Source organism: Vulpes lagopus, chromosome 12 (genome assembly GCF_018345385.1).
Source record: "Vulpes lagopus strain Blue_001 chromosome 12, ASM1834538v1, whole genome shotgun sequence".
In the NCBI taxonomy this organism is placed as follows: domain Eukaryota; kingdom Metazoa; phylum Chordata; class Mammalia; order Carnivora; family Canidae; genus Vulpes; species Vulpes lagopus.
Window position 1 is genome coordinate 25,039,429 of NC_054835.1, and position 69,690 is coordinate 25,109,118.

The window sequence follows — 69,690 nt, forward strand, 5'->3', positions numbered from 1 at the left end:
TCCAAATATCATTGATTATAGTTGGCAAAAATGCCACATAACTACTAAATTAGCCAACATCAGTGTAACAAATTGAAGTAAACTAATTAGTGTAATAATGTGCCTATGTTTAACAAAGTAGGGAATAAAATAAAATAAATAAAATAAATTTTAACTAATTTAGAGGCAAATAGCAAATCCAATTTTTTTTTCTTAGCAAATCCAAAATTTAATGTTAGAGGAGGCTCTACCTACACGACACAAATGATCGAGTCCTTACCAAATATAAAATTAACGGGCATTCTGACCCTTGACTATTTCTGCAAAGATTTTTGCTTGAAAATGAAACACAACTAAAAATTTTAGTTGAGTAGGCACTACGTCCAGCATGAAGCCCAATGCCAGCCCAAACTTACAACCCTGAGATCAAGATCTGAGCCCAAATCAAGAGTTGTATGCTTAACCTACTAAACCACCCAGGCACCCTTTTTTTGCCCACTTTAAACAATTTACAGGAAACATTATAATCGGAAACTAAGGATTTTGTTTTTTAAATCTTAAGACTTTGAATAGCCAATTCGAAGGTCTGCTTATAACTTTTAAAGGACTCAAATTGCCAGTAGGATATTAAACTTTAATATAGCCATCATTGTATTAAATCAGCCTACTACTTCACTTTCTCACTGGTTCTCTTTCCCTTTAACATGGTAGATGAGATGAGGTATGTCTGATATGGCCCCTGCCTGCCTCTCTAGCTTATTACCCACCCTCTCCCTTTTTCTGAGCTCCAGCCTTGATTTCCAGGATGTGCTATTTTCCCAACTCAGGACTTTTGCCTTGCCTCCCAGAGGATTCATTCTACCTAGAATGCTGTTTACCCCTTCCCTTACCACATTTTAACTTCTCATCCCAAAAAAAAAAAATAAAATAACTTCTCATCCCATCCATCAGCTCTAGCTCAGAGAAATACCATTTGGGAGTGTGTGCCTGGGTGGCAAAGTCGGTTGAGTAAGACTCTTGACCTCAGCTCAGGTCTTGATCTCAACAGTCTGAGTTTGAGCCCCACCTTCCTCCCCAACCCCCATGCTGGTTGTGGAGACTACCTGGCTGGCTCAGTCTGCAGAGCATGTGACTTTTTTAAGATTTTATTTATTCATGAGAAACAGGCAGACATAGACCTAGGCAGAGGGAGAAGCAGGCTCCCCCCGCAGGAGTCCTAGGATCACGACCTGAGCTGAAGGCAGACGCTCAACCACTGAACTACCCAGGTGCCTAAGCACGTGACTTGATCTTGGGATTGTGAGATCAAGCCCCATGTTGCAGTCGAGATTGCTTAAAAATAAATTTTTTTAAAAAAATACCATTTGTGAGTAAAACTTTGACTCTACTAGATCAGTTCTTCATGACACTCTTGGTAACCTATACTTCATGACTTAACAGTTTATAATAGTTGTTCAGTGTCTTTCCCCACTGGATTACAAGTTCCAAGATATCAGAAAACCTGCTTATCATCCCTAGAGCACAGTGTTGGCTAAAGAAATTAGTCCCAAAGTAAAACTACTGTCTCATAATTACTAGGCATGTAAACTACGTAGTACAATTCAGTCCATTCTTTGCAGCATTTGTTTCCTGACTTAATAGTATATAAGTATTTAATTGTAAACGTTTGCTTTCTTAGTCTTTTTTAAAAGGTTAAAACTGAGCAATAAAGTGTTGACAATTTCACAATCACACTGAGATATTTTAATGTAAATTTTATTATAAAAGTCATACAATAGAAAAATACAGAATGGTTTCTGATATAAGATGGAAAGTAAAAATCCTCCTTTCTACCATCTAATTTTTCAGTGTCACGACTCCAGTTTCTTTAAAATAGTGAAATTTAATAAATATTCTAACAAGTCACAAGACTCTGTCTATTCTCTATTGGTTTGTTTTACATAGTGTTGAGATACATTGGAACAGTAAGCATCACTACTATTACAGAGGATTGAAACTCAATTCTATAATAATAACACTGGGTTGCCAAAAGCCCATTTTCTTCACATTTAATGTTTCTCCTCATTAAGATAATAGTTCTGTAACACAAGTACTTTGTACCTATACTGATCACCAAAATTTTATAGTCTTATCTTGCAAGTGTAACACAAATATAATTAAACAGTTGGTAAACATATAGAGATTGAGCACAATTAAGGCCCACAAAGTACTGCTGTGTAATGTATCTACCATCAGGTTGATGAGACCAGTAGTTATATTTGATAGCAAGAAAAACACTAACTGGTTTCTGTTCATAGCTGTGATTAAACAAAGACTGGGTTCCTTTCTTTCAGCTTCGGAGACTAGAGATTCTGAATGCTTTTTACTGGGAGCAGATGGCTGGACTGGTTTCCAAGAACAGGGTACGATAGCCCCTTTAGTTAGAAATTTGGCAAAACTCAAAATTATATCACCTAGTAATAAACTACTAAGAAGGATCAGGCTGGAAGCAACTATCCAAATACAAAAGGCTAAATTGGCCATTCTCCGAGATACAACTTCTACATTTACCTGAACTATGTAAAGAGATATGAAGAGGCTAATTGCTGTCAGCAGAATACAGTATGTTACTTTTATCCAGTCTTTGACATGTGATCTTTTTTTAAACATATATGACCCTGTTTGCACACCAGCCATATGAATTGCCACATACCCCAAAGTAGAGATTATTCCTTCTCGGTTGGCATTTAGTAAACCAATCCTTGTGCCACTACCATCAGTGCCATACAAAATTAACCTTTTCAATGGGGTAAAGTCCAGGGCTAGTTGGTATAACACAATAATGCTGATGGCCACAATCCAGGATTTATTTAGAGGAAAAATAATCAATAGCAATGATGTTATAAGTTTCACAACCATTAAGGTAAAGAAAAAGTTCCAGTGAACTCCATACTCCGTTAAATGTTCCTGATAGCCTATGGATTTTATAATGACTAATCGTCCTATTCCTAGGAAGACTAATGGCCAAACAGAGTACAATGACTTTGTAAGATAATAAAATCTGGACCCTTCTTCTGCGTATTTTCTCCTAACCTCTGGACAAACCATTGCAGTCCCAAAAATAAAACCTCCTACTCCAAAATCCATTGCTCCTGTCCCATAGAGCTCAGTTTTGGCAAATCTTCTGGGAAAAAGTGGGAAGTCTACAGCCAAAATAGCAACAGCAGTAAATGCACTGTTAATTACACGGAAACAAGAGATGGCTGGAACATATTCTGATTCTAGACTGATTTTCAAGAATTTTTCAAGTATTTTCTGGACAGGTATTCTGGCATAGTAAGTTCTTCTGCAGTATATTTGATAGAATAGCCCTGCCCCAAGGATAATTACAGCAAGGTGCTCAAGGAGGACAAAAGAAGACAAAATGGTCAAAGTTGCCACCAGGGGAACTATTAAGAAAACAAAGTCAATGAATAGCCTAGTTCTCCAGGTATGTGAAGAACACAAGTACTGTGAGAGAATGATCAGGAGCCCTCTGCACAGGATACAGAATGCAGGTAAGCACAGGCCTTGGGTGACTTCTAGCACACTGGTTCCATTGTGGTTACTGACAAAAGCTTCCTTCATCTGCTTTTGAGACATTTTTTCTTCCTGTGAAAATAAGAGCAAAGGATGCATTGGAAAAGCAATGTTCTTTTGGAATAGACATATATATGTATGTGACCTGATTTTACTTTTTTAAAAAGAGTTTACTTGAGAGAGAGCATGTTTGGGGAGGGATACAGGGAGAAGGGAGAAACTTAACAGACTTAACAGACTCCTCACTGAACTCAGCCCAACACAAAGCTTGATTTCAAGACCCTGAGATCATGACCTGAGCTGAAACCAAGAGTCTGACACTTAGAACTGACTGCACCACCCAGGGCCCCAATTTTACTCTTATTCCTAGATTTCACAGCAGAACTTTAGCCTCTAGTGATCTCAAATCAGGGCAGAAATTAGAATTTGTGATTCCCCTTCCAAGGATCGTGGGAAGAAGCCTAACACATCAGGATAAGAATGTCAGGGCATCTGGGTGGTACACCCAGTTAAGCATCTTATTCTTGGTTTCAAGACCAGGTCTTGATCTCAGGGATCAAGCCTGAGGATCGGCTCCACGCTTAGCACAGTCTACTTGAGATTCTCCCTCACCCTCTTCTGCTGGTGCTCATTCACTCTCGCTCTCTAAAATAAATCTTTAAAATACCGACGGGGGGCGGGGGGAGAGGAGGGGTGCCTGGGTGGCTCAGTCAATTGTCTGTCTTGAGTTCAGGTCAGGATTTTGGTGTCCTAGGATCCAGCCCCACCTCTGGCTCTCTGCGACACGGGGAGTCGGCTTCTGCCTCCCTATCTATGCTCTCTCTCTCTCTCTCTCTCTCTCTCAGGTAAGTAAGTAAAATCTTAACAACAAAAAAAAAAGGATAAGAATGTCTTGCTAATGGTATGAAATCATTGGTTAAAAAGCTGCAGCTATTCTCAGTATAAGGCAGACTGACAAACTTAATTTGGGATATAAACCCTGAAAATGGACTCACAGAAATTCCTATTACAAAGCATAGGATATGTTATTAAAATTTTGTGATGGAAATTGAATACATTTAACTGATGACTTCAAGTCAAATCAGAGACGGACCGGGAGAGAGATGGTAGTTAAATGCACCCTGGAGTTGGGGACCTTGGTTTGTGTGAAAAGTCCCTCTGAAGCCATTGCCTCACTAGTACAAAATACTAGTCCTCTAGGGACATCCTGAGCCCCAGGCTGCTTCCTATCTCATTCACAGCCACGCTTTCAGGTTAAGGTGTAGATGGGATAGAATGGATGCTAGTCATGGGGGAACGCGCGGGACGGGGGAGGCGTGGGCGTATCGCACACGCTAGTGTTCGTGGTTTCAAAAGGATGTAAAACACCTCTATCATATTTCAATGTCTGAAAAGTGGCACACAGAACACTTCTGTTGGCCAGACCACAGCCGCGTGGAACAAACGAATGAATGCACGCCCGCCTGACGGCCTGTCTGGACAAGCAACAATTCCTCACGATAACAAACCGATCGTAATCGACTGGCCTTTAAAAATGACGGAGTCCTTTTCCTGACTGACACGCGCCACGGCCGCGCCGGCCCTTGCACCTCACGTGCCTCCGGTGTCCCGGCGCCCCGGCAGGCGGCCTTCTACCGGAGCCCGGCAGCGCGGCTCCCACCGCAGCCGCAGGGCCACGCGGGAGCAAGCCGCTTCCGCCTCCCGAGCCGCGCTTCCGGCCGACGTGGGGCGGCCGAGGCTTCCGGGCGGGGGCTCCGCGCGCGCGTGCGCCCCGCCCAGGGCCCGAGCTCGCTCTCCGGCCCCGCGGGCTCCCCTCCCGGCTCTTGCCTGTGGTGGGCCTGCCGCGCGCCCAGGTCCGTCAGAGGAGTCCGGAGCGGAGCGGACGCGGCCCACGCCTCACCGCCACTCTCGAGCCCACGACGAGTCTCTCAGAGTGGCGGGATCAGAGGGCCCGGCTCAGTGTTCGACCACGGCGTCCTCTACTGAAGGACGGGGCCCCGTGAGGCCTTGGCTCCCGCGCCTCTCCCCCGGAACACGGGACGCCGGCGCCTCACCCCTCTCAGCCCGGGTTCTCCAAGCGCTTTGTCCCAGCTGCAGCCCCTCGCTCCCACCCGGCGTCCAGAGCGGGCCACGTGCGCCCCGCGCCCAGTGCGCGCCCCGCCCCGCCCCGGGGGAGGAGCCGCGGGGCTCCGGGCCACTCTGCCGGAGCGGGTAGCCGGCCGGTGCGCCCCGGCGGTCCCGGCTTCCCGTCCTGCCCGGCTCGCTCCCGCCCCTCCTCTTCCCGCCGACTCTCCCAGCCCGCCCGCCTGCCTTTTCAGTCGGGCCTAGCGGGGCCGCGCGCGCAGCGGCTCGGGCCGTGGGACCGGTGAGTGACACCCCCAGCCCAGGTCCGAAGCGCTTGGTGACCCCGAAAGGGTAGAGAGGCCGGTTTGCCGCCGGAGAACCGCCGCTGAAGACCCGGGGCATCTTCCTCTCCTTTTTCCAAAGCCCCGTTTGCCCACCCTTTCCCATTTCCTCTTTGACCGTCTCGTGTCCGCAGTGGGTAGCCCGGCGCTCGGCCCTAGCCCAGAACCCTCCACCTCTCCACCTTGCTGCAGGAGGCGCCCCGGGGTCGGGCAGAGGCCCCAGCTGGGAGGCCGAGTCCCGTCTCCTGCCCCTCCTCTCGCACTCCTAGGGACCAGGGAAGGGGCGGCTGGCCCCGGGAAGCGTCAAGGGCGGCCGCGCCCTTGGCTGGGGTCACATCCACCTTCCTGGGAAGGGCATACCCTCGCCGTGCCAGGTGCTTCCGGAGCGGCATCCAAGCCCCAGTCCCAGCGGGCACCTCGTCCCGAGAGGGAGTCCCGGTTCCCGCCGGCAACCTGGGGGCGGGCCCCGCTGTGTTCCCAGGACCCTTACCCAGCTTTTCTCGTCTGCCCTCCCACTGTCCTCCGAACGGAGGACAAACCTGAGGCTGGGTAGGAGGAGGAGCTAGTGATCAGGTTGCCTCTTGCCTTGATCTAGTGTTTCATCTGTTCATTACCGTCTCCCTTCTGCCCACAGTGGTCACACCCTTTCCAGAAATTCCTGGCTGGTAACCCGCGAAGCTGGGGGAAAGCGAGAGCTGGGAGAACTGGAGAAGACTGCTCTAATCTGACTTGACTCTGGCTGGGAACAGACGCATCATCATAATAACCAAGATTTGCAAAGCGTTCTCTAGAGGTACTAGCCCATTTGATCCTTAACTCAGTATTTTGAGGTGTAGGTATTAGTATTCCTTTTTGCAAACGAGTAAACAGAATAAGGCTTAGAGAGCGCTTATGATCTGCCTTGGAGGAGTTGGAGCTTTGGTTTCTAACTCCACAACCTATTATGCTCCCCCTCTGATTCTGTCTCTTAAAATGAGCTTCCAGTTTTGGGAGCTTTGTTCTTCTTGACTCTCTGGGTGTCCTCTCCATGGCTGTCCCTTGGACAGCATATGGTCTGTATCTGTGGTGAATGTGGCCAACACATTCCTGATGCCCTTCTCTGTCCTTTTTCCAGTTTGTATGAATTCCCTGTCCCTGAATTCTTTCACGTGCTAGATATATTCGGAACCCCAAACAAGACTCCACCAGGGTTAATCCATTACAGACACCCTTCATCTTCATCCCTCCTTGCTAGGAAAGTGTGAGGCCTGGGAAATTCTGAGTCTTAGGGTCACTTACAGTTTTTCAGAGATTGGCCCTGGTACAGCCTCACAACACTCCGTCTCTCAGATTTTCCTCCTCTGAAATCTTTGCCTTCTTAAAGATGACACTGGACTGTTCTGATTAGTGTCCCCAAGTGGATTATCCATCCTTAGTAGTCCTTATTAGTAATAACAATATCCCTCCTCTGAGTGAATATTCAGATTTGTACTCCTTGACATCATTGACCTTCACAACCACTCCTCATGAGGTGAATTTACTATACCCATTTTCAAGATGAGGGATCAAGGTGGGCCAGGAAGATGATGTGGCTTTCCTGTGAATAAGCTATGATTTTGCTCCCACACAGCAACCTTCTGAGAGCATCAAGAATTGACTCCAGACTCCCTGTTCCATCAATCACTGGCTATACAAAAATAGAATATTTCTGTCTAGTAGAGAGGATAGGGCAAGAGACTTCTCTGTCTCCCAGTGTCTCCATTCTCCATGGCACATTGACTCAGAACATACGTAGCCCCACCCCAAACCCCTATAGTAAAACTGGCTCTGAAGAGCCTGGGGAGCCTCTGGAGGCCCTCCTAAAATTTTCCCCTCTTCCCTAATGCAGGAGGTAGGACCGACTTTCCCTCTCTGCTCAGGCTCGCCCTGATTCTCATTTTGGTTCCTCTTGCTTGGCGGACGGAGCAGGAGTGAGTCACCCTGAAGAAGCCCTCACCTGTTTGGCTCTTACCTTCTCTCTCATGTCATATGCTCTGAGGTGACTCATTCACATTCCTCCAGAACCGAGCCTTTTGCTGGACCCATGTTCCTGCCCGTGCTCCCATGAAGGGGTGGATAGCACTGCTTGTGCCTGTGACCCAGAACCCTGGCTGACCACACTGAAGCAGGATGCTCCAGCAGGTAAAACATCACCCTTAGGTAACCTAGGCCCTGAAGCATCTAAGGCACTTTCCCATCTGTCACTTGGCTGAAGAAGATTCCACTTACCCTGACCTGGAAGGAAGGGAAGGATCCCTTAAAGGTCTTTTCTCTCTTCATGTAGTCACTCCAGTGCCTTTTACCTGTCATTGAGAAGCTTTTCCTGATGCCTAATTTGAATCTTTCCTATTGGGGTCTTTAGCTCTTTTTCCTGGGATGAGTATGATGAGATTGATAAGATGGGATGGGTAGGGGAATCCTTAGGGCTCTTTGATGACTTCACAAGCCTGAACCAGTGAGTGAGTCCAGAGAGATGTCCCAGCCTGAACTGTTGAAGTACAGTGGAAGCTTAGGGCTTCCAAGAGGAGGTGTTCTTTGAAGATGAACCTTAAAGAATATGTAGGAATTAGCCAGGTGAAGAAGGGAAGTAAGCAGTCCAAGCAAAGAGGTCAGCCTGTGCAAAAAATATGGGTGAAGATGCCTATGTTGAAATATAGAAGTCTGATGAATGGATCATGAAGCGCATAGTGAAGGGTTGGGACATAAAACCTACCCTTACTCCAGGTGTCTGACTATCTAAAAAGGCTACTGTGGCCCCAGGCCTGTGGGATTCCAAATCACCCATCCCCTATTTGTATCATACTTTACATGCAGCTCTCCATCCAAAGAGAATGCTAGTAGATAGGTATTTGCTGAATTTTTATTTACAAAATGTTGCCATGCACTGGGCTGAGGCAGATGTTCAAGATGGGGTGCCTGGGTGGTTCAGTTGTTTAAGCATCTACGTTCTGCTCAGGTCATGATCCCAAGGGCCTGGAATCGAGCCCCACATTGGGCTCCCTGCTTTTCCCTCTTCTTCTGCCTCTGCCTCCCTTCCCCACCTCGTTCATGCAGTCTTTGTCTCGCTCTTGTTCTCAAAATAAATAAATAAAAATCTTAAAAAAAAAAAAAAAAGATACTTGCTCTTCAGGAGCTCACAGTCCAGTGGAGTTCTAGGCAGGTAAGTGCCTGAGACTTATTAGGATCACCAAGTGGAAAGCCAGCCAGCCTCAAGGGAGCCCTGGTGGACAAAACTGCTTGATCATTTTCCAGACTTTTATCTTATGCAATGAGCTTGAGACTAGAGAGAAGCAGGCAGGACAATTGTCTGCTCTGGGCCTTTTTGTTTGTTTGTTTTCAGCTTTTTTTTTTCTTATTAAAAAAGCAGTAACATCCATCATAACCATACCAGCAGCTGCACTGTGTTGAGCCCTATGTAAGTAGTAGGTATTCTAAGCATTTTACATGTATAGTTTTGTTTAGTCCTCGAGCAAGTTATAGTGTTACATGTACAGTGCTACTATATCCCCATTTTGGAGATAAAACTCAGAGAGGTTATGTGACTTATTCAAGGTCACATTCACTGTAAGCAATGTAAAAAATATAAGCAAAAAAATAAAAAAAACATTAAAGTTACCCATAATTACACTATCTAGAGTTAAGATTTTTTAAAAATCCTATATTTTCCTAAAGATATAAATATATATTTTTAAAGATTTTACTTATTTATTCATGAGAGACACAGAGGCAGAGACATAGGCAAAGGGAGAAGGAGGTTCCCCATAGGGAGCCCAATGCAGAACTCGATCCCTGGACTCCAGGATCACGCCCTGAGCTAAAGGCAGACACTCAAGGGCTGAACCACCCAGGTGTCCCTCCTGAAGATATTTTTTTTTTTTAACTATTTGAAGTTATACTTTTTTTTTTATCCTGCTTTATTCTGTTGTGAGGATATACTATAAATTGTCCACCATTTGGACATATCAGTTGTTTTCAATGTTTTTTTGCAATTACAAATAGCTTAATATATGGTGAATAAGAAGGTAATATTCTTATGGCCCTTCTTCTAAAAGAATTGCAGGCTTAAGAGGCATGTATGGTTTTTAGGCTTTGATATATCATTGTCTAATTAAAGAAGAGCTGTTTTGGTTTTTTTGTTTTGTTTTGTTTTTAAAGATTATATTTATTTATTCATGAGAGACAGAGAGGGGGAGGAAAAGCAGCCTTCATGCAAGGAGCCCAATGCAGGACTCGATCCTAGGACTCTGGGATCATGCCCTGAGCCAAAGGCAGATGCTCAACCACTGAACCACCCAGGCGTCCCAAAGAAGAGCTATTTTTAAAAGAATAATGATACCTAACTTAGGGTGCATATACCAGGTGCCTTCTCTAAATACTTGATGTGCTTATTAGTGTCTGAAGTTGCTGCTACCAGCATTCCCATTTTATAAGTGAGGAAAATTGAGGCATAGAGAGATTAAGTAATTTATAAAACATTGTACAACTAGTAAGTGGTAGAATCAGGATTCAAATCCAGACAATCTGCATTCAGATCTAGGCTCTTGAACATTACACTCATCTACTTCCCTGGTTGTTTTAGAGCTGATCATAAAATATGGCTCAGATTGTGATTGTCCTTCCACCCAGTCCCCCAAGAGAAGAAGGATTTGCATGAATCTAACTGTGCTCTGACCTCAGCATCAGGGATGGGCCAGGGTCAAGGAGAAACCTCTTTTTTTCCCTTTGGTGCCTATTCTTTTTTTTTTTTTTTTTTTTTTTGGTGCCTATTCTTAACCTCATCCAACTTCCAAACCAGGCTCCCTCTCAAGTAGACCCAGGGCAGAGGAAAATAACTAAATAGACTAAATCTAAGCCCCAAGAACCAGGTGATGAAGGTGTGGAGCTACCTCACAGCTGGTTTTTCATCACAAACTCAATGGTTTCTTTCAAAAAAGGCCCAAACCATGGTTCATCTGTGTGTGTGTGTGTGTGTGTGTGTGTGAGAGAGAGAGAGAGAGAGAGAGAGAGAGAAAGAAAGAGAAAGAGAAAGAGAGAGAAAGAGAGAGAGAGAGAGAGAGAGAGAGTGTGTGTGAAGTGATCGATCCCCTGTAGCAGACCTCCATGTTAGGCCCCACCCCTCCCAGTCCCAGTAGGCTGGAGCTCATTAAGAGGAGAGGGAATAGCATTTATTCATTTATTGAGTACACACTGTGTGCCAGGCACTGTGTGCTTTGTATATCTCTTATTTTTCTGTCCAGTAGTCCTGCAAACTGGTTTTATTTTCCTTTATTTACAAATAAAGAAGCTGTGGCTCAGAGAAGTTAAGTAACTTATCCAAGCTCACAGTAAGTGGCAGAACTGAAATTCGAACCCACCCAGACTATGATACTAGAGCCCTGTTCTTTTTGCTATTCAGGCCCCCACCCCTACATTGCTGCCACCTGGTCTCACTCCCAGCTTTCATGGCCCTTTCCTCATGGCCTCTTAGGTTAATGGCCACAGTTCAGGCTCTGATACCCAAGGCGGGGGATTCCTCAGAGAAGACCTGCAGGAGTTCCTGAGTGGGGAAGCCCCACTGCACCAGCTGGATGACCTCACCAAGGTGAATCCTGTGACACTGGAGACAGGTATGGGCCTCCCTTTCCTCCAGAATGCTGTCTCCAAAGCACCCGTTGGTGCCTGGCTGGCTCAGTTAGTGGAACATGCAATTCTTGATCTTGGGGCTGTGGGGTCCAACCTCACATTGGGTGTAGAGATTACTTAAAAATAAAATCTTAAAAAAAAAAAAAAGTGCCATCTTCAGAAGGGTGGAGGTGTGATGCGGGTAGTTCACACAGCTTCCCCTGGCCAGACCAAGGCAGGCAGGACTCCTGATCGCCAAATGGGCTGCTCCAGACCTCTGCCTGGCAGCTGCACCCAGGCTCCAGGGCAGACTTTGCTCCAGATTTGGGGCTCATCTTAATTAGATCTTGTGCCTATTCAGCAGGGAGTTGCTGGGATCTAAAGACACTTGGCTAATTGCAAAGGTAGCACAGTTAGGCCAGTGTTTGTGTGGGCAGTTGTGTCTACATGTGAGCCAGAGTTTGCTAAAGGTGCCTCTGCCTCAGTCCTGAGGTGTTTGCAGGCTCGGTACGCAGCAGACACGTTCTACACCAATGCTGGCTGCACCTTGGTGGCTCTGAACCCCTTCAAGCCCATCCCTCAGCTCTACTCAACAGCACTGATGAGAGAGTACCATGCTGCTCCTCAGCCCCAGGTAAGGCTCCGCCACTTCCTGGGCCTCAGGGCTCTGCCATATTCATCTGGGCCTTCTTGCAGCTTCCCCATCATTGTCTATTCACCAGCCATGTAGTCATTCAGAGTCTGCCGGTGCCAGGGCGACCGAAATATTTTGGACACGTGACAGCAGGTACAAAGTAAGAGTCAAATAAATATTTGTTTAACTGAGTTTGGAACCTAAAATAAGGACATAGGACAATGGATTTTTTTTTTTCTTGTTTGTGACTTTATTAAAGGGAAGGATTTACAAAGGTATATTTGTATATTTAAGAAACCACTTTTTTGGGGAAAGAATAAAATAACATATGATAAGGAGTGCTCTAGAAAATTCAGCATGTGTTCCTTTCCACTGAGAGGAATGAGACAAATTCTTATGGGGTTGGAGGTGGTACAGGCAGGGAGTAGGCTAGTTGGTGTTTAAGTGCGTGATGTCTTCAGGGAGAGACAAGAGCAAACTTGCCGGCAGGAGAGGTGCTGTCAAGGAGAGAGGAAGTAGATGAGATGGGAGGATGACATAAGCCAGAGCTGCTGGCAAAGGGTCTGAAGCCCCACAGCAGGCAAAGTGAATCCATAGTGCTGTTTCCCTGGGGATAGAGGGACTGACTGGAGCCCACCGTGGGGATCATTACTCTGCAAGTTGGGGAGTCAGGTTCAGGAAGGTAAAACAGGATGTAGGGAAAACAGTCGGAGGCTCTTAACAGTTCAGGCAAGAGGCAGCTGGGGCATAAACAGGTGCAGGGAGGGATGGCTCTGATACTATCCACAACAGTATGTTCTCTCTTCAGGAAGCGGTGGGTAGGTGATCATTGCTAGGTAGGCAGTGCTGGGCTGACCCTTTAGAAGCTCATGCATGGTTAAGTGTCCAGGTCTTCCCTGAGAGCCCATATCTCACTGACTGACAGCCTCTTCAAAGGCAAAAACCATGTCATGATTCCCTGTTTCCCCAGTGCCCAGTTTAATGCCCAGCACATTGAGGATAATTAATATTTGTTGATGGAAAGGAGAACAGTGGCCTTAGAATTCAAATCATGTGGTTACATTTACCTGATGAGTAGACTGGGGAAGGTAATTTAACCCCTCCAAACCTCAAATACCTCATGTATAAAATAGGATTAGCTATCTAAGTAATGCACAGATTTTTTTAGCCAGTAGCTTGTAGGAATGTTCTTTGTATGCTGCAAAGTACAGTAATGTAAAATAATAAGTAGAATAAGACTATTAAGGTAAGATAAAATGGGAGGACAAAGTGTTAAGGTCATAGACTGGTCAAGGCCAGCGCTGCTTCTATCCTGAGAGAAGATGAGTGGATATAGCCACCATAGGGGTCCCACAGTTGGGTCTAACACTGTTATATCCAGGAGATTTTGCTAGAGGAAGTTTCCTGGCACTGCTGTTGGCAGCCTCCCAATCTCAGCCATCACTGGATTAACTACTCCTTGGAGACAAGCATTCCCTCACGTGACCTTTCACCCCTTGATATTTTAGAAATTGAAGCCCCACATCTTCACGGTGGGTGAACAGACGTACAGGAATGTCAAGAGCCTGATTGAGCCAGTCAACCAGTCTATCATCGTCAGTGGAGAGAGTGGTGCTGGAAAGGTAGGAGGGCCTCTTTCCCACCATGTCAACTTCGTGACTGGTGGGATGGGCAGAGAAGAAGGAGGTCATTCTTGTGGACTTGTTTGCTGCCTAGTCATTTCCAGATAGTCTGGCTCAAACAGGAAGTCAGTGTGTGGTGGTGAGCAGCACTGGTCAGGAAATCAAGAGATAGACAGGGTTCTAGTCCAGGCTCTTCCAAGTAAACCTGGGTTAAGTAATTTTTCTCTCAGCCTTCATTTTCTCCTCAAAGGTCTCAGCTCTGACGCCATTGGAAACAAAAGTCAGCTATTGGGGATTCCAAAATATGGTTAAGAGCACATCATAAAAGTATTTAGGCTCTGCAAACATGAATTCTTTCATTTGTAAGATGACAAGAACAGGAGGCCCAACATGTAAGTCATGGGACACCTATAAGAGTTAAATAAACCAGTGCACATAGGTGCTTGGTGGCATGCTTGGCACATGGCAGCACTACTCTAGAAGTAGCTGGGGTTACTTGTGGGAAAGGATTTATTGGAGTAGCCTACCTACATTCTCTGGGTTGCCCTTGATGGCAAGGACAGGGCATTGGGCCAGAAGCATTTGATGCGGTCATGTGGCCCTCTAGGTTCCAGAACCACAACAGATGAGACAGAATGTTGCACAAGGATGGTCAGAGGAGGCTACCAGGCCAGTCCTCACCACCTTCCTGCCAAGGCTCACTGAGTCACCCCACCCTTTCCACAATACTTTTACTCTCACAAGGGATTCTTCAGACCATGAACTGCCTTTGCCTATACTTACATATGAGAGAAATGCTGAGCACTGAGTACCTGCCAGTTTCTAGGCCATGGGCTAGCTACTGAAGAGTGGCAGGGGGAGGAACAGAGATGAAAAATGCAGCATAAGGCTTGCAGGGGGCTCTTAGTCCACTGGGAAAGACAGACAAGGACACAGGTGAAGAGTGTAAGGCTGTAGGGATGACACCTTGGACTTCGGTATAGAGAGGATCTTCAAGAACTCTTTCAAAGTGACCAGTGCAATAGCTAACATCCAGCTCCTAGAGGAAGCCCATTGTCCTCCAGAATTGCTCTGGGGAGCTGAAACTAGACCTGGCTTGAAATCTATGCATCTGGAGCTCAATAACCCTTTTTTGAGCAGCTACTATGTTCTTTTGCTAGGTCTGTATGTTTTTTTAATTTATTTTTAATAAGTGGTAGCATAATTAACATAGTTCAAAAACAATACTGAATGGCTTACAAAGAAAAACAATGACAGCCCGACCCCTATCTGTCAAGACTATTCCTTCTCTACAGAGGCAACTACTTACATATCTTCTAGCAGTTTATTTGGGTGGTGTTTGTATCCATATTTCTAAACAACATCCTTATATTGTTATTAATTTTTCAGTTTTTGACCTTATTCGTTCATTTCCTACTATGTTAAGGATTTAGCCCTCTTTCTCTACCCCCAAATACATATATAATTGTATGACGATTTTTTTTTTTTTTTTAAGATTTTATTTGTATTCATGAGAGACACACAGAGAGAGAGAGGCAGAGACACAGGCAGAGGGAGACGCAGGCTCCATGCAGGGAGCCCAATGCAGGACTCGGTCCTGGAACTCCAGGATCACGCCCTGGGCCGAAGGCAGACACTAAACCTCTGAGCCATCTAGGAATCCCCACGATTTCTAATTAATATGCAGTATTACAACCATGTATATATTGTTTAGAGCAGTATACTGCATACAGAGAAATATACTGTCCTTTCTTATATAATTTTTACTTTCCCTCTACTTAATAATTACCCTGTTTTTTCACTTGTTTTAGTTTCTGTATACCTATTGTTTATTATAAACTTGTCGCCAAAGCTGGATAACACCTATCCACTGGCAAGTATCTCAGGTCCTTTTTTTTCTTTTGTGATGTTCTTCCCAGAGCTCCCACATCTCTGTCTCCCACCTAAACTGGTGGCTGCCAAGGGCTGTTGCCACACAGTTATTACCTGAGAGCTTCTCTGCCTCACTCGGGATCCCCTCATTGCCCTCTATCCTAAGACAAACTCTCTCTCCCCCCCACTCCCTCATCTCCTGGTGTTGGTCCCCATGGTTTCAACTTCTTAACTGCCTTGTTTTTATGGCGCACATTCTTTAGTAACTTTCTGAAAAAGGTACATAGAGGGCAGATTTTTTAGTTGTTGTGCACCTGAAAATATTTATTTTGCCTCAAATTTTATATGTTGGCTGGATTTTATAATTCCAGGTTGGAAATCATTTTCTTTCGAAATTTATAAGATTTTTTTTTCTTCTATATTTTTTGAATTAACATTATGATAGTCCCAGTCCATAATGGTGATTTGTTTTTCTTTCCAAAAGCTTTTACAGTCTTCGTTTTTATCCATGGGTATTAAAACTCACAATGCTGTGTCTTGGCATGGTTGTTTTGGGTTTTTTTCACTTGCTGTGCTGGATATTTTGTGGGGTTCTTTTTAACCTGAAACTCATGTTCTTTTGTTTGGGGTAAATTTGTTTGTATTATAGCTAATAATTTAATAATCTCCTCCCCTCTCTTTTATCTTTCTAGAAGTTAGTGTTATTAGTAGGAAGTTTGTTTAATTGTCTATATTCTTATTTTTGTCACTTATTCTTCCATCTCTTAACATTTTGTTTGACTTCCTGGCAGATATTCTCTACCTTCCAATTTTTTTGAATTTTGAATTTTTGTTAGGTTAATTCTACGAGTTCTCTCTTGTTCTTTGAATATTATTCCCCACCACCTCCCACCATCCTGGTCTGATTTCATAGTCAGTATCTTATTTTTGAGAATACTTCATAATTTTTATTTATCTTCTTCTCCTTGCATTGACTCTGTTTTCTTCTAATTCCTTTTCCTTCATTTATTGTGATATTTGTCAGTCGTAAAAGAGGTTTATTATAGTTGATGATCACTACGTTTCTATTCATATTTAATGCCTTATTAAGCAACTGATTAGAATCTTTGTTTATGGATAGGATTGTCAACCAAGGATCCTTACTAGAGGTAGGTTTTTAAACTTGTGGGACCCTGAATGCTCATATCTTTTCTCACGAGCTTATCAGTATCTCCAGAGAAGATTCTTTAGCAGAGATACGGAAACTATAAAGAATTAAATGAAAATGATAAAAATTAAAAATATAACAAATAATTCCTCATCCTTATCAACAGACCAGACATGCAGATAAATACATCAGTGAATTTTGACAGTAAATCAATAGAAATAATTTAAATTGAGAAACAAAGGGCAGCCCTGATGGCCCAGCGGTTTAGCACGGCCTTCAGCCCAGGGCCTGATCCTAGAGACCCAGGATCGAGTCCCATGTCAGGCTTCCTGCACGAAGCCTGCTTCTCCCTCTGCCTGTATCTCTGCCTCTCTCTCTCTGTGTGTGTCTGTCATGAATAAATAAATAAAATCTTTAAGAAAAAAAAGAAGAGAAACAAAGAGAAAAGCACATCTGAGAGCTATGGTACAATATCACATGGTCTACCATATTTGTTATTGCTATACTAGGAGAAAGAGAACACGTGGATCAGAGGTGTTACACAATGAACAAAAGATGGCAAGCACAGATCCAAGAAGTTCAGGAAATAATAAGCAAATAAATACAAAGAAACATACCTAGGCACATTATAGTCAAATTGCTGAAAACCGAACAAAGAGAAAACTTTTGTGGGAACCAGAAAAACAAAGAAATATTACAAAAAGAGCAACAAAGATAAGAGTGGCAACAGGCGGGAACCCTGGGTGGCGCAGCGGTTTAGCGCCTGCCTTTGGCCCAGGGCGCGATCCTGGAGACCCGGGATCAAGTCCCACGTCGGGCTCCCCGTGCATGGAGCCTGCTTCTCCCTTTGCCTGTGTCTCTGCCTCTCTCTCTCTCTGTGACTATCATAAATAAATTTTTTTAAAAAAAGAGTGGCAACAGGCATCTGTCAAAAACTACAAGCCCAGGGTTATGCAGTCAATTGATCATCCAACTTTTGGTTTCAGCTCAGGTCATGATCTCAGGGTCATGGGATCAGGCCCTGCATCGGGCTCCATGCTCAGCACAGAATCTGCTTCAGATTCTCTCTCTCCCGTGCCCCTCATGCTCATGCTCATTCTCTCTCTCTCTCTCTCTCTCTCTCAAAAAACAAATAAATCTTTTTTTTTTTTAAGATTTATTTATTTATTTATGATAGAGAGAGAGAGGCAGAGACACAGGAGGAGGGAGATGCAGGCTCCATGCCGGGAGCCTGACATGGGACTCGATCCCGGGACTCCAGTATCATGCCCTGGGCCAAAGGCAGGCGCCAAACCACTGAGCCACCCAGGGATCCCTAAATAAATCTTTAAAACAAAAACAAAACAAAAACTGCAAGCCCAAAGTAATAGCAACATCTTTAAAGTGCTGAAAGAAAATATCTGTTGGGACACCTGGCTGGTTCAATCGGTAGAGCATGTAACTCCATCTCAAGGGTTGTGACTTTGAGCTCCACTTTGGTCATAAAGATTGCTTAATTTAAAAAGTTTTTTTTTTCTTAAGATTTTATTTATTCATGAGAGACAGAGAGAGAGAGAGAGAGAGAGAGAGAGAGAGAGATAGGCAGAGGGAGAAGCAAGCTCCATGCAGGGAGCCTGATGCGGGACTCGATCCCGGGATCATGCCCTGAGCTGAAGACAGACGCTCAACCACTGAGCTACCCAGGAATCCTTGTTTGTTTTTTTAAAGAAAGTCTCTATCAATCTAGAATTCAATTACCAGCAAAAATGTCAAATATCTTTATAAAAATGAAAACAAGGGATGCCTGGTTGGCTTAGTCAGTAGAGCATACAGCTCTTGATCTCAGGGTTGTTAGTTCAAGCCCCACATTGGACATGGAGATTATTTCACTTTAAAGTAAAGACTTTCGGGCAAAAGTTGAAGGAATTCTTTGCTAACAGACCTATACTACAGGAAACATTAAAGGAAGTTCTTTAGACCAAAGGAAGATGAAACTAGGTGAATATTTGGATTGATACAAAGGAGTAAAGAGCATTGGGATGTGATATCTTATTTTTAATCTTTTTTTTTTAATCTCTAAAAGATAATTCACTTCAGGGGGACTGGGTGGCTCAGTTGGTTGGGAATCTGACTTTTGATTTCAGCTCAGGTCATTATCTCATGGTTGTGAGATTGAGCCCCATGTCTGGCTCCACACTGGGAATAGAGCCTTCTTAAGAGTCTCTCTCTCTGCCCCACCCCCAACTTTCTCTCACTATCTTTAAAAAAAAAAAAATCTTTAAGATAATTCACTCTAAAGCAAAAGATAGTAACAGTTTACTGTGGAGATACAATCATAAAAGTACTAAACTCAGCCGTAAAAGAAGAAAAAAGTAGCAAAGATCACGTGAAACAAATCACAAAGAAATAAGATAGTTGGGACGCCTGGGTGGCTCAGGAGTTGAGCACCTGCCTTTGGCTCAGGGTATGGTTGCTGTGTCTCTCATGAATAAATAAATAAAATCTTTAAAAAGAAATAAGATAGTAGACTTAAACCTAGCTATAGTGATTATTACATTAAATGACAATAGACTAAACACTCCAATTAAAAGACAAAGAATGTCAGATTGGATTTCTTTTTTTCTTTTTTCTTTTTTTTTTTTTTTTAAGATTTTATTTATTTATTCACGAGAGAGAGAGGCAGAGACCGAGGCAGAGGGAGAAGCAGGCTTCCTGTGGGGAGCCCAATGCAGGACTCTGTCCCATGACCCCAGGATCATGACCACAGCCAAAGGCAGACACTCAACCACTGAGCCACCTAGGCGTCCCTTGGATTACTTTTTTTTTTTTTTTTTTTGGATTACTTTTTTTTAAAGGCAAGACTCAAGTTGTAAGTCTTCAAGAAACCCACTATGATTATATGGTAGGTTCATAGTAAAAGAATGGGAAGAGATACATTCCAACACTAATCAAAGGAAAGCTGAAGCAGTTATATTGGTATGGAACAAAGAACATTTTAGGGGTAGGTGCTTAGTCAGAAAGAACATGTGACTCTTGATCTTGGGGTTATGAGTTCAAGCCCCATGTTAGCTATAGAAATTACTGAAAAAAAATAACACTTTAAAAAAAGAAGATAATACTAAATGTGTACGATTTCAAAATAACATGAAGCAAAAATTGGGATTGAAAGAATTTGATAAAATCAAAATTATAGTTTGAGATTTCAGCATTTTTTTCAAGTACACGTGATCCACTCACCAACAGACCACATTCTGAGCCATTAAATCTCAATTTGAAAAGATTAAAATCATGCAAACTGTGTTCTCTATCCTGCGTAGAACTGAGCTAAAAATAAGTAATAAAGATACCTGGAAAATATCCAAAGCATTTGGAAATTAACACTCTTCTAAATAGCTTATGGGCAAAGATAAACAAAGAATGTTAGAAAATACTGTGAACTGAATGAAAAGGAAAATAGGACATATCAAAATCTTTAGAAACAATAGCAGTGCTTAGAGGGAAATTTGTAGCATTAAATGCTTAATTAGGGAAGAATAAAGAACTCTAATGATCTGAACTTCCACTTTAAACAAGTAGGAGAAAAAAGAATAAACCCAAAATAAGGAGATAAAAGAAACCAATATTGCACTGTATGTTAACTACCTAAAATTTAAATTAAAAGAAAATAGATGTGATGTGTATATATGCAATGGAATATTACTCAGCCATCAAGAAGGATGAAATCTTAGCCATTTGCAATGACAAGGAAGGAGCTGGAGTATATTGTGCTAAGTAAAATAAGTCAACCAGGGAAAGACAAACACCATGTCATTTCACCCATGTGGAATTTAAGGAACAAAACAACATATGGGAGAGGTGTGGGAAGAGAGGGAAACAAACTATAAGAGACTCTTGAAGGTAGAGAAAAAACAGGGTTGATGGAGGGAGGTGGGGGGACACTTGTTATGATGAGCACTGGGTATTGTAAGTAAATGAATTCTACTGAAACCAGTAGAATTCTACCCCTGAAACCAACATTGAACTGTCACCTGATAAGTATTTAAATTAAAAATAAAAATAAAAAAAGAAGGAAATAAAGTGAAAAATCAATAAAATAGGAAACAAAAATAACATAATAAATGAAGTCAAAGGCCATTTCTTTTTTTTTTTTTTTTTAAGATTTTTATTTATTTATTCATGAGAGACACAGAGAGAGAGAGAGACACACAGGCAGAGGGAAAAACAGGCTCCATGCAGGAGCCAGACGTGGGACTCGATCCTGGGTCTCCAGGATCACACCCTGGCTGCAGGCGGCGCTAAACCGCTGCGCCACCAGGGCTGCCCTCAAAGGCCATTTCTTTAAAAGATTAATAAAATTGATAACATCTTAGTCAAACTTTAAAAAATGAAAAATTCACAAGTTACCAATATTAGGAATCAAAGAATTAGGTATTAGGGGATCCCTGGGTGGCTCAGCAGTTTAGCGCCTGCCTTCGGCCCAGGGTGTGATCCTGGAGTCCCGGGATCAGGTCCTGCATCAGGCTCCATGCATGGAGCCTGCTTCTCCCTCTGCCTGTGTCTCTGCCTCTCTCTCTCTATCTCTCCCTCTCCTCCCTCTCCCCCCACCTCATGAATAAATAAATAAAATCTTAAAAAAAAAAAAAGACAATAGATATCACTATAGATCCTATAGATTGATGAGAGATTATTTATTCCAATAAATGCTACAATTTAGTTGAAATGAGAAATCTTTCGGAAGACACAAACTTCCAGAGCTCACACAAGAAGAAATATATAGGCCTTTATCTATGAAAGGTGCTGAAGTCATAATAATAAACCTGGTCACAAAGACAGCCCCAGGCCCAGGTGGCTTCCTTGTGAATTCTACCAAGTATTTAAGGAGGTAATGTCACCAGTTCTACACAGTCTTTCAGAAAATAGAAGGGAACATCTCCTACCTCATAAAAAGACCTGAAAGTTTGGGATCCCTGGGTGGCGCAGCGGTTTGGCGCCTGCCTTTGGCCCAGGGCGCGATCTTGGAGACCCAGGATCGAATCCCACGTCGGGCTCCTGGTGCATGGAGCCTGCTTCTCCCTCTGCCTATGTCTCTGCCTCTCTCTCTCTCTCACTGTGTGCCTATCATAAAAAAAAAAAAAAAAAAAAAAAAAAAAAAAAAGAAAAAGACCTGAAAGTTTACAAAAGTTACTACAACTTAAAAGCACACAGGGTTAAGCAAAGTAATAGGTTACAAAGTCAGTATGTAAAAATCTATTTTATTTCTGTGTTCTGGCAACAAACAATTGGAAATGAAAATGTGCCTCATTTCAACTGATTAAAAATTAAAAAAAATTGAGAATTTTCTAATTAGATTGGGTATAAATCAGAACTGTGTCATTTACTAAATGTATGGTCTTCAATGAATTAAAATTTTTTCTTTGCCTCAGTTTCATTTTGAAGACAGGTATGTCCTGGCACCTGCATCAATAGGTGTAGTAAGAAAATGCGCAGAAAGCATCCTTATTAGCTCAGTGTCTGCCACAGAGTAGTCATTATTTCCTGTGAGCCCTCAGAGACACTGAGTAGCCTGCCCAGGTCAAGATGGGTTGTCTCTTTTCTATCCCAGCTTCCTTCGTTTTTTAAAGGTGTCCTCTGGAACTAGGAGCAGCAAAAGTGAGCAAACCCCCCATACTCCATTTCACAGATGGGGGAAGTGCCTTGTCCAAGGACACAGTTGAAAACATCCCCCCATGTGGGCAGCAGCGTGCCTGGTGAAGAAGAGGGGTCTAGTGGGTACCATATCCTGAGGTGTGGTGGGAGAAAACGGGGACACTGCTCCCACATGGCTGTTTCTTTCTTTTTTTTTTTGTTTTTAATTTTTATTTATTTATGATAGTCACAGAGAGAGAGAGAGAGAGAGAGAGAGGCAGAGACACAGGCAGAGGGAGAAGCAGGCTCCATGTACCGGGAGCCTGACGTGGGATTCAATCCTGGGTCTCCAGGATCGCGCCCTGGGCTAAACCGCTGCGCCACCCAGGGATCCCTTTCTTTTTTTTTTTTTTTTTTTTCACACGGCTGTTTCTGCTGCAGACATGGACGTCCCGCTGCCTGATGAAGTTCTACGCTGTGGTGGCTGCCTCACCCACATCCTGGGAGAGCCACAAGATCGCAGAGAGGATCGAGCAGCGAATCTTAAACTCCAACCCTGTCATGGAAGCTTTTGGTGAGCTCAGTGTCCTCTGCACAGTACCTCAATTCTATTTCCTCAGACCTCCCAGGGAGAGGGGTAGTCCTTTGAGTCCATCTCTGGGAGCTGGAGGATGAGACCTTCTCACTCACTACCTTGGACCCTCAACCTCCTCCCAGGTCCCCTTGGCCTCCTTCTATTAGAGTCATCCACTTCTCTAGCCTAGGCAGATGTAATGGTGTGCTGGAGAGGACCTCGTGGCTCACCTAGTTCAAATCCTGTTCTTATATATGGTTTTCTAATGGTTCAGAGAAGAAGGGGACTTGACTAAGAATACTCATCAGCTAGCGTCTATGTGGGACTCCAGCCTAGATGTGTCAGGCGGGGCCCACAGCTGCCCAGATGCATGCTGGAGATAGGTCTGTTGTACCTAGATGTTGTTTCACTCAGTGACAGCTGGTTGGTTTTGGTCTTTTCTCTTCAAAGAAGACATTCCCTGACAACCTAGACTTGCTTATTCCATTCATCGCCAAAAAGTTCTAACTCTCCTGAAACACGTTTGCTGAAGCCCAGGTGCCCATTCCCTAGTCCTGCCCTCTGTGACATGGAAACTCACAGAGGGGCCATTCAGTGACTTGATAGAGACATGCCCCCCCCCGCCCACATTGGTCCATGAGGACCCTGTCAACATGGGGGAGTGCTATAAACATAGGTATGTGATCTGTAGGGAACGCGTGCACACTGAGGAATAACAACAGCAGTCGCTTTGGGAAGTTCATCCAGCTCCAGCTGAACAGGTAATGACTACTGCCCCTCTGGCTGATGGGAGGATGGGATGGGGAGTCTGAAAGTGGCCAGGGCAGTTTCTAGCCTGGGCTACACCTGTGGCAGAACCCTTCTCCTCTTGGCATGTGATGTTTGTGGGATAAATGAACCCGAGGGTGATTTTTAAACCTGGAGAATTCTAGCAACTCCCAGCCTTAGGGACACTGAGGCAGTGTGCTTATCATGGCCTGTGAGTTCCTCCTGGCTTCTACCCTTGCTCAGGGACTTTTAGTTAAACTACCACCTCTCTGGGCTATGCCCCTGAGCTTGAACCTGGGGCTTCTGTTCTGCCTTGAGATGGGACAAAATGATAAATAGAGGGGTTGGCCCTGTCCACTGGAGCTGGTCACAGGGGAATGTTCCAGATCATCCAAGGACCTGCTGAATGGTCCCTAGTCCTCAAGACCCACTTTGGCTAAGTGGAAGAGCTTTGGAGGGAGTGGCATGGTTGCATTCTGGCAGACAGTAAGTACTTACTAAATGGCTATCTGCTTGTGCTCAGGGCCCAGCAGATGACTGGAGCTGCAGTCCAGACGTACCTCCTAGAGAAAACTCGAGTGGCCTGCCAGGCCTCCAGTGAGAGGAACTTCCACATCTTCTACCAGGTTTGTGTCAAGCTGGGCCCCCAGCTGCCCAGATTTAGGGTGGAGATGGGTCTGAGCCTCCAAACCCTCCTCTCCAGCTCCACCATGTTCCAGGCCTGCCTTGTCACTTGGCTTTTGGTGATGCCACCACATACTCCTACAGACTGTATGCAACACTTCTGCCTCACGCTGGACCTTGGCTCCCAGGATGGTTTTGACATGAAGATGCATTTGCTTTCACTATCAGACCAAAAAGTCTTTGAGACTGGGACTGTGTCACCCTCATTAGACTGAGGACTCTTAGAATGGCAACTATCTCCAACAGAATGAGGGCTTTGCTAGAGCTGTGTCTGATGTGTTTCCCATCAGACTTTGGGTCATACATAAATAGTATGTCTCCCTTCTCAGATGGGACCTGGGGGCTCCTCAAACAGAAGTCATGCTTTCTTCATCAGACCACAGGCCTCCTCAACAGGTTTTTTTTGCATCAGGTTGGAGACATTCAGAACTGTTGCTGTGGCTTTTGCCCCTGGGCCTGCCCTGGGCTCTGTTCAGGGACCTCTCAGCCTTGTGATGTCAAAGCATTTCTCCTCTCATGGCAACCCCAGGCTTATGCAGGCCTGAGCTTCCTTACACCATCACTTCAGCCACCCGCCCACCCCTCCCCACAGATCTGTAAAGGAGCCAGCACGGACGAGAGGCTCCAGTGGCACCTCCCCGAGGGAGCAGCCTTCTCTTGGCTGCCCAACCCAGAGAGGACCTTGGAAGGTAGGGGGAGCCTTGTCCAGCACCCTGGGCTGGCCCATCAGTACCCACTTACCCTCTACACAGGGCCTGCCTTCATCACCCCTCGATGCCCCTGCTGACCTCTGGTCCTGACACTGGGCTGTGACTTGGATTCCTTTTCAGAGGATTGTTTCGAGGTGACCAGAGAGGCCATGCTTCATTTGGGCATCGACAACCCCACTCAGAACAACATCTTTCAGGTTAGAAGAAAAGACACACCTCTTCTATTTATTTGGCAGAGGTGACAAATGGGCAGCCACTTTCATAGTTCCCTTTTCTGAACTCTGTAGATCCAGGACTTTAATCCCCACTGTCTAATCTCTAGGGAGTCAACTGCCCCCTGTGCCTCTGAGCCTGGACAGGGCATCACGGCAGACAGGGCATAGAGGACAGTGATTGAGTATACAGTGCTGTGGTACAAAACCTCACACAGTGTGGGGGGCAGGGGGCAAGTGCCCAAGTCAGTTATTAATGCAGTGATCAGACTAGAGAAGCAATGCTATCACAGGTTTGTCGAGTGTATTCAGATTTTGAAATCATGTTCATACCTCTTAGTCCATTTGGTTTTTTCAATAGTCCTGCATGTATGGAGATTTTTCCCATTCTTATAATTTAGAAAACTAGGAGGTAAAGTGACCTCAAGGTCAGACATCACTAAGTGACAGTTTGTACCAAATGTAGTAATTCCGACTTCGAACTTTTCCCTCCTCTTGGGTAGAATACTGACCCGGGTGAGCTGGGCCCCTCTTATCCCACTGGTGGCCTCCCTTCCCCCTTCTGTCTTTGCTGACAGGGCTGACTACCTCCCTGCCCCATCACCTCCTTACCCACCAGAGCACCAGGAGGGGATATAGAGGATAGGCTGGCAGCAGACACAGGGAAGCCTCTGCAGGAAGATGGCTGTGCTGTGCAAAGTGACCTCTACCTCTAGATGGGGGCTGCCCAGGCATGGAGGGGATCATGTCCAGTAGAGGCACCATCAGGTCAGAGCTTGGCCAGAGGGATAGCGCATGGGGACAAGCCCAGGGCAAGTGGACAACACTAGGGTTCTGGACAGCAGTGTTGGTTTGGCAGTATCCTGACCCTCCACCTATTAGGCATAGCAGTCTTCTGCCAAGGTAAGTTGTGGCAAAGCTGATAGCATGTAAAGACACCCTGCCTGGGACCAGACAGGAATGGTAGGAGAGGCCCTCCTCTCTTGATAAAGGTCTAAGGGTTTTCAGGCTGCTGGACCTATGAGTCTTGCTTTACAGCCCCAGGGGACTCAACCATGTGGATCAGTGAGTGCAGAGTCCGCTGTACAATGTGGACTGACAGAGAACCACTGTACAGAGACCAAAATCACAGATCCTACCCCAGGCTGAGCTGTCAGAAGCCCAATAGTGCTGAGAAAAAGCCAGAGGGAGCCAGGGCCAAACCCCCACTGGCCACACAGAAGTGATCCTGGCCCATAGGTAGTAACAGGAGTGGTGTTCTCAGTCTGCTCCTAGAGAAGGGGAGGTACAGGGACGGTCATTGGGTGACTTAGGAGCCCCACTGGCTGCCCTGGGAGGCATCTGAAATCAGACTTCCTGGGTTCTTTTTTTTTTTTTTTTTTTTTTTTTTAAGATTTTATTTATTTATTCATGAGACACAGAGAGAGAGAGGCAGAGACACAGGCAGAGGGCGAAGCAGGCTCCACGCAGGGAGCCCGACGTGGGATTCGATCCCGGGTCTCCAGGATTAGGCCCTGGGCCAAAGGCAGCGCCAAATCACTGAGCCACCTGGGCTGCCCCCTGCTTTTGTCTTTAACCAAGTCTGTAGCCTATAGGCTTGTGATTTAAAGATTTTATTTATTTACTTATTTTTTAAGTAATCTCTACCCACTGTGGGGCTCGAACTCATAACCCCAAGATTGAGGGTCACATGCTTCACTGAGCCAGCCAGGACCCCTGTAGGCTTATGATTTAACTACCTTTGTCACCTCTGTCATAGGCATCATTACAGCACATTCCTCACTGACTATTGAAAAGATTAAACAAAGTGATGCATGTAACTTGTCTAGAATTGTGCCTGGCAGAGTGATGTAGTAAATGGGCATCAGTTAGGAGCTTCTATTATTATTCTGTTAATCGTGATTATATTCAGCAAGAGAGGGGCCCTTCCCGGGCTAGGCTCCAGCCCTTAAGAAAGAGCTTACATCGTGTCTGTCCTCTCCCGCCCGCTCAGGTCCTGGCTGGACTGCTGCACCTCGGCAACATCCGGTTTGCTGACTCTGAGGATGAAGCCCAGCCCTGCCAGCTGATGGGTGATGCCAAGTGTGAGGATAGGGTGGGGGCCTGTGTCTCAGGCTTTGATCACACACCCAGGGAGCAGGGCACACCCCGTTTGGAAAAAGGCCGACATTGGTGGGTCTGGGTGGCCAGAGGGTGAAATTTGGAGTGCAATGCCCTTGATGAAACCATGGATGTTACTACTCACCCCCATCTCTGGTGAGGCAAACAGCAGCATCTGTGTTTTGCAGTTGAGAATAAGAGGGTTTATAAAATTATTTGTCCCACATGTAGCAGTATGGACTGGTATGTAGAAGGCCTGGGTTCAAGTCCTGCCTCTACCTTGGGCAAGTCTAATGCACCAGAACCTAGGTTTATTCAGTCCCGTTGGATAGGTCATGGTTCCAGTGATGACTTTACATTGTCTTGTGAAGAGGGCTCTTTGGATGGAGGGTGATTTGTCCCTCTCAGGCTCTATCAGGACATCAGCCTCACTGCTGCAGCTTCCAGAAGACCCACTGCTAGAGACACTGCAGATTAGAACCATCAGGGCGGGCAGACAGCAGCAAGTGTTCCGGAAGCCCTGCTCCCGAGCTGAGTGTGACACACGCAGGGACTGTCTGGCCAAACTAGTCTATGCACGGTGAGCACTCTGGGCCCTGCCCTCCTTCCAGGTTCTCCCCCCATCTGGTGTTGGTCCAGATAGCATCAGGCAGTAGGCCCAGACTCATGGCGAAGGCTTTGAGATAAAGCAGATGCATTTCTCTCCCTGCTTCCCAGACCTTTGGGGATAGCAGGGAGTGGCTCCTGGGTTTTCCTTGAGCAAGGCCTCTGATCTTAATTCCAGAGTACACTGCATGGGGAGGTTGCCACATTCTGGACTAGATTTGGCTCATTATTAACGTATAGGAGTCTGCCTTGCCCTTGGCAATGAGTGAGGAAAGCCTGCCTAGCTCTCCACTGGCAGAGCAGACCCCAAAGGTGATCTGAGGCCCTCAGAGTTCCAGGTTTAGACCTGTAGGTGAATAGGCTTCTCTGTCTCTATGTGTCTTTGTACTTCATCTCTTTATGTTACCTGGGGAAATTGATAGAACTAGAAGCTTGGCCCACAGTCTTGGACAACACAGTGTGCAGCAAGTGGGAGCCCAAAGTGGGAGTCCTGGGTTTTTCCTGGTCAGTTACTTGGTTATCTCCATACTCTGGCCATGTGGTTTGGGGTGATTTCTCACCATGGGTTCTGAGAACCTTCAGGGTACCAACTAAAGGTGTCAGGTGGCTCACAATCCTTCAAAACTATGGGACAGAACACATGTATGTGTGTGCATGTGCTTATGGGAATTTGGGCACTGGGGAGAGGGGGTCCCCCTGCTTTCATGAATTGCTTGAAGAGCCAAGAGCCTGAGAGGCACTACTGAGGGAATAAAATCACTGAGATGAAAATGGCCCAGGGCAGCTGGGCTCAGACTGGCCCCAGCTCAGCAAGAAACTCCGTTCCCATTGCCTCAAAGCTGAATTCAAGCCAAAGACTTTTAAAAGCCTTTGTGTCAAGTCACTGCTAAATAAGCAGATAAAATAAAATATGACGACCACAGGCAGAGTGAGCCTGTCTGTGTGAAGCAGAACGTTTCATACGGGATAGACATCGGGTCACTGTATCACTTGTGTTTAGTACCTCACATGGGTTCTTGAAGCCCCTGTGGCAAAACAGAAACCAGCAACTGGGTTGCAGTAAGTTCCAGAACAGTCACGCTAAGAAAAGCTATAAGAGATTCCTTAGGGCAGCCCAGGTGGCTCAGCAGTTTAGCGCCGCCTTCAGCCTAGGGCGTGATCCTGGAGACCTGGGATCAAGTCCCACATTGGGCTTCCTGCATGGAGCCTGCTTCTCCCTCTCTCATGAATAAATAAATAAAATTTAAAAAAAAAAGATTCCTTAATGGTACTGTACATGTCCCCAGGAAAGTGACCTCATCTTCTCAGGGTGGGGATGGCCCAGAGCACAGGATGCCACCTGCCCTCAAGTGACTCGGAGCCCACTTCTATGGGACTGAGTGGGGGGATGTGGCAGGGTCTTGAGCTCTAGGTACCACAGGTCTACTTTTGCAGGGGAGTCTAATGAACTTGGTTCTTTACAGCCCCCGCTCAGACCTGCTCATCAGCCCCTTTCCTTCTAGTCAAGACACCAGCTGGGTGTCCAGCCAGTTGGAGACCTACTCCCTATCTAGCCCCACAGTCTAGTCCGGTGTTCTGTCTTGCTGAAAAGACAGGTCAGGTTTATGTATACCTAGAAACAGGCACAGCCATAGTCTGCATTTGTAGTAGGGCAAGCCAGGATGGGCAGGGAAACCATGGGAAAGGGTTTGACCCTTTGGGATACAGGCTGTTCAGTGTGGCACCCTTGCTGGAGGAGCAATCTTGCCACCCTCAGGCTCAGCTGACCTCTCACCAGAGTCCTCTCTCCCTCTATTCCCACCCCAACAGGCTTTTTGACTGGCTGGTATCCGTGATCAATAGCAGCATCTGTGCAGACCCTGACTCCTGGACCACTTTCATAGGTAGCAGGGGCTCACCTTTCCGGGAGCACTCCTTCAGAAAAAGAACAGTGGAGTCCACTGTGTGACTTCAGGCAGCTCTTTTCCCCTCTCTGCACCCCCATCTCCTCATCTACCAGTGTTTGGGCAGAACATCTCTGTGCTTTTGGTCTGCCTGAGTCCAGGCCAACTCAGATGGTGCCTTGTCTGTGAGGGCCCATCCTCTCTCCTGACACCCATCTCCAGCCTCAGAAGAGCAGTAGGGGGATAGGCAAAATAGGCTGGTAGAACATGCTAACATGGTTGGAATTAGGGTGGGATAGTCAGGTAGGGGAGGAAGTAAAGCTCAGAGATGTGAAGTTGACTCAAGGGACAGTGGAATGCTAGATACCAGCTGGGCTGGTAAGATCAAGGCCCTCCAAACTGAATTGGACACAGAAAATGTTCCCTAGGCTGCCCCTCAAACCTCATTCAGCTCTTCCTGCTCTTTGCAAAGTAGAGATGGGCCCCACCCCAAGGCGGGGTGTATGCTGTGCTCAGTGCTGGGGATCACACTCATTCAGCTTCATCTCCAGGCTGCTAAGTGTGAGGCTTTGCCCTGGGCTCCTGGAGTCCCCTCCAGTAGTTCCATGGGCTCTCCCCCATCCTCTCAGGCCTGCTGGATGTGTATGGATTTGAGTCCTTTCCCAACAACAGCCTGGAACAGTTGTGTATCAACTATGCCAACGAGAAGCTGCAGCAGCACTTCGTGGCTCACTACCTAAAGGCTCAACAGGTGAGAAGTGGAATGCTCCTTCCCAGACCTTATCAGGAGCCTTTAGTTCCTTCTTTGATGTCTTTCTGGAATATGCTGTGGTACTGAGGCCCAGCCATGGATGAGCCATCTGGGCCTCAGTTCACAGTTGCCTTCTCCTGCCACCCAACCCCCACTTTTGTCCCCTAGGAGGAATACACAGTTGAGGGCCTGGAGTGGTCATTTGTCAACTACCAGGACAACCAGACCTGCTTGGATCTCATCGAGGGGAGCCCCATAAGCATCTGCTCCCTTATAAATGAGGTGGGGTCAGCTAGTATGCTGAGCACCAGAGTTGGGCCTTTCTGGGGCCTTGGAGGCTATACTGTGCCCTCTGTGCCTCTGTCTTTCCATCTGCCAAATGGGCTTGCTAATCCCTATGATCCTTCCCTCTTAGGGTCACTGTGATGCCTGTATGGCAGCTCTGCTGCCAGAGGGGACTACAGAGTGTGGGGACTGTGAGGGTTGTGGTGAGCGTGTCTCACTGTGTGGCTGACTCCATCCCATCCCACACAGGAATGCCGCCTTAATCGGCCAAGCAGTGCAGCCCAGCTCCAGACACGCATCGAGAGAGCCCTGGCAGGCAACCCCTGCCTAGGCCACAACAAGCTAAGCCAGGAGCCCAGCTTCATTGTGGTACATTATGCAGGGCCGGTGCAGTACCACACCGCAGGCCTGGTAGAGAAGAACAAGGTGAGGGCTGGGCCGTGGTTTGTAGGGGCCTGCATGGAATGAGGTGTTGACTCATTGCTGCCCATACATGGAAGTTTCCAGTCGTGCATTCTCTCTCTCCTGAACATCTTCCCAGAATCCAGAGTCACCTCTTGGGCCTACCTGCCTGAGGTGCTTACTAATCAGGCATGAGCTGCTCAGAAATGACTCCTGTCACAGTTGGGCTACCATAGAAGCCATCTTGTGGAGGCCTGGTGGGCAGGGCTGGCAGACTTTCTGACAGCCCTGGGTAACACTCCACCTGGCCTTACCTGCAGCCCTTGTCCTTGTCCAATAGGACCCTGTCCCCCCTGAGCTGAACAGGCTCCTCCAGCAATCCTGGGACCCCCTGCTCAAGGTGCTGTTTCCTACTGATCCCGAGGAGCAGCCCTCTGGCCAGAGCAGAGCCCCTGTGTTGACCGTCGTGTCCAAGTTCAAGGTGGGCCTGGGGGGCACTGGTATGACATGCTTGGCTCACTCACCAATCTCAAACATTTACTGAGCACCTCCCAGGATCGGTACTGTGCCAGGGAACAGACAGGTCAAGTAGACATGGTCCCAGTCTGCATGCAGTTGATAGTCTCACATGGAAGACTGAGACAGGAGACTGACAGATAATTAACATGATTGGAAGCCTAGGGGTTTGGGTGGGGGGAGACAGTGAGGGCCTCTCACCCACTGCTGATAGTGTGATCACGGAAGAGCAGTAATTATGTGAACCTCTGTGTCCTGGTCCATTCCCAGTTCGACAACTTCCTGCTCAAGCTGTCCTTGGCTAGCAGATTTGTCACCTCCTTAGCATCTTATGCTTTCTGCCATCTCAGCCCTTGCACATTCTGCTCTACCTTCCTGGGATGCCCCTTCCCTGCCTCTGCCTCTCTCCCTGCACTCCCACCCTCCACAACCCTTGTCCTAGCTGATGCCTTCTCCTCCTTCAGACGTCAGCTGAATCATCACCTGGAGGAAGCACTTTTGTTGGAGCCTAGATTTTGTGGGCACTTTCCTGCCTAGCCTCAGACACACCATTCAGGGGGCCAACCCCACGTCTGGCCCATCAGACCCTGGGCTTGGAGCAGCAGACTCACCATGTCCTTGTCCTGGCACATAGGGTGGTCTTAATGAGAACAACTGTTGCCTGAATGAATGGCAGTGGCTTCTGAGATTATTCTCCTCTAGGAAGATTGCTTCAGTGAGAGTGGGGGAAGGGGAGCAGAGAGCAACCAGGTGTAGGATCACAGGTCAAGAAGGTCCCTGGAGGTGGAAGTGAGGAGCAGTAGGAGGGCAGGCCAGGAGGTGCTCAAACTCAGTGAGCACCTCCCATAATCATCCCAGAGCCTGGGAGGATCCCCATCTCAGGGCTGTGAGGACTGCCTCAGATGTCTGATGCAGTCAGTCACTGGGGCCCAGCTGATGCCCACAGGCATCCCCAATCTGCCTGACCCCAGTCTCCCCACAACAGGCCTCCCTGGAGCAGCTTCTACAGGTTCTGCATAGCACCACGCCCCACTACATTCGCTGTATCAAGCCCAACAGCCAGGGCCAGGCGCACATCTTTCTCCAGGAGCAGGTAATTCACTGGACCAAAGCTGCTTTGCAGGGAGCTCCATCTGGCCAAGGCCCTGAAGGGGTGAAAGATAGAACATTATCCTTCATATGGAGTGACCAGAACGTATCTCCTGGGTTGCGTCTCACATTAGGGCATCTTGTGTCCCCTGCTTTGGTAGGACAGTCAGATATGGTCTGTGGTCTGTGCATGGCACAGTGAACCATCCAAGAAGGCTCCACTGCATCTTGGGCTCTATTCACCAAACCATGTTCCCTGATGAGACTAAAGCTGCCCCAAGGAATGGGTGACCTTTGTGATTAGCTGAAAGCCTGTATCGCCTTACAGTTTGTGCACAGTGCAGCCATTTCTGACCAGAGGTAGAGTTTTTTCTAATTTGCACAAAAGCAGCCAGTGGCCAGCAGCTGCCCTTTGGGTACTGGGCTCTGAGATGTGAATGAGGTATGAGTGTTGCCCAATGCTTGGAGAGTATCCCCTGGCCTGAGGGTTTATGGCCAGGATCTCTCCATTCAGGGCCTGAAGAATCTTTACAATATAACCTCTTCTCCCTCTCAGCTATGATTTACTCTGTTGTCCACAGAAAATAAATAAAAAACAAATTGGGTTGGGCTGCATGGTGAGGCAGAGCCTCTGCACTACTGGGAGTGGTGAGATAAAAGCAGGACCAGCACTTGTCTCAGCTGTATCAGAAGCCAGGCATCAGAAAAAGGAACCTAGGGCCACCAGAACCCTTTCTAGAAGGGAGATGTTCTTGAGGTCCCAAAGGATATATCCTCATTAGCCAAGCCTGTGGACAGCCTGCAGGTTCATACTGACCAGGGCCACAGTATGGCCTCAGAAAGGGCAGAAGGAGTGGTGTATCTGGCCTGCTGGCCCCATGCCACAGGTGCCTACCCTGTCTCCCACACTTGCAGGTCCTGAGCCAGCTGGAGGCGTGTGGCCTTGTGGAGACCATCCATATCAGTGCTGCTGGCTTCCCTATCCGGTGAGTGGGCTGAGCCTACATGGGGCAGGGCCAGTCCTGGGATTCAGGTGTGATGAGAGCTGCCCAGCCCAGAGCAGGAAGTGGAGGTGAAGAGAAAGAGGCAGGTCCACAGAGGTCAACCTGGAACTCGAGAGGCTTCACTTGTTCATTTATCCATTCTCTTTCATATACTGTTTTGTACCGGGCACTGCTTTTAGCCTCAATGAATAAGGAAGGTGAGCCTCTGCCTCTTGGAGCATATGTTCCTATGGGAACAAGTATAAGAAGTATAAAGTTAGGGATCCCTGGGTGGCACAGCGGTTTGGCGCCTGCCTTTGGCCCAGGGCATGATCCTGGAGACCCGGGATTGAATCCCACGTCAGGCTCCGGTGCATGGAGCCTGCTTCTCTGTCTGCCTATGTCTCTACCCCTCTCTCTCTCTCTGTGTGACTATCATAAATTAAAAAAAAAAAAAAAAAGTACAAAGCTATACAGTGCTACAAAAGAAACAACGCTGCTACAAAAGAAACAACGCTGCTCCATAGACTAATGGGGGAAGAGGATCTTTGGGCTGGACAGGGAGGGGCCCCTTTAAGCAGCTCAGGTCTCTGGGAAGGGAAGGTTTGGGGGAAGAAACAGCAAGCACACAGCTCCCAACTTAGGAACTAAGATGCTAAAGTGACTGGAGTTTAGAGACCTGGGGAAGGGGGGCTGCACAGGAGGAAGCAAGGGAGGCTGTGGTGTCAGAGAAACCAGAGATGTGGCTGATTGTATGCAGCAGGAGCCATCCAGATGGGGAGAAGCCTGCAAGCCCCTTTGGAAGCAACCCGCAAATCCCCTAGGAAAAGGGCAAGCCCTTTGTTTGGGTAGCCCATGGCTGCAGGAAGAGCAAACCCAGTTTAAAATGGTCTCTACTGGCTTCCCATGCGTGATTGTAGTAGTCCCTCCAGAACCACCACTTCATCCATTCAGTGGACACAGCGCAGCGCCTCACCTGGCTGCTGAGTAGATTACAGAGAGGAACTCCCTGTGGCCCCAAGCTCTGTGCCAGCCCATAGATGAAGTCACTTCATTGTCTTCTACCTCCTTTGGCTTTCAGGATCTCTCATCAGAACTTCGTGGAACGATATGAATTACTGAGAAGGCTCCGTGCTCGCACATCCTCTGGCCCCCACAGCCCATCTCCTGATGAACGGCACTCAGGTGAGTGGGGCCCATTTGATACTCATTTGTTCAAGCACAGTTCAACTGAGCACCTGTCCTGGGCCATCTCAGAGCTAGGAGCAGGGCATTCAGAGCAGAGTAAAACATGGCCCTAGCCTCATGGTTCTTGGTTCAGTGGAGGAAACAGACTAAAAGAAGACAAACAGTGGGGGAAGTAGAAAGGCAGAGGTAGGAACAGAATGCCGTGGGGAGTGCGGGGAGGTGTGAATCAGGGAAGGCTTCCTAGAGGAAGTGGTGTCTGAGGACAGATGATATTGACCAGGTGAAGGGCATTCCACAAGACAGGTAATTGAACAGAGGCCTGCAGGCAGGAAACAACACTGTGTGTGAGGCACTCCAGGCCAATTTTGCCTGCCCATAAGGGCAGAGAACAGTTGGAGGTGAGCCTGGGGTGATAGGCAGGCCATATCAGAGAAGCGAATTCTCTGAACAGATGGAGGCATCTCAGAGGAGGAAGGGAGTGATGTTAGCCTTGTGCTTTCTGGAGACCACTGTGGGGCCCCCATAGCAGACCATGGGAGTGAGGCTATTATGTTGGCCAAAGTCAAGAGAAGCTAGAGATGTGGCTATAGTGGGCAGTGTTGAGAAGAAACTGGCCAGACTGTGCCCGGCCTATGGGGAAGAGAGGTTTGGGGGAAGTTGCTAACTTGAACTCCAGGTCCCTGGAGTCATCCGATGGAGAGGTCTTCAAGACACTCGGCAAACTCTAATCAAGGGAAAGGTCTGGCACGTGGCCCCAGTTTGGAGGTTGTCAGCTGGTAGGATAAGACCCCTCCCCCTCCACACAGGTGGAGGAAGAGGCCAAGGACTGGGTGTGAGGCCTCTGCTCAGCAGGATCCCACCCCAGCAGTAGGTGCTCCCACACACACAACCTTACCCTGGAGCCTGTCAGACCTGGGACAGTTCTGCTTCCCCTCCTCTCTCAGGCACAGTTTTGTCACTTTCATTCTTTCTCCCACCTCTTTCCTCCCCTTCTCTTCTGATCTGCTCTACTGCACTGTCTCGTCCCCAAAGCCCCCTTCGCCCCTGGTTGATTTTGCGGTTTCTCGTCTACGGCGTCTTCTTTGGCAGCCTCTGTCCCCAGAGAGGCACTGGGCAACAAAAGGTGGTCAGAGCCCTCAGGTAAATCCTCTACAGGAGCCAGTCCTGCATGCCGCGGGAGGTCAAGCAAGGGGACCTGCTGGGCCTCCCTGGGACTGGGATTTGTTCTCCCTTTTCTCCTACATGGCAGGGAGTTAAGGGGTCATGGGCAAAGGGAATGGCCCATCTGCCCTGCTTGGCCCTCAGCATGTTGGGGCCTTGGAACAAAGGCTGGCTGAGTAGCTTGGGTTTCCAGATTGGAGTCCTGCCACCAAGTGCCCTTTGCCAGCTTGCCCAGGGGACCCATGGGAATGGAGGCTGCAGGCCAGCCCAGGGCACAGTCACAAGTGGGGATTCCAGTGTTCCTCAGAATAGCCAAGGCCTGAGGAACAACAGAGGGGTCACCTATGGCTTCCCCAAAAAAGGATGAAGGAAGTGGTTAGAGGCAAGAACAGCAGCAAAGAAGCCTGTGGAGTATTAGGGAGACCAGAACCAATTTCTTAAGTCTGTAGAAGTGTGCAGATGACCAAGAGCTGATGGGACCTCTGTCTCCCATCCTACAGAAGGGTCTCTGTGCACGGAGGCGGCCACACTGCAACCTCTCCTCCAGGACATCCTCCACACTCTACCAGCTCTGTCTCAGGCTGCAGCCACACTCGGTGACCCAGCTGAGGCCACACCAGCCCCAGTTTGTTGTGGCAGAACCAAGGTGTTCATGACTGACTCCATGGTAAGCTGGTTTGTGCTAAGGAGGGGAATTCACACAAGCCAGCCTCGTGCTCCTCAGCAGGACATAGTATAGGACCACTTCAGGGCAGTGGGAAGAGAGGCCAAGGACCTCAGTGGATACTCCTCCTTCCAGCTGGAGCTTCTGGAACATGGACGTGCTCAGGTGCTGGAACAATGTGCCCGCTGCATCCAGCGTGGCTGGAGGCGACACTGGCACCGCAAGCAGGAGAGGCAGAGGCAGGCCGCTGTGCTCATCCAGGCAGGTAGGAGGGGCAGGGCTCTGGGCACACAGCCACAGTTCCAGGCCAGCAGACAGGCCTGCGTGTAGCCACTGTCAGCTGCCGCAGATCCCATATGATACAGATTTCCTTTGAAATGGTGCTCTTTGAGACCCCATATGCCAAGGGTGTGTCCCAGCCTCAAGACATTGACAGCACGACCTTATGGTGCACTGGGATTCAAATTCTGATATACCTCACCCAGAGTGTCTCTCCAATTCAGTGGAAACTAGGTCACACCACAAATAAGCGTGCTCTGTAGGTAGCAGAGGCTAAAAATTTGCCTTGAATTCCCAGACCTAGAGAGCAGTTTTTGCCATCTTCCTTTTTTTCTATGACAAATCATTACCTATTGCGTCCAGGGCTCGTAATGAGTTTGAGAAGGCAAAAATTAACAAGATTTGATTAATCAAAGGAAGAGATATAGGAACCATGTTCATGGTAGTCATATTTTGAAAATAAAAATACGAGAAACAATCCACGTATCTGATAATGGTAAAGCCACGGCTATATTATGGACTATCCTTATGATGCAGCTAGAAAGTCATTCTGAAGAGTGTTTTAAATTTAATGGAAAACCACTTCCAATATGATATTCAAACCAGGATGCCAAACTGCACATCAGGGGTGATGTTATCTTCCTTAAATGTGTTTCTGTGTGTATAGACATAAAAAATCATATAAGGAAGCATTATAGAACTGTGAGGGTTGGTGGGACACCAAGGTGGCTCAGCGGTTGAGTGTCTGCCTTTGGCTCAGGGTGTGATCCCGGAGTCCCGACCCCAAGTCCCACATTGGGCTACCTGCATGGAGCCTGCTTCTCCCCCTCTGCCTGTGTCTCTGCCTCTCTGTGTCTCTCATGAATAAATAAATAAAATTCTTAAAAAAAAAAAAAAAAAAAACTGTAAGCGTTGGTGAAATAACAGGATTTGGATCTGTCTTTAAACTTTTTAGTTTTCTAGAATCCAAATGTGTTAATATTGAATGGAATAGCCCCTTTTCTGAATGCAGTTGTACCAAAAAGAACCAGAAAATGCTGAAATTGCAAGAGAAGGAAATGAAAACTGCCACATGATCAGTCTACCATCCAGTAGTTCTCCCATTTACCAACACGTGGGTGCACAGTGGGGTCACTGTTTGTGAATTCATAAAGCCAGTAAGCAAATTCAACTGAAGATTTCCCAGAAAAGAGAACCCTTCTGTTCCCTGGGCATTGCCCCAGACAGACCCTAACGCAGGAGGTGAGTGTGCTCCCCCCTGCCCCTGTCATGCGAGGTCTCTCCCAGCCTAATGGTCTGAGAGAGATCTTTCAGAGCCAGGGTTCCTTCAGAACTGACTTTAGTTCCCTATCTTATGTAGTGGCACAGGGTAGCATTCATGGAAAAGGCACCTATTCCAAACTTCTTCAGCACCAAGTTAACAATAGTTCTCATGAACTATTGTCTAATGACTTCCTTTGTTTCTGGGCAAATCCCTTAGCCATCCGTTCCTGGTTAACTCGGAAACACATCCAGAGACTGCACACAGCTGCCACAGTCATCAAGCGTGCATGGAAGAGATGGAGAGTGAGTATGTGACTCAAGTAGTCAGGATGGATGGACAGCTTGGTACCAGATGGCCCAGGGTTGGAATGCTGGCCCTGCCACTGCACACTGGATGGCCTGATCCTCGTGCAGGAAATACCACCTGTCCCGTAGGGTGGCTGGGACATACAAAAGGTGGTGTAAACAACTCCAGGAGTATAGTAAAAACCATGAAATTGGGCAGCCCCGGTGGCACAGCAGTTTAGTGCCACCTGCGGCCTAGGGTGTGATCCTGGAGACCCGGGATTGAGTCCCATGTTGGGCTCCTTCCGTGGAGCCTGCTTCTCCCTCTGCCTGTGTCTCTACATCTCTCTCTCTCTCTCTCTCATGAATAAATAAAATATTCAAAAATAAATAAAAGAAAATAAAAAGCATGAAATTATTTAAAGGGGTGAATTTTATGAAAGATCAATTAGATTTCAATAAGGCTATCCTATAAAAAATAAGGCTATCTTTAAAGTGGCATACATCAGGCCTAAGTACAGTTGCCTTGGGTAAAAAGTTCAGCCACATGGTGCCAATCTAGTTGAAGGCATCCAACTGTTCAACAGTCAGGTGCCCTTCAGTTAACCTCATTAAGCTGTATCATTAAAGATAGTTTTGGTTTCCATTAAGAGCTAATAAATTGAGAACTATAAAGTAGCTTTTTTTTTTTTTTTTAAAGATTGGAATGGCCTTCCTTACTTCTAAAGAACTGGATGGTGTGGAGGAAAAATACGTGTCTCCAGTTCCCCTTTCCACGGGCTCCTGCCTGCTGCCACAGACACAGAGCAGCCTCCTGGCAGCAATAATCCGCCTCTGGCCCCTGGGACTGGTCCTTGCCAATGCATCGGTGGGTGTCCAGGGCTTTCGGAGGAAGCTGGTGGTCTGGGCCTGCCTCCAGCTACCCACGGGGAGCCACAGCAGCTACAAGGTCCAGACAGCACAGGAACAAGCTGGCATCACATCCATCCGAGCACTGCCTCAGGTAAGCTGTGGACAGGATGGCCATCCTGCCCAAGATGGCTCTGAGCCCCTCATGTCCCTGTAGAAGGCAAGAGGCTGGGAAAAGGGCTGTGCTGCCCCTGCTCTGCCCCTGCTCTGCCCCTGCTTGGACAGAACTCTCTGCTTCCCAACTGGCTGCGAGTCTGGGTTGTTTCCATCACTACAACTAGGAATTTTCAGAGCCCTTTCACTTTTTAAAAACTGCCTCTGACTGTTCTGGCATCTCCTCTGAATCTCCATAATTAGTCTCACTTTTTAAAAGTTTAGGTTGTGGGCAGCCCCGGTGGCGCAGCAGTTTAGCGCTGCCTGCAGCCCAGGGTGTGGTCCTGGAGACCCAGGATCGAGTCCCACGTCGGGCTTCCTGCAGGAAGCCTGCTTCTCCCTCTGCCTGTGTCTCTGCCTCTCTCTTCGCTCTCTCTGAATGAATGAATAAATAAATCTTTAAAAAAATAAAAATAATAAAAATTTAGGTTGTGATGACAGCTTATACTCTCAAATAGCACTGAATTTAGCATATTTTCCTCCAATTATTACTTGGTTTATCTCCCGTTCCAGCTGTACAAATGACAAGCAGGTAAGTCAGTGGTCCCAGAACTCTTTTTATATTATGGGCTCACGCTCAACCTCTTACATGGGGTCACAGCAAGGATTAAGGGACACAAGTCAAAAGGAAGGAAACAGTGGGTTTCCATACCAAAAGAAGGGATGTAATCTGGATAAAGTCTCCTATGACAACAAACAGGCTAGCCAGAGTATAAACAGAAGTGTAATTGTTTGCTCTTCCAGTTTTAAGCAGTCTTAACACTGTGACAGGTAATACTCTTAGGGGAGAGCTCCTTCACCCATCACACCGAATGGATGTGAAATTTTATATTTTAATACTGCTTTGGATTTTGCCACTGGTTTAGAATGAGAAAAAAGCATTAACTCAATCCTGCTCTTGCTGTGACTCTCCTACCAGTACTTGTCCACACCTCTGCATTTCTAGCATTTGCTCTGTGAGGCACCTGGAGGCTGGCACTCCTGGGAGCTGGAGTTAAGCTCTTATCTCTCCCTAGGGCTCAATCAAGTTCCACTGCAGAAAGTCTCCACTGCCATATGCTGACATCTGCCCTGAACCGTCACCCTATAGTGTTACTGGCTTTAATCAGATTCTGCTGGAAAGACACAACCTGGGCCACGTGTGATGTCTTCTCACCTCTCAGCCTCACCTGGCTGGGCAATCCCTTGGTGCCTTTGTGTCTACGAGGCCTTTTCCTGCCAGCTGCCTTGCCAAAGACATTTAATCCACACAAAGCTGCCAAACTACTCCCACAGCAACTCCAAGCACCTGAGAGCGAGTAAAGGCTGCCGCAGCCCTACACAAGGGACCTGGGGCTCCCATCGACATCTCCGAGCCCTGACAGGGGTCAGGGGTTGGTTACCAAATCAGGGCTAAGAAACCTCAGGGCCACAGAGCACTACTTCCCACATTTTACTACCCTCATAGATCCAACTTGGCAGTGGAATCTGTCACTACAGTGGGGCTTCCCTGATTCCCTACAAACAGAACAGACGTCGGCTTGAAATTAGCTCTAAAATTTCAACTGGGATATTTACAGGAACAAAACCCTACTATTTAATACATTGATTTAATGTAATTTCAAGCAATTATGAATTAAGGATGAACAAAGCAATTTACCATCAAATCACTGTATCATGTTTATTTAACAACATTAAGCAAGTTTTAACTCAAATGAGTATGAAACTTGACAAATTATGTGTGATGTCTAAACTGCACCAAAATTAAAACATTTAAAGACAACTATCTGAATGTTAAGTTCTCCCTCCAATAAAGGGTTTACCACCTCGAGTATCCTCATCTTGCCTGAAACACACACCCTTTGTGCGGCACATCCTTGCTGAGGGCCCCACGCTAGCTCTTCTGGGGGGAGGAGGCAGGTTCTTAGAGTCATGCACACGTGTTCGAGTGAGCAGGACAATAGTCCATCTTAGGAATCCTCATCCTGGGACGGTTCCACAATCCGTAAACAACAGTCTGCAAACTCCACAAACAAGGGCTCCTGCATGCAGGCTCGCATGAGCTTCGCCTTGTTGTCGCCCTGATCGAGGCTGACCATCAGCTGTCTAAGGTGTGGGTTGAGCAGCAGGCTTCTTAATGCTGCAGACTCCCCTTAAAAATGAACAAGCAAGCCAGAGTGAGTTCAAGTGGAAACAGGTGATAGCTAAAAGCTAAATGTGTCCAGTGTAGTACACATCAAGGGTGCTGCATCCCCGTAACCTTTAAACCCAAGAACGGGACCAATGCTCCACATAAACAGGATGAGGTCAGCATATCAGATGATCTCCAAGTTAAATGCCATCACAAGTTCTTATTCTTGGGATCTCTGTAAATAATTTAATTTTATGCCATTTCAACTAGGACAAAATCTCAGCACCAATACAGAGGACAGCAGCAAGTTGCTGGCATGCTCTGTTCTTAGGCCTGAAGGGTCTCACTGGTGAGGAGACCTACCAAATACTCTGGATGCTGCTGACGCCAGCACATGACCCTTGCACAGCAGCCTCAGAACAGATACTGACATCTGCATGGTGCTTTATAGTTTACAAAACTTCACACCTGCCCTCAGGCTTATCATTGCCGTGGGACTGGGTGCACAGCAGGGTGGGCCCGATGATGAGACGGAAACAATGAAACCTCCCATGTTCAGGAACTGCACTGACCTGTTAATCACACATCATAGAGCTGCCACAGGACTGACCGCACAGGCCTACAACAACACTGGACATTATTAACACCCCAGTCCCTCTAAAAACCCAAATCCAGGGATTACCATCTGTTGTGATGGCCAGACCGCACACTGAGCCCGGGGTAGGTGGGAATAAATGCCAGCCCCTGCCCTATAGACTGGTGGGGGAGAGAGATTATACATAAAATACGACGGGTATATTTCAAGGCCCTATGGGAAGGTGAAAAGTGCTTACTTCTGAGAAAGACAAAAGTTCAGGAAGGGTAACCTGAACCAAGCCTTGAGGGAGAATTTTGCCAACCCACCAAACCAGTAGGATTCCATGCCAAGGGAGTTGTAGGGAGGCTGGGAGGTGTGTATGCCCTGAGTGTTCACAGAATTGTGTGGCTAAAGGACTCTGCATGCCATCCTCAAGGACAGGGGACCCTTAACACAGGTTTGAGCTGCACGGGCCCACTTATATACAAGATTTCTTCCCCACAAATACAGTGCTATAAATGTATTTTCTCCTCCTCGTGATTTTAACATTTTCTTTGCTTTCATTCACTTTATTGTAAAAATGCAGCATATAATACATAAAATATACAGAACACATGTTAATCAACTGTGCTATCAGTAAGGTTTCCAGTCAACAGGAGGCTATTAGTAGTTGTTTTGGGGAGTCTAAAGTTATACACACATTTTCAACTGCAGGGTGGTTGGGCAGGAGCCCTACCCCTGCACTATTGGGTCACCTGTATTTAATAACTTAGAAAAAAAAAAACACTTTCTATACATTGGATTAAATGTATCAGTGGTTGATAAAGAAGCACAGCACAGACTTACCTAAATTCTTTAAATTCTGTAAAGAAACTCTGTCCTCTTCCTCATCGCTATTGAGAAAATCAGCTACAGAGTCCTCATCATCATCTGAGGAATACAGAACACAAGTAATTATGATTAGAAACAAAACCTAAATGCCAGAGTCTAACAACTACTCCAACAGATTAAAAATGTGCACACCAGTGACAGTAGTAGGGGTAAGCAGGTATTGACAAAACAAAGTGATCTTTTCTAGGATTTGTGACTATACCAACATTCCTCTTTTTGGGAAGGAAGGTGAAGCAAAGAACTGGGGAGTTTAAGAAATGCTTACTCTATGTGTTTTCTCTGTGCTCTTCAAGCCAGGAGGCTGATTTTCCAATTCCTATTTTAGTATATGTGCTGCCGAAGTGAGCACTGATTTTTCCAATTCCTAATCTCTCCAGCTCACTATAGCTCCAACCCTGTCAGGGGCTGAAAAACTAGGTGCTCTGTAAAAACCTGCTAAAATGAATACTTTGTGCTTTCAGCATGGCCAGAAATTTCTGACACAGCCTGAACCCAACAACAACCCAACTATTTCTCAAAGGGCAGAAATAGGTTACTGGCACCCAGGAGGGGCTGCTTTCAGAGCCTGGCATGGTACATGGAGATATTGAAGTCTGGAGAGATGGATGGGATGACAGCCCACTCCCACAGTAAGCTGTGAGGAGCGCCCAGCAGCCAGAAGGTGACTGGGGCCAAAGGCAGCATCCTGCATCCTGCCTGAGCCTAGCTCCGGTAAACGGACAGCTCCAGCCAGGCCTGGGGAGGGAGGAAGACCTGAAGCCATGACTGGGGAGAAGACTCCTGCCAGCAGAGTCCACCCCTCACCCCCACACCACAGCCACCCGCCTCTTGCCCTCTTATTTCTTGTCCTTAACAATGCCCTGAGGCTGCTCTAAAATACACAACAGGTGCCTCCACTCTTGGTGCTCTGGGCTAATAAGGAAGCTGTTGCTCCTTAATGAAGCATCGTTCCTGACTCCCTGTCCCAGTCCACATCTCCTTTCAGCCTTTTCTATTTAAAACCCTTTCCTAGGTTGGTTTCTTTGAAGTCAACCAACCCACCTTTGTTTTCTGTAGGCTTTATAGTTTTTGCTGTAACAGCTGACCTTATCTTTTTCTCAGTAGGACGAGTTTCAGGGTTGCATTGCTCTGAAAGAGAAAAATCAGATGCACGTGTGTCACTTCTGTTTTAGTGACAAGGCCGCACTTCCCCACCAAGCCAGCATCTAGGTGGGAAACATGTATAGGGTAAGGGATGTGAGTAGGGACAGGGATGGATGCAAAGGAAGCGAGGAATCCAATCAAAGGGCAGCATCCAGAAAATGAGTAACCATGAGCAGAGGATGGAAGAAGCAGGCCTCATGCACCCTGAAGGGTTCTCCTCACCCTCCTTATCCCACCTAACCACAGGGCTCTCACCAAGGTTAAGTGGCACACTGAATTCAATTAGCAAACTATTTTCTCAGCAGTTTCAGATGCCAAATCTGCATGTACCACATGCCACTGGGATTACAATGATGAAAGTCATGAGGCCCGCTCCAAAGGGTTGAGCCTTAGGGATGACAGCTAGACATGAGTAAGCAGAGTCTGATCTACATCACCTGAAAGGACTGGGAGACAAAGGGGAAACGCTGCCAGGTGGAAAAAGCATTCCTGGGAGAAAGGTCTACAGCTGGAAGGTCAGACCCCCTGGAAGACTAGGGTCAGGGTGCAAGGACAAGGTGACGAACAACTCCCAGCTGATGGACAGGGCAGGCCCAGCGGGTGGCTGGGGCTCAAGTGGAGAAAGAAGAAGAAGAATGCCACATTTTGGCCTTTCCTCCCCAAACCAGTGTCTCTCATCAAAGGCACAGGTAGTTTTCAGGGTAGAAAGGTCTTTAATGGTGTGACATAGTCTCAATGCCACAGATGTTTATCTGCATCAATACCAATTACCATAAGTGCCCCCAACCCCCTTCAGCTGTGACAACAGAAACATTGTCACAATGTGTCTCCCTCGGGAGAGCAACAAGGCTAAGAACCACTGACTGCTACAGAGGCTGGAGTTGAGTGAATTACTCAAATGTGTATTTCAGGAGAAACCCTGGCAGCAGCAGGGCCACCTAATTAAGAGCTCCAGATTACCTCAAAATGCCCTACGGGGTTCATAGAGGTGCCACCCAAGGCTGCACAGCCAGAGCAAAGCTAACCAACGCGGCTTCCCAACCCTATTTCCAGCAAAAACAGTACTACTTCTTTCCTATCTTGAACTGAAAAGTTTCCTTTGAAAATGCTCCAGAGATATTAGGATAAAAAAAGAGCCAAGGGAGCAATGCAGCTTGAAACATACCTCTAAGTCAGACACTGCAGAGGATGACACTAGATACATAAAATCAATAAGGAACTTTAACCAAAGAGTCAACCCAGCATGAGGTCCTGGGCAAGAGTCCCTGAGGACTGAGGAGACGCCCAGGGTTGGCGTTAAAATGTAGATGTAGCAGCACCAATCACTACCTCGTTGTTTCTTTCTTTCTTTTTAAATATTTATTTATTTATTTAATGAGAGAGACAGAGAGAGAGAGGCAGAGACACAGGCAGAGGGAGAAGCAGGCTCCACGCAGCGAGCCCGACGCGGGACTCAATCCCGGGTCTCCAGGATCACGCCCTGGGCTGCAGGCGGCGCTAAACCGCTGAGCCACCCACCGGCGCTGCTCCGCTGTCCCTCATTTTTTTTTGTCCCCCATTTTTAAGGGGGGGGGGCCGGTCTGAATGACGAAAGGTAGAGAAATTTTTGACTTCAAAATCCGGGAAGGCATTCACAGAGGTCCCCCGGGAGCTCCGAAGGGAGGGAGCGAGGCAAGGTCAGGAGGGAGTGCGGCGGGACGCGGGGCCTGCCCGGGGGAGGGGGGGCGGCGGAGGGAGGGGGGGAGTCTTCTTACCTTTGTGTTTCCGGAAGCAGGTCACCGAGCAGCTGTAACAACAGAGGCCACGGGCCGCGTCAACCCGAAAGGCCTCGCGGGCTCTCCCGGGGACCCCGCCGCCCCGCCCGGCCCCCCGCCGCCCCTCCCGCCCCTCCTCCCCACGACCCCCTCGCTCACTAAGGCACGCGGCAGGCGGGGCAGCGGTATTTGGGTTTCTCCAAGCAAATCACGCAGACGACGGCGCTGCAATTGAGCGACGCCATGGTCGCTGGCGGCCTCGCTCCCACGGGACGTGCCGGGCTCTGGCCGAAGGTTCCACGCTGCTCGCGTTTTTTCCCCCGTTTCCTTAACCGGGACCAATCGGCGCGCGGCACTCCCTGGCAGTCAGAAGCAATGGATCGATCCTGCTCCTTGCTCCAGTCCTGAGGAGTAGAAAGTCGATGCACTCGATGCGCATCCTGTAGCGGCTCTGGCGTCCCGGATTCCATCACGCTGTCGCCGGAGAATTTGTTATGTAGCCCCGTCCCTGTCCCTAGGGAACTCTGTGACTTGGACCAAGTCATCGTCACTCTCCAGTTCTGTTGCCCCACAGGTAAAAAGAATGTGGGACTAGGGCAGCCCGGGTGGCTCAGTGTTTGGGCGCCGCCTTCAGCCCAGGCCTGATCCTGGAGACTGAGTCCCGCCTCGGGCTCCCCGCGTGGAGCCTGCTTCTCCCTCTGCCTGCGTCTCTGCCTCTGCCTCTCTCTCTCTCTCTCTCCCCCTCCCTCCTTCTCATTAATAAATAAATAAATAAAAAGAATGAAAAAAAAATGAATATTTTTTTAAATGAAATAAAAAAAAAAGAATATGGGACTAAATGCCCTTTACCTCTGACTTGGAATTTCTGAATCTTGCCAGGGCACTGGGTTTTCTTCCCCCTCGACACTCCATTTACTTATATCTAGCAAATGAGAAGTCCAGACCCTGGCCAAACCAGAATCGGTTAGACTGAGTGACATACACGTGCTCTTCCCTACTTAAGCCCCTTTTATCTCAGGAAAGAAAGATGAGGCTTAACCACTGACAAATGTTTATTGAACTCCAGGTGACAGCACTGTCCTGCTCAGAGGCTGGGCTGGGGACACCCAGGCAATAGTAGGCACAGTCTCTGTCCTCTAGGAGCCCAAAGCTTAGAGTAAAGGCAAAAGGGGGAAGGGAGACAGACTCTGTCTTAGGTCCTGCCGATGCTAGCCTGCACTTGCTCAGCCCTGAGAGTGCCTCTTCAAATTTTGCACCCTAGCCTCCTCACTTGACTCACCCTAGTCCCAGCCCTTGGTGAGATAGCTTGGTCAGGGGACAGATGAGTGAGCTCTGGCCTGGAGGTGGGGATCCCGGCCTAATGAGTCCAGATGGATGAACTGTGATGGGCCTTGAGTGGCACCTCAGGCTTTAGGAACAATTACGTTTAACTGGCAGCCTGTGCCTCCTTGAAGCCGTAAGCACTGCCCAGCCTAACCAGGGCTCCCATCCCACATGTCCGGTGCCCCACCTAGGGTCATAAGTCATTCTCACTCCCAAGTGCCTCCTCCTTTGTGTTGAGCCTATCAGCCCTCAGGATCCCACTACAATAAGGGCCCCACATGAGTATAATTGTTTTTGTGGATAAATCTGCTATGCCCAAGGCAACTGTTTGAGTCTTGGCTCAAACCCCTCCATGGCTATGTGACTTTTACCTTCTCTGAGGTACCTCACCTATTGGTATGGATGTGCACGCCTGCTTCCCTGAGCTGTTGAGAAGCAGAAGACTGTGTGTAAAAATGTTTGTAATTTGAGCAGAGCTGGAGACTCAGTGCTTGTGGGCCAGTGGCCACTGGGCCACATGGAGGGGCCGCTGCAGGTGGGGATGTCTCTCTGCACAACTTCAGTGGGAGACTGTGGGAGCAGATCATCCATTTCCATGTCATGCAGCTGAGACTCACTCTTCCTATGGGTGTGAGCCACGCCGCACCTGCGCAACCTCACAATGACCATGTGCAACCGCTACGATTCCATCCCCGTGTCTACCTCCCTCCTTGGAGACACTTCTAACATGACCTCCATTGGCTTCACCCAGCGCTTAGCCAGAAAGACCAACAAACAGGTGTTTGTCAGCTATAACTTTCAAAATACAGACAGTAACTTTCCATTACTGGTACAGAACAGGATCAAGGAAGAAATGAAGGCTTTTCAGGAAAATTTCTGGCACAGTGGCAGAAGTGAGGATTTTTAACTTATGTAAAATATACATGTGAGTAAACAGGGATGCCTGGGTGGCTCAGAAGTTGAGCGTCTGACTTAGGCTTAGGGCATGATCCTGAGGTCTGGGTATCAAGACCCACATCAGGCTCCGTGTAAGGAGCCTGCTTCTCCTTCTGCCTATGTCGCTGCCTCTCTCTCTGTGTCTCTCATGAATGAAAATATAAAATCTTTAAAAAAGAAAATACAGAAAAAGAAAAAGAAGAAAAAAAAAAAAAAAAGAAAATACATGTAAGTAAATGGATTGAATTTTTTTTTTTTTTTTGGATTGAATGTTTTAAAAATTTTGTAATTTGAAGCACTACAAAGCATTGACACCCAGAGTCTGTAACTCCTGGAGCTCAGGTCCCAAACCTATGTGTGCAGGTGTCAGGCCCTAAGTCCCTCAAGGCTGGGGTCCTGAAGCTCAGGCCCCTCCAAAAGGGTTCTGCCATCAGCCTCTATGGTCCACACTCAGGGAGCATAAACCACTATCCATCCCTGCTTTGGCTTTGCCAAACTGTCCTGAGGATGCTGTCCAGTTCCTAGTGCTGAAGTGGCATGGATTCCCTACCTGCCCAGCACGCAGCTGCCCTTGTGTAAACCAGCACCGGCCTGAAATCTAAGACATGTCCACAATGACCCCCAAATCAGCAGCATTCCCTGTATTCTTTTGTTTAAGATTTTATTTATTTATTCATGAGAGACACAGAGAAAGAGAGGCAGAGACACAGGCAGAGAGAAGCAGGCTCCATGCAGGGAGCCCAATGTGGGACTCGATCCTGGGACTCCAGGATAATAACCTGAGCCAAAGTCAGATGCTCAACCTCTGAGCCACCCAGGCATCTCCATTTCCTTTATTCTTCAACAGCTGTGACCATCCTAGAGCCATCTCAGTAGGCCCATACTTACCTGGGAAGGCCAAAGGTTAGTGATTTGTCTAGGCCATACTTGATTCCTGTGCCCTGACTGGCACCCACTAGAAATTTGCTATGTACAGCACCACTATCCACTCCAGATTTTTCCTGTGGTTGTTTGGAGGCTGAGATCTGAAAGTCTCTATAATTTTCAAGGTTCGACACCCCCCTCACCCACATCCAAGCCATGCTGATTCCTCTACCTTTGGGTCCAGAGATGTTGATATAAGCAGAAAGAAGTTTCTGGAATTCCTCTCATGCACATTCCACACAGTAAAGACAGCCTTCCCTCTACTCTGGGAGACCCCCCCAACTTCTCCAGACAGCTGCACCCCTCCTGCTCCAATGTCCAATGAAGGAGGTGGCTCAGCTGTGGTGGCGATGAGGTTGAGGGACACCAAAAGGCTGAGCAAGCCCAGTATAGATCTTCTTGGCAGTGACCAGTTCAGAGAAAAATGACAGGCATGACTCCAGGCCCAGCAACTACATGTCCACACTGATGTAGCCACCCTTAGCAGCACCCTGGTTCTCCCTGGACCCCCGCCAAACCCATCCTAGCAGTTGTTGCACCTCCCCCAGCCGGACCAAGAGAGGGGTGAGGTAATAATCAAGGCAGAATGATTTTCAGAGCTCCGCCACCTTGCAGGCGCTGTCCAGCGCATTCTGGGGACCAACCCCAAAGCCCGGCGCTGTGCGTGGAGGGCCCGGCCCGGCGTCCAACGCCGCCAGAGGGCGCTCCAGGTCCAGATTGGCCCTGGTGTAGCGGAGCTCGAACTGGATTGGAGTCAACCCCACCCCACTCGCTGTGGGAGCCAAGGCTGTCTCACTGAGCAGGGAGGCGGAAATCTAGGCGCTGGCCGGTACCTCCAACATTGCCAAGTGGCAGGAAGGGAGTGGAAAGATCGGTGCTGAAGCCGGCGACCGGATGGGCAGGAGTGTCTCCTCCACGAAAGCAAGAGGACTCCAATTGCAACTGGCAGTCTGGGGACAACTCCCTGACTCCTATAGTCCTATGCTTCCTGGCATTCCCAGGGGGAGGAGAGCCAGCTGCAAGCTGGCCACCCACATTAGCTGATAAAAGTTTAGCCATACTTCAGGAGCATAGGATTACTAACTAGGGCCTGAGCCACTTCTCTGCACCTTCCCCGGTGGGCAGAGGGATCTAGTCACCCAACCTGAGCTACATGTTGCAGTTATCAGAGACAGGGATTCATTAGGTTGGGCTCTCAGCTTTTTGCTGCAGCCCTAACACATTTATCCACACACATACACATACCCTCCGCCAGGCCATAGGGGACCCAGAGCCAACACCAAAAGAAGTGTCCAAAATTGGGGTTTTTAGGGGACCTACTGCCTCATTCTCTTCTGCTCCCCCACCCCTATCTCTCACTGTCCTCTGGTGTCTAAGGAGTTTAGGTGTTCAGGTGATTGAGGTTGCTGGTGAGAATCAAATTAAGGAGGCCTGAGGTCCAGGTGAAGTGGAGTAATCAGTTTCTAACTCTGCGTGTTATTTTATAGCAGTCAAGTTACATTCATTCCCAAATTCTAGACAATAACAGGCTGACCTACAATCAGGCTTCAAGAACTTCCAAACAGCAAAAGGGATAAAGAATAATTGCATTATTCCTGGTCCCATAGCTTTTGGGAGAGCACAGACAAAAGAAGCCACCATTGTTTCATGAACACACTCATCCTACTACCCAAACCCCACACTTCTTTTCACACCCTGTCCCACTTGCAAATCCACATGGATCTCACCTTATATTGCCTGGGACAAAAGAGACCAAAGGAATCAGAACTTCCCAGCCAGATTCTCCAAGAAGCCTTTCAGGGTCCCAGGTGGACAGGGAGGGGATCCGGGGCTTTACACAAACCTCTTAACCATGTGGTAGTGGTGCATAGGAACTCTGCTCTGTGAGGAACAGGTAGGAGGAACTGAGACCCCAAATTATCTTCCCCCTCTCTTAAAACTAAAGACAAAATAAAGACTCCAGACAAACAAAAACCATGAGAATTCTTCACTAGTAGATCTGTACCAGAAAGTTATGCAGGCCAAAAGAAAATGGTATCAGATAGAAATGATACCACTACATGCTGTGTAGAATGACTACAATTAAAAAGACTGGCAATACCAAGGGCTGGCAAGCAAAGAGGCTGCTATGGTCTGAATATTTGTGTCCCCCTAAATTCATACATTGAAATCCTAACCTCCAATGTGATGGTATTGGGAGATAAGGTTTTGTGGGGTGATAAGTTCATGAGAATGCAGCCCTCTTGAGCAGAATTGTACCTTTGTTAAAAAAAAAAAAAAAAAAAAAAGACCCCAGACAGAGAGCTTCTTGCCCTATTGCCACAAAAATACCAGGCACCCCCATCTGGTATTTTTGTTATAGCATCCCAAATGGACTAAGACAGAATTGGTACCAAGAAGCAGGGTGATGCTGTAACAAATACCTAAAAATGTGAAAGGAACTTTGGAAACGGGCAATTGAGACCAGGAGAGTTTTGAAATGCCTGTGAGAAAATGAGATACTTTCATCATTGCTGAGAATGCGCCTTAACGGGCAATTCTGGTGAGGGCTCAGAAAGGAAAAGAAGAGAGCTGTAGAGAAAACCTCTATCTTCTTAGGGAAGCCCTAAGAGTTCAGAATGGAAAGTTGGTAGGAATTGGACAGCATGGGCTATTCTGGTGAGGTCACACAGAGAAAAGGAATATGTTATTGGACACTGGAAGAAGGTGGGCCCTGTTGTAAAGAGGTGAAGAACTTGGCTGCACTGTGTGTACCAGTATTTTGTGAAAGGTGAATCTTGCAAGTGATGAAGCTGGATGTTTAGGGGCACCCGGGTGGCTCAGTCGGTTAAGTGTCTGCCTTTGGCTCAGGTCATGATCCCAGCATCCTGGGATCCAGCCCCCACATCAGGCTTCCTACTCAGTGGGGAGCATACTTCTCCCTCTGCCTCTGCTTGCCACTCCCCCTGCTTATACGTTTTCTGTGTGTCAAATAATAAATAAAATCTTAAAAAAGAAAGAAAGATCCAGTTTAGCTGAAGAGATTTCTAAACGAAGTGTTGAAGGGGCGGCTTGGCTCCCCCTAGCAGTTTATGGTGAAATGTGAAAAGAAAGAAATGACTTAAAGGTGGAATTGCCAAGCAGAAAAAAGCTGAACCTAACGATTCTCAGCCTACACACACTGCAAAAAATGATACACTAGTGAGTCAGCCAAGTAACCATTGGACCAGGAGGTTAGTGTGGATCAGTCATCTCAATAGAAGCCAGGGACTCTTCTTCAAAAACCAATGGGACAACAGAAACATGGCCCCAGACATGATTCAGAGGTCAGCAGGCTGCCATGCCCACCATGGGCCCAGAGGACACAGCCCGTAGAACACTTTCCAAAGGGTGGGACTGCCTCGCTAGTATTGAGGAAGGACCTTTCCTGGTTGTCATGTCCAGGATGCCCCCAGCCAGTGCCCCAGGGTGCCCCATACCCCCTACCCCCACAGAGAGCCTCAGGCAGAGCATCAGCCAAAGGGTTTGTTCTCAAGTCTTAAAGTTTAATGTTAGCCCTATTAGATTTTATACTTTCTTGGGATCTGTCACCCCTTCTTTCCTATTTCTCCCAGTCTCTTTGATCTTACGGTCTTCCTTACACTGGCCCTGGTTTTAATTTTTTTTTAAGACTTTATTTATTTATTCATGAGAGAGAGAGAGGCAGAGACACAGGCAGAGGGAGAAGCAGGCTCCATGCAGGAAGCCTGACACGGGACTCAATCCTGGGTCTCCAGGATCACACCCTGGGCTGAAGGCGGTGCTAAACCACTGAGCCACCCGGGGTTGCCCCTTGATTTTAATTTTTGATACTCTTCCACATTCATTCCCCCAGACACATGCTTCTCACCTAGATGCTGGTGGTGAAGAAGCACAGCCTTGTCGCTAACAAGGACGTAACATGTGCCTAAGATCCATGTCTCTTTCAGAGCAGTGCAACCCTAAAACTCCTCCTCTTGAGAAAAAAGTAAGTTTGGATGTTACTACAAAAACTCAGCTACCTTAGCATTCCTTTTCAAGGCCCATCTCTCCGTGTTGAGTTTGCAATGGATAGCGAGTGATAGCACCTGACAGCTCTCCCTGCCAGACTCCCCACTCCATTCTTTTTTATTTATGTATTCATTCATGAGAGACACACAGAGAGAGGCAGAGACACAGGCAGAGGGAGAAGAAGGCTCCCTGCAGGGAGCCTAATGGGGGACTCGATCCCAGAGCCCCAAGATCACAACCTGAGCCAAAGGCAGATGCTCAACTACTGAGCCACCCAGGTGCCCCTTGTTTCCCCTCTTTTGATCAACAACTTTCTTCAAAAGCACCCTTGATCAAGAGGAAGTTTCTCCATATTTAGTGGTTTGCCCCTCAGCACCAGGAAGGAGCTTTCCTGGTTGTCACGTCCTCTATATCAGTGGGAAAGTGCATAGCAGTTGGAAACTACTTCAGGCCACATTTGAGTAACTAACAAGGAAGATTAGGAGAGAGAACTCTCAAGTAAGTCCCATCTGAACTCGGTATCTTCTCAAGATTATAAGTGTCAGAGATCATCTTGAAGCACTGAGCCAGCATCACCCTACCGGTTACATTGTTGTTGTTTTTACAGTTCAACAGGCAACAAAATACAAAACTTGAAATAATTATATGTAACAGAGGAAGTAGCATAACAATTCCAAATTGTATCGTGGTTCTTTCTTTATTTATTTATTTTTGTATCCTGGTTCTGAACCAGGACTCTAGGTCTGAAAGTAACCAACTGAAACATTTATGGGCACTTATGCAGACTGTGGAGGCCAAGAAAAATCAAGGCCATTCCACCTAAAGTTTAGCATTAGCACAAGTACAGCCATCTTAGGCCCCTGTGAATAAGAGCTGAACTTTATAGGAAAAACTGCAGAATGTCCTCAATGTCCTCAGCAGGTAATACCATATCAGAAAGACAACAGAGCCCACACCCGTGGTAGAAAGTCCCATATTAGAATGAGAACAGAGCTCAATGCCCTTGAAAGCCCCATATCAAAATGTAAACAGAACTTGAGAAATTCCCTCCCCCCCTTCTGAAAATCCCCTAGACCAGCCTATAAAAAACCCAGCTGTAACCCACTTCGGGGTCCAAGTCCCTGCTCCACTGTGTCGGGTATACTTGGACCCAAGCTCGAGCTTGTAAATAAACAAGTTTACAAACAAGTTTGTAAAAAAACTCGTGTGTTTGCATCGGTGTCGGCTCCATGGTAGTTTCTCAGATTCGCAATCTTGGGCACAACACAGACTTAAGGGGAAAGCCAACCCGGAGTCATGTATGCCTTCTGCGGTCTCTGCTTCAAGCAGCCAGGAAAGCAGTGAATGGCGAACAATGAGGGAACACACTGAAAAAATTAACCAAGTGCATCTGGGAAGATAGAGGGCAGATAGAAACATGGAGCAACAGCTAATGAACTTTTTTGCAAAACAACAAAGCTTCAAAAACATTAAAAAAAAAAACTATTGTTGGGGTACCTGGGTGGCTCAGTCGGTTAAGCATCTGCCTTTGGCTCAGGTCATGATCTCAGGGTCCTGGGATGGAGTCCCTCATCGGGCTCCCTGCTCGGTGAGAACCTCCTTCTCCCTCTCCCTCTGCCTGCTGCCCCCCCCCACTCTGCTCTCTCTGTCAAATAAACAAGTAAAATCTAAAAAATTAAATAACAAAACACTATTGTTATCTCAAAATAACTGTTTAGAACCAAAGGTATTATCAACAATACAGTCTGTAAATATGTAAATTTAGAAAACATGAATTTGAATAAGAATCCAGTCAGGTAATAGTTCAGATGAAAGAAGACTTTTGTAATTCAGAACCTCCTAACCCTTCAGAAAAAGCAAGTGAAAAATCCCTTTGTCACAGGATCACGATGAGATTGTCTCCAAAAGGCCATAATCACAAAAGAGGTTTCCCCTTTTTGTAAGAATTTGGGAAACATGGACAAGGGCTTTTTGTTTTTTGTTTTTGTTTTTGTTTTGTTTTGTTTTTGCCATAAAAGAGACAGAAGAAGGAAAGGTAAGAAAAAGGGAAACCCAGTGGCACAGCAGTTTATTGCCACCTGCGGCCTGGGGCGTGATCCTGGAGACCCAGGATCGAGTCCCGCATTGGGCTCCCTGCATGGAGCTCACTTCTCCCTCTGCCTGTGTCTCTGCCTCTCTCTCTGTGTCTCTATTAATAAATAAGTAAGAAAAATCTTTAAAAAAAAAAAGAAAGAAAGAAAGAAAGAAAGAAAGAGAAGAAAGAAAGAAGAAAGAAAGAAAGAAAGAAAGAAAGAAAGAAAGAAAGAAAGAAAGAAAGAAAGAAAGAAAGAAAGAAAAAGATGTACAGGGGCACCTCGGTGGCTCAGTCAGTTAAGCGTCTGCCTTTGGCTCAGATCATGCTCTCAGGGTCCTGGGATCAAGCCCCACATCTGGCTCCCTGCTCAGTGGAGAGCCGCTTCTCCCTCTCCCTTTCCCTCTGCCCCTCCCCTTGCTTATGTGCTCTCTCTCTCTCACCCTCTCTCTCAAATAAATAAAATCTTAAAAAAAAAAAAAAAAGTACACAGGCCTGGCTTGGACATCTTGGCAAAGTTGTGTCATCTAGTTCAATTCATCTTCACTTTCAAGTCATCAGATGGTGTGCAGGTCCAGTCAAGGTTTGGTGTTTTCTTTACACGTGTCACATGAATCCATCAGTCTGTTCCCTGGACTTTGGTGGCACAAGAGTTGGCATGCAGTTCTTGAGAAGAACCTTTCCAGTGGGGTGGAAGCCTTTCTGGAGGTATCTTTCCTCCTAATTTCTAATTGTTTTAAACAGAAACCTTTTTAAAGTAAATCCTACACCGAACGTGGGGCTCAAACTCACAATCCTGAGATCAAGAGTTTCATCTCTACCTACTGAGCCAGTCAGGAGCCCCTGGAGATACCTTGTCTAGTAGAGGAAATCCTAGGTTGCAAGGTGTGACATTTAAGCAACCCCCACCAGCAGACTGTGAAAAGATTGCTCTAGCAAAGCATGATTTGTTTGTTTGTTTTAAGTAGCTTCCATGCCCAACATGGGGCTTGAGTTCACAACCCCAAGATCAAGAGTTGCATGCTCTATACCAACTGAACCAACCAGGTGCCCCAAAGCATGCTTATTTTTATTTTTATTTATTTTTTATTTTTTTTAATTTTTATTTATTTATGATAGTCACAGAGAGAGAGAGAGAGGCAGAGACACAGGCAGAGGGAGAAGGAGGCTCCATGCACCGGGAGCCCGATGTAGGATTCGATCCTGGGTCTCCAGGATCCCGCCCTGGGCCAAAGGCAGGCGCCAAACCACTGCGCCACCCAGGGATCCCCTATTTTTATTTTTTTAAGATTTTATTTATTTATTCATGAGAGACACACACACAAAGAGAGAGGCAGAGACAACCGCAGAGGGAGAAGCAGGCTCCATGCAGGGAGCCCGACGTGGGACTTGATCCAAGGTCTCTGGGATCAAGCCCTGGACTGAAGATGGCACTAAACCGCTGAGCCACCGGGTCTGCCCAACATGCTTATATTTAATAGAAGCAATTAGGACTTTACAATATTGAAGTACATCTCCTTGACCAACAGTGGGTCAAAGGATACAGGTGCCAAGGGTATTGGACATCCTGTTCCAAGGGGTAGATCTGAGATTTAGAAGGACCAATGGCAATGCTTTTGGTCAAGGTATTTGGAGGGGCTTTACAAATTTGCCAATTGAGTCTTAACAGTGCCTTTAGCATGTTCAACTAACCCTGAGGATTGAAGATGGTATGCACAATGAAAATGTTGTGGGGTGCTTGGCTGGCTCAGTCAGTAGAGCATGTGACTCTTGATCTCAGGACTCTGAGTTCAAGCCCCATGTTGGGTGTGGAGCCTACTTAAAACAAAACAAAACAAAAATATTTTATAAAACTAGCCAAATAGGGATCCCTGGGTGGCGCAGCGGTTTGGCGCCTGCCTTTGGCCCAGGGCGCGATCCTGGAGACCCGGATCGAATCCCACGTCGGGCTCCCGGTGCATGGAGCCTGCTTCTCCCACTGCCTGTGTCTCTGCCTCTCTCTCTCTGTGTGTGTGACTATCATAAATAAATAAAAATTAAAAAAAAATAAAAATATAAAACTAGCCAAATAGCACAGGCTCGTCAAAGCACCTACTGGTAAAATAGGTTCCCTAATCACTATAAATTTTAAAAGGGGTTCCCCAGGTAGAGATAATCTTTTTCCAACAGAAGAAGCATTGGCCTGTCTACAAGAGAAAGCTCTAGTCCAGTGAGAATACATACAAACCCTGACTAAAACACATTTATTCAACATACTATGAAACATAGTAAGAGAGGAAGTTGTATGAAATCCATTTGTGCAGGGGATCCCTGGGTGGCGCAGCGGTTCGGCGCCTGCCTTTGGCCCAGGGCGTGATCCTGGAGACCCGGGATCGAATCCCACGTCAGGCTCCCGGTGCATGGAGCCTGCTTCTCCCTCTGCCTGTGTCTCTGCCTCTCTCTCTCTCTCTCTCTGCGACTATCATAAATAAATAACAATAATAAAAAAAATTAAAAAAAAAAAAAAAAAGAAATCCATTTGTGCAAACAGGTTTTCCTGAATTATACTTTGGACAGGTGGGACAAGAAGTGGGCACTGTTTCCGGCCTTATTAACTTTTCCCCACAAATACTGGTTTATGAATTCTATCATTTTGTCAGAAGACCAATGGTTCAATGCACGTACAGTGGCAAGTAGTGGGAATTTAAGAATTTCTGGTAGGTCCAGATTGTTATTTAGTCCAAACCAGAGTTCTCTTTTATTGAACCAAAGGTTATTAAATTTCCAATTAAATTTTTCCCTCTCTGGGACAATTGTTGGGTATCTCTTGTCAGCTTTTCCCAATTATCATTTGAGAGAACATCCCTTTGAACCATGACCAGGGATTGCCTATTGGCTTCCTTGAGAGCAGCATTTTCAGTGGAAATATTAGCAAGGTACATTATTTTGGCCCCCAAGAAGTTACATCAGAAATGCCCAGGAACCTTCATAATAGCTGGAGCAGCCAGCAAAATGATGGCATCTAATAAAATTTTTTGGACATAGGAGCCATTTTTTAAATTATATTCCCATTGGAGGTAAGGATATCTTGCTTCCATAATATTCACAAGTCAGGAGCTACCCTAAAGGTATATTGATGATCAGTATAAATGTTGGCTGATCATTTTTACCCTTGGCTAAGGTAGAAGCTTGAGTAAGGGTAAATAATTCGGCCTATTGAGTGGAAGTAGCAAAGTAGTCCCTGCCTCAGTGACTTCAAAAGGAGTTACAATAGCAGACTCAGCACGAAATGCACCATTTTCATCCTTTAAATAAGAACCATCAGTATACTATGAATAATCTGCATTTGTTAGAGTTTTCTGTAAATTTCCATGGGGGGCCAAAAGGTGCTCTGTGAATGTTTAGAAGTTGTGAGGGTTTCTTCTGGGTCCAAATGTAGTCCTCGTTCCCAGATCAGACATCCTAAGTACTGAACCTGAATTTGAGCCAACTGCGTATTTTTTTTTGGAGACTTTATGTCCCTTTAAGGTAAAAAGTTTTACCAGGTGGATGCTGTCTTGTGAAGAGGATTGAGGAGTGGAACAGAGAAGCAAAATCAGCTACTCACTGCAATCAATGAAAGGCTGGAGAAACCCTTATATCATCCAAATCAGCTTTTATGATGTGTGAAAAGTAAAAAGGATTCTGTAAAAACCTGGGTCTTTACTGTCCAGGTGCATTTCCATTCTTCCCAAGTGAAAGCAGGAAGATATTGGCTCTCCTTATCAACTGGCATACTAAAAATGCACTGCACACATCAATCACAGTAAAAAAAAGTCTGTTTTCCATGGGAATGGATGTGAATAGCACGTGGGGTTTGGGAACCACAGGGTGCCAGGAGATAGCAATGTTATTTATTACTCAGAGGTCCTGAGCAAACCTCCATCCTTAGCCACTGGGTTTTCTCACAGGTGAAATAAGGGGTGAAGAGGGTAATGAGGCCTTGAGACTTGTAACCTTCTATTATGGGCTTGATGCCTTAAAGGACTTTGTTATTTACCGGATATTCATTAATTCTGGAGAAAGGTTTAGAGGACTCTATTTGAATCTTGATGGGAGGTGCACTGTGGATTCTGCCAATATCAGTTGAAGTTTTGAGCCTGGGTGGCTCAGCAGTTGAGCGTCTGCCTCCTGCTTAGGGTGTGATCCCAGGGTCTCAGGATCAAGTCCCACGTCGGGCTCCCTGCATGGAGCCTGCTTCTCCCTCTGCCTGTGTCTCTGCTTCTCTCTGTGTGTATCTCTCATGAATAAAATCTTAAAAAATAAAATAAAATTCTCTTGGTTAGCTATTTTGATTACTACTATCAATCTAGAATTAGTCCCTACTTTTAGGAGAAATTCTGGCGTGATACTTTTCTAAGAGTATCAGCCCAATAAATGAATGGGGCAGAAGAACTATGGAGAAAAGGGTGTGGTGTCTCTCAAAGGGCCTAGAGAAAAGGGAATAGATTCCAAGGCAAAAACCTGTTGAAGTTTATTAGAGAACCCCACTCCTTGAAATGTTTTAGTAATTCAAGCCTTCACATTTACCTCCACAGACATATGGAGGTAGGCAAAGCGGCAAATTCCTTGTGGAAAGAAAACTTGACTTTTGCTTACTGCCAAGTGGTTGTTTTTAAATGTTTGGGGTTTTGGTATAATTAAGGCAGACTACATAAAAAACTATATCATTTGGCGGGATGTCTGGGGGGCTTAGTCAGTTAAGCATCTGCCTTCAGCTCAGGTCATGATCTCAGGTCCTGGGATAGAGTCCTGCATCATAGGGCTCCCTGCTCAGTGGAGAGTCTGCTTCTCCCTCTGCATCTCCCTCCAGCTCATGCTCTCTCTCTTGCACTCATTCTCTCAAATAAGTAAATGAAATCTTTAAAAACAAGATTATTTCATTTGGCAAAGTTTTCTTTATTAAAAACTAAGGTTTGGTCCTCTTTCAAAAGTAACTATGTGCCAAATCCCTACTTCTTCTCCAGCCAAAATTTCAAGTCACATTTCATTCTGGCCTTCCCTGGGTTATCACACCGTTCTCTTCCAAAGAGCTCACAGGGAACCTGTAAAAATGCTACCATAAAATGTCATGGAGGAAATTACACAACAACTAGAAAACCTTCAAGAATGCTAATGCTTAGGTACTAAAAATTCCAATTAATTCATCTAAACATTAAAAAAAAATCCTAATTAAAATGACCTCATGAAAAGTCTGTGGCTAGATAGGATCTCCATTAAATGGACCCTGGTGTTTTCCAAGCAGGATGTGATGTGATAAATCTAGTTATTCTTTAGGCGTTGAGTTTAGAGGTGGTGTGGCTAAAGCTCAGAGACACAGCCTATGACAGAAGTGGATGGAGGCCAGGAAGAGACATAGCCCTGGCACAGTCCTAGAAGCACTGTGGCTTAAGACAACTGGGGGGGGGGGGGGAAGGGGGGCGGGGGTGAGGAATCCCACACGCAGGAGGAATGTGAGGCCCAAGAGGTTCAGTGACTCACCTGAAGTCACCTGGTTTTCAGTGGCAGAGCCAGCCTTCCAGCTCAGGTCCATCTGGTGTCAAGTCTCCCTCCCGGCCTCCGCAGGCCAGACAGTCAGATGCTCTCTCTGCCAAGCATAACTGGCAAAAGCAGCAGCCACGTGCAACCTCCAGATGTGTTTCCCAGCCCTCCAGGAACTAGCTGATAATCATTTCAGCTTCAAACAGAAAAAGGAGAAAAATTAAAATGTCATCAGAGCTGTTAGGTTCCTGTCTCTGAACTAACACCAGCATTACCATAAAGGTTTGGCTATATTAACCTTCTGCATAAAGGTTAAATCCTGAAGTCAGGAGCAGCTGGGTGGCTCATTGGTTGAGCTTCTGCCTTCAGCTCAGGTCGTGACCCTGGGGTCCTGGGATCGGGTTCCGCCATTGGGCTCCCCAAGGGAAGCCTACTTCTCTCTCTGCCCATGTCTCTGTCTCTCTGTTTCTCATGAATAAATAAATAAAATCTTTAAAAAAAATCCTAAAGTCAGCAGGAAAAAAAAAGTCAGAAATGACCTGGTAAAACAGCCTTTGAACACTGCATAGCTTGGAGAGATGGCTGCACGTTTATGAGGCAGGGAAGCAGAGACCAGGGCTCAGCAGAATCTCTCACCTTCCCTCCCAGGCTGTCCCCATGCTGGCTCAGGACACAGTAGGGAGTCGCATCAGCCTGTGCCTTTTTTTTTTTTTTTTAAGATTTTTATTTATTTATTCATGAGAGACAGAGAGAGAGAGAGAGAGAGAGAGACAGGCAGAGGGAGAAGCAGGCTCCATTCAGGGAGCCCAAGGTGGGACTCGATCCTGGGTCTCCAGGATCAGGCCCTGGGCTGCAGGAGACACTAAACTGCTGAGCCACCAGAGCTGCCCTAGCCTGCGTCTTTTGAAATTCATTCTGCTCTGACTCTCCTTCCCTCTCTCCCATTTCTTATTTCACTTTAGTTTCAGAGCCCTCAGCTAAATCTGTCCGTAACTCCTCATAGCCCCAGCTGGTAGCAGAGGGGTGCACTGAGGGCTACAGCCACACATTTCCTTGAGCCCCAAGACCCCTGCCCCGGGAGTGCTGCACTCCCCACTCTGCTCCCCCAGGGTGACACTCAGACATTTCCCAAATGCTTGTGAACTGGGTCATGTCACAGGGCACTGGAGCACGAGTGGTTTCATCTGGTCAACAGCTGTGGCTGCTCTTCTAGTTAGAGAATGTCCTGGAAGAGAAGGTGCAGCATGACATCCTTGGGATTTGGGGGCCATCCCAGGGCTGAGAGACGAGAGCTCCTCAGTGCACAGTGGTCTGAATTTGCTCCTGCATCCCTTACCTGGCCTCAAGGAACTGGCTCTGGCCCCCTCAACACTCTACAGGCCTCTCTTGGCCTTCCTGCCTCTAATCATCTGTTTTTCCCTTTTGACACTTTCTGAGGAGCTCAGGATCTGGCCATTCCGAGGAGTCTTTTTATTATTATTATTATTATTATTATTATTATTATTATTATTATTCAATTAGCCAACATACAGTATATCATTAGTTTCAGATGTAGTGTTTAATAATTTATCAGTCGTATATAACACCCAGTGCTGGGATCCCTGGGTGGCGCAGCGGTTTGGCGCCTGCCTTTGGCCCAGGGCACGATCGTGGAGACCTGGGATTGAATCCCACGTCGGGCTCCTGGTGCATGGAGCCTGTTTCTCCCTCTGCCTGTGTCTCTGCCTCTCTCTCTCTCACTGTGTGCCTATCATAAATAAATAAAAATTTAAAAAAAAAAAGAGTCACTTAGGGCAGGAGATCCCTGGGTGGCTCATCTGTTAAAAAAAACAAACAAACAAAAAAAAAACACCCAGTGCTCATCATATGACATGCCCTCCTTAATGCCCATCACCTAATTATCCCCACTTCCCTCCAGCAACCCTCAATTTGTTTTCCAGTCTCTCATGGTTTGTCTCCCTCTCTGATTTCTTCCCATTCAGTTTTCCCTTCCTTCTCCTATGATCTGTGTCCTATTTCTTTTTTTTTTTAAGAGTTTATTTATTTATTCATGACAGAGAGAGAGAGAGAGAGAAGCAGGCTCCATGCAGGAGCCCAAAGTAAGACTCGATCCCTGGTCTTCAGGATCACGCCCTGGGCTGAAGGCGGCACTAAACCACTGGGCCACTGGGGCTGCCCTGTCCTATTTCTTATATCCCACATATGAGTGAAACCATATGATAATTGTCTTTCTCCTAATGACTTATTTCACTGAACACAATACCTCCAGTTCCACTCTTGTCAATGTAAATGGTAAGTATTCATCCTTTCTGTTGGTTGATACAATATTCATTATACAATATTCACTATATATATCACATCTTCTTTATTCATTCATCTGTCAATGGACATCTTGGCTCCTTCCACAGTTTGGCTACCGGAGTCTTGTAATCCCACTTGTGGTTGTGCCTTGACTGACCTGGAACCTCCATTGCTGTGGGTTCCCCTCGGCAGGGTGGCAAAGACTGCTTGGTGGCCAGCAGGGTGACTCCTTCCAACCTGGAGTCCCAAGCCTCCTAGTGAATGCTTACAAGGGCAGATGGGCCCAGCCCTCTCACTGCTTCCTATGTAGGAGTAAAAGGTAGATGATACCTACCTAGCCCTGTGAAGGCCCAGTGGATCCCACTGCCTGCCCTCCTGCATTCATGGGGCCTACTTCCTTCAATTTGGAATTTACCTGGGGGCCCTGACCATCTTTAGCTGCCCAGTGCCTATCTGGAGACAGAGGCTGCCAAGTGGGAGACTGCAGGTGATAAACACCAACAAAGCCCATTACAACCAGAAGCCAGAGGCAAGGAACAGAAGAGGAAAGTAAGCCATGGAGAAAGTAGAAGAAAAGAGAAGTGGGAAAGAGTGAAAGTGACAAAACTGTGCCCAAGATGGGAGAAAAACAAGCAGAATTGTCTCAACAAGACCTGACGGGGTAAGGTTATATGGGAGTCTCACCGTGTGTACACAGGACCCACTTTCTATTTCCAGGCCCCCTGTCAAGAATATGGTTCCCCTGAAGGGAAATCACATGGCTGAAAATGGGCAGTGGTGGTCAGGAAGTGGTAGGGAAATAATTCAGCCCCTTCCCTAACTCTAGCCCCAAATGGGAGCTTTTCACTGATATAGGGACTAGAGCTGGCTTCCTCTCCTGGTTGGGCACCCCCCCCTGAAAGAGTTGGGGGAGGAGGTTACCTGCCTTTTGAGGGATGCAAATAACCTGCCCCACAGGCTCATTAAGGAGATGAAAGCCAGGAGATCCAGGCTCCCTCAGTGTCCCCACTAAATTGATCACTCTACTTAGATCCCCACCTACTCCATCCCCCATCGGCTAATCCCCTACTGGGCTATGGCTCCCAGCGATGCCCAATGACCTGCCTCTTTCACAGACTATGTGTAGGTAAGACCTGTACAACTCATTTACAAGTGGTTCAAAACAATAGTAATAATAACTGTGTGTGTGTGTGTGTGTGTGTGTGTGTGTGTGTGTGTGTACCCAAGACAGAAACAGAGAGGGAGGGAGAAAATGAAAGCAGAGAATAATAGAAACTTGGCAAAATATTAACAAGAGCTGAATATGAATGATGGGTTTACTGAAGTTCTTTCTACCACCTCCTCCAGTAAGTTTCAAAGTATTTTGAAGTAAGAAGTTTAAAAATTAGCATAGCTTTTAAAAAGAGCCCTTCAGGGTCTCTTCTGGACTTTTCCTATCATACAAACAGGCTGGAGCCACATTGCCATAGGCATCTACTGATGGCACTCTACCATCCACCTCCACCTAATCCCTCTGCTACTCTGCAAAGGAACACTTGCAGACACAGCTGATATCTGCACTTCTTCCTCCCAGTCAGATCCAAACACTTCTGATTCTCCTGGCACTTACTTACAAATGACCACTCTCTCAAATCACATTTTCCACTTATGGGGACTGGAAAGGACAGCTGTGACCTGAGAAACAGTCTCACTGCCTCAATAACTGGCTTCCTGGGAACAGCAAACCCCAGGACAGTGTTCAAAAAAGGTACCCAAGGCTGCCAGGACCTTCAGAGCATGTTTGGAGGTTCTGCCTCAGTGGCATGATGCTGTGACAAAGGGGTTAGTAGAGAGATGACCTAGACTGAGGTTCTACATGCCCATAGGAGGAGGGTAAATTCGGGGCTGTGTGTTTAGTGGTTTTCCCCACAGGTTTGACTGAAATGAGGTTTTCCCAATGTTTCAGGTCCTACCTAGTGCTGTCCTTCCCCTGTCTCACTGTGGCTTGGGGCAATTCTCAGGCCCTCTCTGGGCCAATTGCTCTTCGCTGATTGTTGCATTTGCTAGAAAAGGTGGCTTCCAAGGCAGGGATCCAGCATCCTCGCGGAGCTGCTTCTCCCCACATTTGCATAAACTGCTTCTCCCCGTATTTGCATAATACCGTAAGTCCAGGCACTGGCTAATGCGGATTGGTGGTGCTGGGTCATGTGACACCTGCCTCCCTGCGCTGGGACAAGGACACCCTGCCTCTCAGCCCAACTCAGGCTCAGGGTCCACCCCGAAAATTCCATACCGTTCCTTTCCTGAGAAGATCTGGTTAAGAGTTGAGGACCATTGACCATGCCCGGATTTACCTGCTCGCTTTGGAGGCGCTGTCCAGCCCGCGGTGCTGAACCGTGCTGGGCCCTGACGCCAGAGAATAGAGAATAGTCCCTGCCTCCAACCACTATTCCCAACCCAGCAGACTCCAGGCCTTGTTCACACTGGTCTCATAATCCACAAGAGTGCTTGTCTGCCTCAGCAGGTGTAAAGGGAATCGCCTTGGAGGTCCAAGCTCCCCAGGGGCGGCCAAGGGAGGGCCAATGTTTTCCAGAGGCCACTCAGCATGGGAAAGTGGACAGTACTCAATTTCTGTGCTCCATCTGGAATGAGTGTAGGTATTCACAAACCATGAGCATCTCCACTGCCCTCTCCCAACTTGTCCTACAAGTGGTATGGGGAGACTGGATCCAGGGGAGGGTCCACCCACTTTCCAGGAACTTGATTCTTCCCACCTGTATCCAAACCCAGTAGGCCCTGCAACCTCAAGACAATAGGTGAGATAATCCCTGGAATTCCTCCTGTACATATTCCCTGCTGTGAAGAAGCTCTCCTTCCATGCTGGATGACCCCTCAATGTTTGTGGATGCCCACAATTCCTCCCCTCCACCCAATGTTCAGGCAGGCAGGGGAGACCAGCTGTTCCCAGTGAAGGGTTCTGCAACTTAGAGTCTAGAAACTTGGCCCTCAGAGGAGTAAATGGCACAGTCGCTCAGCATAACCATGATGGCAGTAATATTGGGCAGCATGAAGAAGCTAGATACAGCTCCTACAGCAGAAACTAGTCCAGAATAAAGGGCTGATAGGACTCCAAAAAAAGCAGCCAAATGGCTGCACTGGTGCCCATGACCAACCCCACATATGCTCTGGTTTGCCCCAGGATCCCATGGACAACCACCATGGCAGCCATACCTTCTTAGTGTCAGTTGAGCCTCAGTTTAGGCTAGAAGATAGATGAGGCACCAATTAAGTCAAAAGATTTTGAGAGAGCACTCCAGAGTTGCTGAGCATGCAGTCAGGACTCATCTGGTGGAAGCAAATGTCATGTCCTGCTCTTTAGAGACTCATGAAAAGACCCAGGTCTAGTGCCTACAAACACCAGCAGCTCCAGTTTGAGGCTTTCCAGAGTATAGATGGCATTCTGGCTGGACATAGCTTGCATGGCCCCGGTGGATCATGTACTAGTGCAGGGATGAATTCCCATCATAGGGAAGGGCAGGCAGTGGCTTCAGGATTGTTGAACTGTCCGAGAATAAGGATTCTTTTTTTTTAAATTTTTTTTAAATTTTTATTTATTTATGATAGTCACAGAGAGATAGAGAGAGAGGCAGAGACACAGACAGAGGGAGAAGCAGGCTCCATGCACCGGGAGCCCGACGTGGGATTCGATCCCGGGTCTCCAGGATCGCGCCCTGGGCCAAAGGCAGGCGCCAAACCGCTGTGCCACCCAGGGATCGCAGAGGGGTGCACTGAGGGCTACAGCCACACATTTCCTTGAGCCCCAAGACCCCTGCCCCGGGAGTGCTGCACTCCCCACTCTGCTCCCCCAGGGTGACACTCAGACATTTCCCAAATGCTTGTGAACTGGGTCATGTCACAGGGCACTGGAGCACGAGTGGTTTCATCTGGTCAACAGCTGTGGCTGCTCTTCTAGTTAGAGAATGTCCTGGAAGAGAAGGTGCAGCATGACATCCTTGGGATTTGGGGGCCATCCCAGGGCTGAGAGACGAGAGCTCCTCAGTGCACAGTGGTCTGAATTTGCTCCTGCATCCCTTACCTGGCCTCAAGGAACTGGCTCTGGCCCCCTCAACACTCTACAGGCCTCTCTTGGCCTTCCTGCCTCTAATCATCTGTTTTTCCCTTTTGACACTTTCTGAGGAGCTCAGGATCTGGCCATTCCGAGGAGTCTTTTTATTATTATTATTATTATTATTATTATTATATTATTATTATTCAATTAGCCAACATACAGTATATCATTAGTTTCAGATGTAGTGTTTAATAATTTATCAGTCGTATATAACACCCAGTGCTGGGATCCCTGGGTGGCGCAGCGGTTTGGCGCCTGCCTTTGGCCCAGGGCACGATCGTGGAGACCTGGGATTGAATCCCACGTCGGGCTCCTGGTGCATGGAGCCTGTTTCTCCCTCTGCCTGTGTCTCTGCCTCTCTCTCTCTCACTGTGTGCCTATCATAAATAAATAAAAATTTAAAAAAAAAAAGAGTCACTTAGGGCAGGAGATCCCTGGGTGGCTCATCTGTTAAAAAAAACAAACAAACAAAAAAAAAACACCCAGTGCTCATCATATGACATGCCCTCCTTAATGCCCATCACCTAATTATCCCCACTTCCCTCCAGCAACCCTCAATTTGTTTTCCAGTCTCTCATGGTTTGTCTCCCTCTCTGATTTCTTCCCATTCAGTTTTCCCTTCCTTCTCCTATGATCTGTGTCCTATTTCTTTTTTTTTTTTAAGAGTTTATTTATTTATTCATGACAGAGAGAGAGAGAGAGAGAAGCAGGCTCCATGCAGGAGCCCAAAGTAAGACTCGATCCCTGGTCTTCAGGATCACGCCCTGGGCTGAAGGCGGCACTAAACCACTGGGCCACTGGGGCTGCCCTGTCCTATTTCTTATATCCCACATATGAGTGAAACCATATGATAATTGTCTTTCTCCTAATGACTTATTTCACTGAACACAATACCTCCAGTTCCACTCTTGTCAATGTAAATGGTAAGTATTCATCCTTTCTGTTGGTTGATACAATATTCATTATACAATATTCACTATATATATCACATCTTCTTTATTCATTCATCTGTCAATGGACATCTTGGCTCCTTCCACAGTTTGGCTACCGGAGTCTTGTAATCCCACTTGTGGTTGTGCCTTGACTGACCTGGAACCTCCATTGCTGTGGGTTCCCCTCGGCAGGGTGGCAAAGACTGCTTGGTGGCCAGCAGGGTGACTCCTTCCAACCTGGAGTCCCAAGCCTCCTAGTGAATGCTTACAAGGGCAGATGGGCCCAGCCCTCTCACTGCTTCCTATGTAGGAGTAAAAGGTAGATGATACCTACCTAGCCCTGTGAAGGCCCAGTGGATCCCACTGCCTGCCCTCCTGCATTCATGGGGCCTACTTCCTTCAATTTGGAATTTACCTGGGGGCCCTGACCATCTTTAGCTGCCCAGTGCCTATCTGGAGACAGAGGCTGCCAAGTGGGAGACTGCAGGTGATAAACACCAACAAAGCCCATTACAACCAGAAGCCAGAGGCAAGGAACAGAAGAGGAAAGTAAGCCATGGAGAAAGTAGAAGAAAAGAGAAGTGGGAAAGAGTGAAAGTGACAAAACTGTGCCCAAGATGGGAGAAAAACAAGCAGAATTGTCTCAACAAGACCTGACGGGGTAAGGTTATATGGGAGTCTCACCGTGTGTACACAGGACCCACTTTCTATTTCCAGGCCCCCTGTCAAGAATATGGTTCCCCTGAAGGGAAATCACATGGCTGAAAATGGGCAGTGGTGGTCAGGAAGTGGTAGGGAAATAATTCAGCCCCTTCCCTAACTCTAGCCCCAAATGGGAGCTTTTCACTGATATAGGGACTAGAGCTGGCTTCCTCTCCTGGTTGGGCACCCCCCCCTGAAAGAGTTGGGGGAGGAGGTTACCTGCCTTTTGAGGGATGCAAATAACCTGCCCCACAGGCTCATTAAGGAGATGAAAGCCAGGAGATCCAGGCTCCCTCAGTGTCCCCACTAAATTGATCACTCTACTTAGATCCCCACCTACTCCATCCCCCATCGGCTAATCCCCTACTGGGCTATGGCTCCCAGCGATGCCCAATGACCTGCCTCTTTCACAGACTATGTGTAGGTAAGACCTGTACAACTCATTTACAAGTGGTTCAAAACAATAGTAATAATAACTGTGTGTGTGTGTGTGTGTGTGTGTGTGT

The 69,690-nt window shown here is 47.0% G+C and overlaps 4 protein-coding genes across 11 annotated transcripts; 2 read left to right on the top strand and 2 right to left on the bottom strand.

The window, feature by feature from the left end:
- Positions 1-1,724: 1,724 nt before the first annotated feature.
- Positions 1,725-6,442, bottom strand: PIGW (phosphatidylinositol glycan anchor biosynthesis class W). Of its 5 annotated transcripts, none has more exons than XM_041725319.1 (2): positions 6,303-6,442; positions 1,725-3,609 (listed from the first exon to the last, which is right to left on the bottom strand). In XM_041725319.1, the coding sequence occupies exon 2, from the start codon at positions 3,598-3,600 to the stop codon at positions 2,089-2,091; it is 1,512 nt and encodes a 503-aa protein (XP_041581253.1). In that variant the 5' UTR covers positions 3,601-3,609; positions 6,303-6,442; the 3' UTR covers positions 1,725-2,088. The 5 variants fall into 5 exon arrangements, with proteins under 5 accessions (XP_041581253.1, XP_041581250.1, XP_041581254.1 ...); XM_041725316.1 differs by lacking the exon at positions 6,303-6,442 and adding an exon at positions 5,365-5,698; XM_041725320.1 differs by lacking the exon at positions 6,303-6,442 and adding an exon at positions 5,592-5,653.
- Positions 5,768-41,715, top strand: MYO19 (myosin XIX). 4 transcript variants are annotated; one of them, XM_041725314.1, is made up of 26 exons: positions 5,768-5,902; positions 6,577-6,735; positions 7,983-8,102; positions 11,428-11,566; positions 12,047-12,195; positions 13,704-13,817; positions 22,882-23,014; positions 23,706-23,775; positions 24,306-24,408; positions 25,059-25,155; positions 25,297-25,373; positions 27,382-27,472; positions 27,897-28,068; positions 29,904-29,977; positions 30,607-30,728; positions 30,897-31,010; positions 31,263-31,439; positions 31,756-31,896; positions 32,917-33,024; positions 33,936-34,006; positions 35,085-35,188; positions 36,853-37,019; positions 37,152-37,281; positions 38,776-38,861; positions 39,544-39,846; positions 40,922-41,715. In XM_041725314.1, exons 3-26 carry the CDS (start codon positions 8,091-8,093, stop codon positions 41,048-41,050), a joined length of 2,883 nt encoding a protein of 960 aa, XP_041581248.1. In that variant the 5' UTR covers positions 5,768-5,902; positions 6,577-6,735; positions 7,983-8,090; the 3' UTR covers positions 41,051-41,715. The 4 variants fall into 4 exon arrangements, 2 of the variants coding, with proteins under 2 accessions (XP_041581248.1, XP_041581249.1); XR_005983121.1 differs by lacking the exons at positions 37,152-37,281; positions 40,922-41,715 and having other exon boundaries at positions 39,544-39,682; XM_041725315.1 differs by lacking the exons at positions 25,059-25,155; positions 25,297-25,373.
- Positions 41,540-46,712, bottom strand: ZNHIT3 (zinc finger HIT-type containing 3). Its single transcript, XM_041725321.1, has 5 exons — positions 46,540-46,712; positions 46,381-46,412; positions 44,525-44,611; positions 43,439-43,522; positions 41,540-42,036 (listed from the first exon to the last, which is right to left on the bottom strand). The coding sequence occupies exons 1-5, from the start codon at positions 46,623-46,625 to the stop codon at positions 41,855-41,857; spliced, it is 471 nt and encodes a 156-aa protein (XP_041581255.1). The 5' UTR covers positions 46,626-46,712; the 3' UTR covers positions 41,540-41,854.
- On the top strand, positions 46,624-48,610 carry LOC121473969 (proteasome assembly chaperone 4-like). Its single transcript, XM_041726802.1, is given in 4 exon segments — positions 46,624-46,745; positions 46,827-46,954; positions 48,206-48,311; positions 48,313-48,610. Coding segments are annotated over 4 exon segments (654 nt in total).
- The last annotated feature ends 21,080 nt before the right edge of the window (positions 48,611-69,690 follow it).

Coding starts and splice junctions, on each gene's coding strand:
- PIGW (XM_041725319.1), bottom strand. CDS start 3,600: ATGTCTCAAAAGCAGATGAAGGAAGCTTTTGTCAGTAACCACAATGGA.
- MYO19 (XM_041725314.1), top strand. Junction 35,189..36,852: donor TCCTGATGAACGGCACTCAG/GTGAGTGGGGCC, acceptor CCCATCCTACAG/AAGGGTCTCTGTGCACGGAG. Junction 38,862..39,543: donor GTGCATGGAAGAGATGGAGA/GTGAGTATGTGA, acceptor TTTTTTTTAAAG/ATTGGAATGGCCTTCCTTAC.
- ZNHIT3 (XM_041725321.1), bottom strand. CDS start 46,625: ATGGCGTCGCTCAATTGCAGCGCCGTCGTCTGCGTGATTTGCTTGGAG. Junction 46,413..46,539: donor CCCGCCTGCCGCGTGCCTTA/GTGAGCGAGGGG, acceptor CTGTTGTTACAG/CTGCTCGGTGACCTGCTTCC. Junction 42,037..43,438: donor ACAGAATTTAAAGAATTTAG/GTAAGTCTGTGC, acceptor TTCATTTTTAAG/GGGAGTCTGCAGCATTAAGA.